General features: G+C 48.4%; 2 protein-coding genes across 2 annotated transcripts; one reads left to right on the top strand and one right to left on the bottom strand.

The window, feature by feature from the left end:
• Positions 1–31,743: 31,743 nt before the first annotated feature.
• On the bottom strand, positions 31,744–40,668 carry LOC148590360 (olfactory receptor 6M1-like). The gene is made up of 2 exons (XM_088539127.1): positions 39,741–40,668; positions 31,744–32,275 (listed from the first exon to the last, which is right to left on the bottom strand). The coding sequence occupies exons 1-2, from the start codon at positions 40,666–40,668 to the stop codon at positions 32,007–32,009; spliced, it is 1,197 nt and encodes a 398-aa protein (XP_088395253.1). The 3' UTR covers positions 31,744–32,006.
• A 6,702-nt stretch (positions 40,669–47,370) lies between these two features.
• LOC148590359 (coiled-coil domain-containing protein 81-like) lies at positions 47,371–51,471 on the top strand (the record flags this gene model as incomplete). The annotated part of the gene is made up of 6 exons (XM_088539126.1): positions 47,371–47,437; positions 47,885–47,946; positions 48,251–48,407; positions 49,406–49,662; positions 50,546–50,631; positions 51,374–51,471. Coding segments are annotated over exons 1-6 (727 nt in total), but the record flags the coding sequence as incomplete, so codon positions are not given.
• Positions 51,472–71,024: the final 19,553 nt, after the last annotated feature.

Genomic DNA, 71,024 nt, shown 5'->3' with positions numbered 1-71,024 from the left:
TTATAATCCCTCAAGATGGAAGGTCAAATGCCCACACACAAACATAGAATAACAAAGAGAATCACAGAATGGTTGAGATTGGAAGGGACCTCTGGAGATGACCTAGTCCAACCTCTATGCTCAAACAGGGTCACCTAGAACATGTTGCCCACAACAGAGTCCAAGCAACTTTTGGATATCCTCGAGGAAGGGAGACTCCACAACTCCGCAACTGGATACCTGTTCCAGTGCTTTGTTACAGTCACAGGAAATAAGTTTTTCCTCATCTCCTGATAGAATTTTCTATGTTTTGTTTTGGGCCCATTGGTTCTCATCCTATCACTGGGCACCACGGAAAATAATCTGTCCCCATCTTCTTGACAGTGACCCTTAAGACATTTGTGCATGCTGATAAGATCCCCTCCTCAGCCTTCTCTTCTCCAGGCTGAATAGTCCTAGTTCTCCCAATCTTTTCTCATAGGAGAGATGCTCCAGTCCCTTCAGAATCTTCGCAGCCCTACTCCAGCTATTCCCAAGTTGTGGGGAAACCAGAACCAGTATTCCAGATGTGGCCTCACCAGAATTGAGTAGTGGGGAGGATCCCTCAACTTGCTGGTAAAATGCTTCCTAATGCACCCCAAGAATGCATTGACCTTCTTGGCAACAAGTGCTCCTTGCTGGCTCACGGCTAGCTTGTTGTCCACCAGGACCCCCAAGTCCCTCTATGCAGAACCCTTTTGCAGACACTTGGCACCCATAGGGTTATTTCTCCCTAGGTGCAGCACCCTGCCCCCCCCTTCGCTGAATTTCATGAGTTTCATCTCTGCCCATCTCTCCAGCCTGTGCAGGTCTCTCTCAATAGCAGCACAGCTCTCTGTTATTTCAGCCACTTTTGCCAGTTTTGAATCATCTGTAAACTTGCTGAGAGTGCATTCTGTTCCTTCATCTGATCATTGATGAAGTTGAACCAAAGTTAGACCAAGTACTGCTCTCCAGGGAGGGCTGCTAGCTACTGTCATGGAATGAGTGGTCGTCAGGGTGAGTGACAGAATGTAGTTCACTCTTGTAAAAGGAATAGTAATAGGTTTTATGGATATGAACAATGGTTTAATGACATTCTAGGGCAAGATCACTTATTATTTACTGTGTGCGATACTAGATATACACCGAATTATCAAGGAGACCCTCTCGTTGAATGACGGGGTTCAGACTGGACCCACTTGCTTTCCAAACTGCTTCTGAGAGGAACCTCAGAAGCTTCTGGGAGGAGTTTGGGTGCAGTTGGATCCAATCCTAGTCTCACACCTAGTCACCGGTTTATGTCTAAAGAATTTTGTGCACAGTTATGTCCATAAAGTTTACAAATTCGGAGAGTGCGGGATAGTCACTTGGCACAGATCTGTTGTGACAAGGATCTCTTAACCCCGAGGAGTATCCTTGAGAGGTACCCCTGATCCAGGGGAGATCCTGGCATGCAGCCCACTGCCATGCTAGGAGAGCTAAATGGGCTCTTGGTCTCTCCCTGTGTTTATGGGTAAGATGATTGACCTATAGTCATTCTTTCATTTCAACTCAATTTTGGCTGGTGTATACTCAATTAGCCCTTGTCTCCCTGTCAGAATGCCGCCAGCAAGACGGTTGTTGATGGTTATTGTCTGAATGGGGGAAGAGATCGGGGAGGCAACCACCAGGAGCAGATAATGTCACTAGTGGTTAACACCTGAATAGGGCTACCTGTAAAAAGTCAGGTCGGGCTGACCCATCACAGCTACAGGCCCCCAGCTAGACTCTGCACTGCTGATCATAACTCTCTGAGCTCTGCCACTTAGCCAGATCTCAATTCACCTCATTGCCCACTCATGTAACTCACACTTCCTGAGATTCTCTACAAGAAAGACAATGTCAAAAGCCTTCCCAAAGTCAAGGTAGACAACATCCACTTTTCTGCCCTGCATGGTCAGTCATTCCATCATAGAAGGCTATCAGATCAGTTAAGCATGACTTCCTCCTGATGAATCAATGGTGACTATTCCTGATCACCTTCTCATCCTTCTCATGCTTAGAGATGGCACACACTAGATGAAATGTTGCACAGATGTTCATAAGTGGACTTCTGGCCTTGGCTACCACATGGTGTGCTCTTAGTGGAAAGTTCATTTCACCCTTATGCTGCCACTTGCTCTCTATGCCAGCATGTCTCTGCTCTGAAGAAGGGCCATTGCACACATGGTGTTCTCGGCTCTTTGTAACAGGTTTCACCATGACCAGTCTGCACCCTGTGCCACAACTGATGCTCTGCAGCCTAAATTCACACAAAAGCATGCAGCCTGGGGCACAGATAGGAGGCGATGGAGAGGCAGGAGCTGTGCCACCTTGTTGGAATACCTGAGAAGTGATGGTCTCACTCACATGACTTCAGGACTACAATGGGAGGGCAGAAGCTCATCAGAAAAGACCAACAAGGACATTAATGATGGGGAGATGCCTTTTGCGTGAAAGGGCAGTTGTGACATAAGGAGATATTCCATGGGGTATAGAAGGGGCTGAGTGCTTGTGGGTGAGCATCAGGGTGGCTTTGTGATGAGATTTACAGACCACTGGATCAGGGTGAGGAGGTTGATGCAATCTCCTTGAAGCAATCTGAGAAAGTCTTTGCATCACAGGCCTTGGTTCTTATGGGGGGACTTTATTTTTTTCCAACTTTTAGTGAAATGAAGTAGAGAAGGTTTGTGGAGGGCCCTGAGGACAAATTCTTAGCATAGCTGGCAGATAGGAAAACAGGGGTGATGCTGAGCTGCATCTAGTACTCGCAAGCAAGGAAGAACTGATCAGGGATGTGATTAGCAGTGGAAACTTTGGCTGCAATGACCATGAAATAGTGGAGTGCCAGATCCTGAATGGACTGAGGAAGGGCAGTAACATCCTGCAGATTTTGGCCTTCAGAGGAGCAGACTTGAGCCTCTTCAGGGGAGTGGTGGTGAAATCCTAAGGGAGACAGTTCTGAAGAGCAAAGGGACTCAGGAAAGGCATTAGGTCTTTAAGTACAGCACCCCCCAAACATAAAAATGTTCCACACCCATAATCAGTAAAACCAGTAGATATTTCAGGACACTACCCTGTCTAAACAGGAAAGTCATGACTGAGGTGCATTTGAGGTGCATTAGAAGTCTTCATACAAGTGGTAAAAGCAGGAGCAGGCTGCAGAGGAGGAAGTCAGAAATACTGTATGGTGTGATGATGTAGGGTTGGTGGAAGGGAAGCCAAAGCTCTTCTAGAATTGACACTTGCAGGGGATTTCAAGGGTATGAGGAAGTGTGGTTACTACTCCTCTAACAGGGAAAGAATAAACAATGAACTCATGAGCTCGCTGCTGAATGGGGCAAGAGCTTGAGTAATAGTAGATGCAGATAGGTCTGAGGACCTTAGATTCAGTCTTGACCAACAAGCTGCTCAGAATTCTCTGCCTTGATTCAGGAATCCAGATGAGAAAAGCAACGTGCAATGATGAGCAAAAGCAATGCTGAGAGAGGGATTATGTGCAAGAACTAAACCTATTGACCAAAGTGTGCAGGAATTTTGAGCCCTGGAAGAGAGGCGAAGGGAATGGGACTCGTTCAGTGTGGAGAAAGGAAGATTCTGGTGAATCTCAGAGCAGCCTTTCAATACCAATACTGACAGTTTTGAGAAGACAAAGTAAAGCTCTTCACAGTGGTGTATGGTGGGAGGAGGAATGGCAATGGACATAAATTGAAACAAGAAAGCTCTCAAGAGGCAGTCCAGAGAGGCTGTGCTTTTTTCATCCTTCATAGACAGGACTTGATGAAACTCTTGAGCAATTTCTCCCTGTCTTTGAGCAGGAACACTTGGATCTCCCTCCTGCCTTTGATCCATCACTGGAACATCCCAGAATAAGCTTTGTTCAGTCCCACAATACCTATAAAATGTCCTCAACAAATTCTACACAGTCACACATAGCTACTTCAATATCCCACAAGGAATTTGCTCTTTTCCAGGAAACCTCAGATAATTTGATCTCCTTATGACTTATTGCTCAGTGGTACTTGACCCTCTGCAAAGAGGCTGTAGAAAGAGTAATAAACTCAATGCCCATCAATCAGTGATCCAAGAGCTCTGGTCTCTGTTACCCAAATGCTGAAGGACTGGGTTGCTGTAACTCATGCTGTTCAGGGTTACTACGCATTTTACTCATGCTAACCAGGAGCCTTCTGGAATTCAGCCAAGGAAAGGGCTCCAGAGTCCTTCACCTGGGGTGGAAGAAACCCAAAGGCCCCCTGCAAAAGGTAGATTTGGGACCGATTGATGAAAGAAGAGTTTTCTAAAAGACGGCCTGGGGCTTTTGGGGAAGAAGCAGGAGTCAGCCGCGTGCACCAGTGGCAAACACCATCCACCGAGATGGGACTCCTACACTTCAGGCAGATAAAGGGGTTGAGATGTGTGAGGAAGCTGTTCCCTAAGCTGCTAAGTCCACCCCTGCCCTGGGAAGGAAGCCTGGGATGGGAAGTCTGATCCCCCTTGTCCTGGTGTTGCCATTTAGTAATTTTCATGGATTAATTTTCACTCATGACTTGCAAGAAGGCTATGTTGTTTTGGAACAAGAATCAAAAGCAGGATTTGTTTATGCATTTCCAATAAAAAAAATTTGCGGTTGTCATTCTGTCTGAAAGACTTCTTTACTACTTGATCACTCCCTCCCAATAGTGCAGAAAAGAGCAGTCTCCTGGTGCCCTGTGAGACTGGATCGGGACCAGGGCCAAACCACAGAGCACTGTCCCTTCGACATCTCTGCAGTTGTTGGGGCAGGAGGAGACTCTCACTGTACGTGCTGCTCCCATGCTCTTGCCCTCCCAGGGGGAGTGTGGATGGAGAGGAGCAAAGCCCTTCCCTGAGCCATGTCTGCCCCTGCATGCAGCACTTGTGTATGCGTCACAGCTGTCCCTGAAGCCAGCAGCAGGAGTGAGTGGGGTGAGGAAGTGCCCTCCTCTGGGTGATGTCCCCACAGTTCTAATTGCCCCCAGGCTGTGCGGTAGAGGGGCCATGGAGAGCAGGAAGAGCTGATCCTGGTCACGGAGCTCAGCACGGCCCCTCCCTGGGCACCAGGCATTCCCCCCCGCACCGTACTGCCCACCAGCAGCCAGCAGTGGACCGAGGACAGCATCCCCTTCCTTGGGGCTGGGGCATGGCTGAGCTCAGGGATGTTCCCATTCCTGCAGCACAGGCGTCTCTCCTGATGTCAGAGCTGTGCAGGAGAGCCCCAGGCAGGACTCTGTGCCACGTTGGGAGACTCAGTTTGCCTGTGAACTGAAAGGTTAGTGATTCAAGCCCAGACATGGATGGTGAACCCTTGGTAGGATGCCTGGGAAAGGGACCTTCTGCCTGGCACCCTGGCTTTTGCTGATGGTCAGCAGGAAGTAGTGGAGAAAAAAAACTATGGTAGGCCTGTGGCTCTGAATCAGGCTGAAAGGAAGGACCTGTGAAGTGCTCAGGGAAGGACCTGTCTCCTGAACCAGGGCTGCTCTGAATGGAACTATCATCCCGGGTGGGGCTGGTACCACTGATAGTCCCCTTCACACCTGGGTGTGCAGAGATAGGTCCTGCCAAGGGGTGTAAACTATGGCATAAACTTCAAGGCCTAATGTCAATGAGAGCAGTCCTGCTTTTGGGTACATCTTGGGGATGTGTGGGAGCACAGGCAAATGGAGGCAGTCCGGGAGGGATCCTGGCAGTGATTTAGCAAACATGCAGGGCTGTCTATGAGAGGAGTGGGACAAGGGAGCCCAAGAGGCAGCGGCTGAACCAGAGAGTGCAGATAGGTTGTCTGCAGGTTGAGGGGAAATACAAGGCAGCTTTGCACTAGGATGAGGGGCAAAGCCAAGGGTTTGTAAGGATCTATGAGGAACTGAGGCAAACCCACAGATGTTCATTTCCAAGCAAAGGAGCTCCATATTTGCAATAGGAGCTTCTCAGGTGAACTCCCTCCATGACGGGAGAGGAAAATGGGCAGCAGCAGAGGTTGAAGGACTCCCTGGTTGCACATTATACTAACTTGCAGAGTTTCTGTCATGAAAGAGCTATTGCAGCTCTTGCCCATCCTGCAGGGACCAGTGGGAGACGGGAGCCCCTCAGGGCTGCAGACAGAGGCTCAGCAGGGGGGAACAAGGGCACCTGCAGTGGCACCAGATGTCCATGACCCTCTGATGGCATTCCACTCCAATTCACTTTCCTTAAAACAGACCACACACAAATTCTCCTCCAAAGACTAGTAATTCAAAAGATACACCACCACCAAGAAAACAACTAAACATAATCAAGGAGGGCTATAAAATGGTAGATATTGAAAAGGGTTCACTAAACATCTTTTTGTTTGCAATTTTGATGTACTGTTTTTTTTCATATTCAGATCCACACCATTAGAAAAGGTATTTTTATGTCCTGCACAGAGTATAGAGGCCCAAACCAGCTGGGACAGTAATTGCGCACTCTTTGCTCAGAGCCATTCCTGCTAGGAGATGCTGAGCTCTCTTGCCTGCTCTCTCTTGCCCTGCTCAGTTCCCCTCCACCCCAGACACCAGGATGCTGCAGTGATGAGGTCTAAAAGGCATCTGCAGGTTGGCTGTGGATGAACAGAGGTTCCTGCAGCTTTTGTGGCTGAGGAACTGTCAAGGGAAGGAGCTGTTAGTGGGAGCAGCGAGAAGAGCGTTGTGGTGGCTGCCAAGGAGCAGCTGGATGATTTGGTGGGCTCAGGGGTTCGCACTCCCTCCTGCAGTGGCAGCAGCCACCTGCACTATGTGGCTGTGGGGTGAGTGTGGCGTGATGCTCGTTGCCCTCCCTGGCAGCCATGTTTTGCGTGTGCAGCCGTGGGTATGTGAGCGCAGTCACAGTGCCCAACTAAGCCAAGACACACGGTGAGAGGAGGATTCATCCCTGTTTCACAGTCTGTGTAGCGCAAGGGCAGCCCCTTAGTGCCCCATGCATTTCCTGCCCACTGCAGGGCCAGCCCTGGCTTGGCCCGTGGTGAGGGCCAGAGCCCTCTGTGACATGGGCTGTGCTCACAGGGGACATCCCGTGTCACAGGCACAGCAGTCAGAGCGCACGCTCCGACCTTTCCTCACACGTCGCGACGAGCCTGGGAGAGCCCACACGCTGGGACTGCTCTCGGCTCTGCTCTGCTGCGAGGAGCCCACGACCCTGAGCGGGAACCAGCGAGGGGCAGCCAGAGTAGCACAGGGCTGAGGTGACGTGTACAGGAGGAGCAGGAGAGGAGCTGTTTCCTCACCACCTCCTGTTTGCTCTTTATCTAGACCAAATGAGCAAAGAAACTAGGATGGAGCTCTGGGACACTGGCCTTGGCAGGTCTCATGGGCAGCGATTGCCAGTGCTGCCAGCACAGGGTAAGGCCTCTGGGAGCTCTATCTCAGGAAGTCTCACAGAGACCATGAACTGTGAACATGGCTGTGGAAAGCCTGGGGCTGGAGGAGCGTGGCTGGGGCTGGGACTGCTGCCAGAGCCCAGGCTCATGGTCCCCTCTGCCTCAGTTGGCAGTGTGGCTGTCAGGACTCCTGGCTCCCAACCCTGACGCTATCCCCACTGTCCTAGGATACCCCACTCAGAAGTCCCTGCCACAGGCGCTTCCCAGTGGAGAAGGCCTACCTGAGTTGCCAGGGCTTCCCACTAATGCCATCTCATTCTCAGCTGCTGAGACCCTCTAAGGGTTGGGCTCTGTTTGCTAATTGATTCGACTACAGGTGTCACGTCTTTGTTAATCATGTGCTGCACATTTGTGAGCGGGGCCACACAGAGCCTGATGTGTCTTCCACTTCTTTTCCAGAGACCCTTGCTATCTGGGAAGGAGTCTCCAACTACATTCGAGATCAGCTGATGCTGAATAAGGTGGGTCTGCCATCCTGCATCTCCCCCAGAAGCCCTTCTTCTGCACTGGAGGTATTTGAGGGATGAGTTCTCTACGTTTCCGTGCATTTTTTGAGAGCATGGAGGAGAGGGGGAATGAAAACACCTCAGGTGCTCTTCTAAAGACATTCTCCAAGGGTTCTCCAAAGTTTTCCCAGTCCTCCATTCATCCCGTTTGAGCAGGACACCAAGCTCCATTGTCATGCAGCTGACCAGTTAGAAGCCTCTTCACCTAGCACTCGAGTAATACTTTTCTTCCTTCCTCTTTCCAGGGACTCAGAGTTGTTCGGCTTGGCACCTTTGGTGTGGTGACTGAGCAAGTTGCTGTTAGGAAATACGGCTTTGTGACTGTTCACAGACCCGTGTTCCATCTTTCAAAGAGTATTGCGGAGGTTCACGGCCTCACCTATGATAAGGCCTATGCTCCTGGTAAGAGGACATGCTGAAACTTGGGCTTCCCTTTTTTGGGGACATCTTTGAGCAGGGCATAAATTCTATTCAGCAGTGACTGTTAGAGCTCCAGACTTCCATCACCATGTTCTCCAAACAGCTTCCATTTGTAGCTCTCAGGACCTGAGCATGGTGATTACCATTCTACTCCCTCTCTTCTAGACCTCATTTTAGCTGCGATTCTGTAAAGGCAAATAGCAGCTTTCATGCTGCTTTTTTCCTTCTCCTTGCACCTTGCAGTAGGTCACAGTCAGCTTTAGAGAGCCATCAAATAGAGAATGGTACAAGACTGTGTGTTTTCTTTTTTCTTCTTTCTTTCATCCATGTGACATAGCCCCGTGAAATCGTTCTCAATGTGGAAAGGACTGAGCTTGGCCCAAGTCCTGTGACCTGGCACCCATTAAGGCAGCTAGCCCCCTTCCTCCTCTCCTTGTCCTCACATTCGAGCCTCACATTCGTAGGAGATGATTGTGTCTGTTTTTTTCAGCTCTGTAGGGAAGAAGGCATTGCTGTTCACTTTGTACATCTGCTTGCAGAGTGCTTTGAGCATGATTTTTCCCAGAAAGTGCAAGAAGTTCTTGAGCAGCTGCTGGCTTGAAGATCACAAAGCTGTTGATGCTGTGTTTCAGTGTGCTCTGCTAATAACTTTGTTCCTCTTGGTCTGCTTCCTAGGTCATAAGCTTTGTGAGCCCCTGAAATTTGCTCACATAGCCGCAGACACCCTTCTTCCCCGTGAACGGGTGGAGGCTGGCATAGAGGAGACCCTGCGCCTCTTCCGCCGCTGCATCAAGAGTGGGAAGAATGTTGTGTTTGTGTTGAAGAACATTGGCATGCTTATAATTGAAGGGGCAGATGTGAAAATGAGATTTTACAAAGAGTTCCTAGAAAGACTTAATGGGACCGAGCAGATGCTAGCGGCCCTTCTTGCGGTAAGTTCTCCCATTCTCCAGTGCTCCCTGTCATCTTTTTGAATTCCCAACGGAATGCAATTCTATTCTCATGTGCTTGCCTCCCTGGATTTCTGCATTTGGAGAGACTTAAGCTAACTGACTCTCTGAATGCTGAGTCTTGCAAAAGTCCTGAGTATGTTCGTCCCCCTTCTCCTTTTTTTCTCTCCACTTGTTATGGTGCATAAGTGAGGGGCTGCTGATGGGAATAGAACAATCGAAAGTTTCAAAAGCAGTTTCTTCTCTAAGCAGTAGAAGAGTTTTTTTCCCCTCTGAGCACTTACATAATTTTCTTGGTACCATGTCCCAGATGTCTGTCTTGTTTGCAGATGCCGCAGATGAGGAATTCGGTGCTGTCGGGCTCTGAAACTGCTCTTTCGCAGACCCGCTCTGGTCATGTCATTGTCTTTCCCGAGTGAGTATGTTTCCTTCTTAGCCCTTGGCTGGCCAAGCAAGCAGCTGCTCATGGCATGTTTTGTAACCTTGTGTTTCCAAGCCTTGTGAAGGTTGCTGAGAGAGCCATTCATGAGCAACCCTTTCAAATGTGCATCAAAGTAGAGGTTCCTGGCAGTTGCTATCTTAGGGCATTTTCATGTCTTCTGTTCTTCTGTGACATCTGCATGAATGAAATATTTTACGATGGTGTTTTCAAATATTCACTTGAGTCACCTTTTTCCTTTTTTTTTTTTTCTTTTTTTTTTTTTTTTGGCGGAGGGGCAGAGACCTATGTAGGCCAAAGAAAAGCCTGTACTAATCAAGTAAAAAGCTTTCTCCTGGCTCACATGGTGCTAAGTGTTTTGTTCCATTACGTGTCTGGGAGATACAGGTTCTTTTTTACACGTGCACGGAGATGACCTTGGGAAGGCTGGCAAGTGATCTGGAGGGTGAGACAGCAATTAGAAAGGATGCTGGAAAGGAGTAGGAAAGAGGACTAAAGTGTTCTGCCTGAACAGGAGCAGGAGTAGGAGATGGGTGATGATCCCAAAAGCACGCAGGGGATTTGGGTTGAAATTGGTTTGGCAGTTTCACAGGAAGCACAGGGAAGAGTCAGAGGAGAAAGGTCATGCCCCTCCAGGCACTGGAGGTCTTCATGATGCCTCTCACCTTGCTGAGAGACTCCTCCAGCATCTGGCCTCTTCTGCCTATTGCGCTTTGAAAAAAGAGGGACTTCCCAGCACCTCCCAAATGCTCCTGTGTCCCCATTATTCACACCAATTGCAAAGGAAGTGCAGTGCCCCCTCGCATTTAGAGTGATGCCTTTTCTGCTTTCCAGGTACAAGCTGGAGAGTAGAGATCGAAATCCACCTGGCGCACCTGTAAAGGCCAGGCAGGAGGAGGAGAGGAGAGGAGAGGCCAGCACTGTCCAGAATGGTAATGGAGCTGCTGCTTCTTGTTGGAGGCTTCTGCCTTCTCCTTCTGTGCTCCTGGGTAGGCCATCGGAACCCATGTGACACTGTGATGGCTCAGGCAGCATGAGGCGCTAGATGTGACGCTGCTACCCCAGTAGGGCAAATCTCAAGTGAGTCCTGAGGGAACAAAACCTCAGTGCAGTACAACACTCCCACCTGTATTAATATCTCCAAGTTCAACTTTCCTCCATTTCCACGTCCTGCTCTCCTAAACATGCCTCATAAGCACCCACAAAACAACTCATTTCTTTTGATTGTGTCAACAGAGGAACTCTAGGCCTGTGAGATCAGTAGGCACATCCAAGGATCTGCTCCCTTGCCCTAAAGGACCGCCCTCACAGAGACTCTGTTAGGCCACCCATACATCCCAGCAGGTCTCCTTTTTCACAATAGGACAGACAGTGAGAAAAGCACTAGCCCAAGAAATGATGTTGTAAAGTACAAATGAAAAGACAGAGAGAAGGCAGTGTCCAGAATGGCCAAAGTCCAGCCAGGAATAAAGGCTTCAGAGGAATCAGCCTGACACCTCACAATTTGACCTCAGGCTGAGAAGAACTGCATAGCCTTCCTTTTCAAGAGCCCTCTGCAATGCTGTCCTGAAGGGTTTTCTTGTCTTCTGCCTACAGGAAATGTTCCTGCCAATCGTCTCCTCTCCAGAAAAAGTCACCCACCACCCACAATTACTCTTATGAATATGCCAAGAGAACAGGGCATGAAACGTGAGAGAAAAGGAACTTATGGCAGGTGAGACACTTGGATGAGGGTGACCCTGTAGCTGTGTGCTTCTGTGGATGAGATTCTTCCTTTGTGCAACAGGTTGCAGGCAGCTCTAAGAGTTTTCGATCCCATGAAGCAGCTGAGACTGTGAGACTGTTCAATATGCTCTTCTGCTTGCTGCATCAAGAGAGAGCCTGTACCTGGGCATACAGAGCATTCCTGTGGGCACATCTTGCAGCTCTGGGGATTTCAGTGGGGGGTGATGTCTGTTCACGTGAACACAGTCAGTTGAGCCCACATCATTCATGGCAACAGCCAAGAGAACTGCCTTCAGCTGCAGAATCCTGTGAGGACAGGACGGAGAGCCAAGACCCTCTGTGCTCACAGCACCTCTCCATAATGTCTATTTCAGCATATTTCCAGCCATCCCCGGCACATCCTCCCAGAAGCCAAGAAAGGACAGGAGGAAGGGCCATCCTGCAGCCATGCCCCCAGTTGAGACAGTTAACAATCGAGTGGAGAAGTGGGTGGAAGAGGTATGTGCTACTGACTGAGAAAATCCATATGCCCTGTGGATTTGTGGGAAAGCAAACTCACTTCTATGGGCAGTGAGTGTGAAAGATGCCTTCCTGAGGCTTCATTTGGCCATTGGCTGACATTGTCCTGGCTTTGCTATAAAGGGTGAAGGTCATACTATATGCAATACATATGTTATACAAATTGCAATACATATGTTACTACTGCGTTGCCAGGAAAGACATGAGAAGGTCCTCTTTGGTTCTCGTGGGAAGGTACCTGCTAGGTCTTTCAGGGATAGGGCATGCACAGTTTTGCTTTAGCTCAGCTCATCAGTCACGTCCAAAAGACAATGTGCACATGTGCTGACCTGCTACGATTACCTGAGGGGCATTAGAGGGCTATGAGGAAGGCTCAAGTGAAGGGACAGAAGAGGGGGTGAGAAGTGATCTTCATGCACTGAAAAAGAACAGATGCCAGTCCTAATATTTCTTATTTCTTTCTGTGTCCCCACAGGCCTGGCAATATCACTTCAGAGTAAGAGGGAAAGGGACTCATGCCTTTCCTCCGATCTGAAGCCCTGATTTCCCTTTCCTTTGCCTTTTGCTGAAGAGACAAGGAAGGAAATTGACAGAAATGAGAGAGAAGCACCCTTTTGAGAAACTCCTTGGAATAAACACCACTATTTCCTGAGACATGTTTTCCAGAAATATCCGTTAGTGGTTGAGCTGCTAAAAAACCATTTTGTGGAGAGGGATTTGGGAGTCCTGGTGGACAACAAGGTAAGCGTGACGTAGCAATGATGTGCCCTCTTAGCCAAGAAGGCCAATGGGATCCTGGCCTGCATTCAGGAGTGTTGCCAGCAGGTTGAGGGAGCTCATCCTGCCCCTCTTCTCAGCTCTGGCGAGGCCAAACTTGGAGTACTGTGTACAGTTCTGGAGACCCTGGTACAAAAGGAATGTGGAGCTTCTAGAGGGGGTCCAGTGTAGAACAGTGAACATGATTAAGGGACTTTGGCCTCTATCATATGAGGAAAGACTAAGTAATCTGCGCCTCTTTAGCCTGGAGAAGAGAAGACTGAGAGGGGATTGTGAAAATGTTGCAGTTTGAAAGCCGTAGTGGTGGTGGTGGTGGGGGGAAAGGAGATATCAAATCAGTATTGGATTCACAAACAGTCTGTGGACTGTAGGTCCGATCGCCTTCCTAGGAGTGAATCGAGTTCCCAAATAGCGTCACCACCTATAAGCTCGACTCTGGCAGTATCGGATTCACGAACAGTCTGCCAACTGTAGGTCCGATTGCCTCCCCCCAAACAAGTAGCCGAGTTCACAAACAGTATGATTTATTCAAATGCAACATTTACAAAGCAGGTTTTGGATGTCAGTACAGGAAATTCTCTACTAGAGCGTGGGGTTTTAGCTAGCTCTGATGTACGAATGTGCAATCATCACTCACCCCAGAAGATGGGAGAGGGCTCTCAGTCTCGAGTCTCCTCAGGCGGTGTCCTGACGCAAGGGGAGGAAAGGAGGATCAGCGCATCAACTGATCCAGAATTTATGGTGGATTCCTCCCTCTCACTCCTTAGTCTCCTCAGGCAGCATCCCAGTGCGAGGGGAGGGAAGGGGGCTCAGCCTGTTGACTGACCCAAGAGTTACGATGGTTTCTCCCCCCCTCACTCCTTAGTCTCCTCAGGCAGCGTCCCTACCCAGGAGTTAGGATGGTTTCTTCCCCCCCTCCTTTCATCCTTAGTTCACCTTTCATACTTTTCTTTACATTCAGGTGGAGCTTGAGTGACTAGAGTCATACTTAATATTATTAATCGATTGGTGAAAAAGTTTCTCGCTTTCATTTAAAGGTACAGTCAACCGAAAATTTAGAATGCATGCTCAGTGAGGGGTGGTCGTACCTCGGCAGCGGGTAACTTTTGGGATGGAGGTGTGGTTTTCACATTAGAATGACCAAAGTTCAAGCAAAGTTCATCTGAAAGGAGTGATTTGCCACCTTGCTGGCTCAGCACCGGACATGTTATCGTATATCTCCCATTAGACAGCCACTGTGCAGCTTATCAGCAGCCCAGTACAGGGATTGCAACAGAGTTTGGCCGTGGTGTCTTCACTCTGCTCCATCCTCTGTTACTCCCCTTTGCAGCTGTGAGGAGGGCAGATTGTGTTGCCTAGGGAACCATGGAGGAGCAGAGTCCGTGTGCACCAGCCATCCTGGAAGTGGCAACTGTGTATCACCCCAAGCAAACTTCTGTAATGCCAAAACTTCGGTTAGGCCCTAGTTTTCCTCTCAGTTCCTGCTTTCAAACAATTCTTCCACAAACAATTCTTCCGCATTATCCACCCCGTGACTATAGTCACTCAAGCTTCACATAAACTTGTTTAGGTGTTAATAGTACATGCCCTAAACATGATGCAGTTAAGTGAGTGACTGCACATTGGTACATTAGACGGGAAGTTACAGAAAAGGCAGGGAGTCTAGTTCTACAAGAATATGTATACAGAATATATTGCAGTTACAATAGTAAGTAATGATTATAACAAACTTTGTATCCACCCCGTGACTCCAGTTACCATTGTATATTGAAATTTAGTCTCAAATTAGAGTCTTAGTACTTGGGACATCAATTGGGTCATCCCCCGTAAAGGGGTATAAGTGGTGAACTGAATCATCTTTACGTTAATAGCTTTCATTATAGTAGATTTTACACAAGATATTGCTATACTTAGGATAATTATCATTACAGTGAACATCACCACATATTCTACTAAACTTTGGATCCAACCAGTGACACCAAATCCAAACCAACTAAACACCTTCGCCAGCCAGCTAGTGTTCATTGATTCCTGTAGTTCATGGGTGTCTTTCGCCACCTGTCGTATCTTCTCTAATTGGATATCAAGGTCCTGTGTAACATTAGGGATATAAATGCAGCAGTCAGTATTGGAGAGGTTTAAGTAGCCACAAAGTCCATTTTGGTGTAACAGCATCAAGTCCAGTGCCATCCGGTTCTGAAGAGTCATTTTTGATGTGGCTTGTGATTGATGATTGAGCAACTGTATACTAGTATTGGTGGCATTAGCTGTTTTTTCCACTTGATAGGCTAGCTTACTTACTTAGCCATAATCACATTTGCAAGACCAAATTCCCCGCAAAAAAAAAAAAAAAAAAAAAAAAAAAAAACAAAAAAAAACTTCCATCTAAGACAGATCCTGGGAAGAGCCTCAAAACTAAGCTGTGGTTTCTTCTTTCTTATGTTCCACAGAGCCTTTTTTTTTTTTTCCTCTCAAACTCAAACCTTGTTCTTTTCTCTTTGATCCCAATACATCTCCCCCAAACATCTTTTAACATGCACATACCTTCTCCAACATTCTGTAACACATACCAACCATACCTGTGCTAAATATTTAGCCCTCATTTATTATTTACTGTGTGCAAACTGGAGCTCCCAGGATCCCAGTCATGATGGGAAGACCCAGGTTTCTTCTCAGTCCTGACAGTTCTATTTTTGCCCGTTTTGCTCGAGCCATCCAGTGGGGTCAGAGGAGTCTTCCTCCACCTGGGGCACAATGTTGGAAGGCCCAAGGTACACTGGTGTTCAGGTAATCCAGCCCATGAGGAGGTATACGTATTGCCGGCACTGCAGACACAGGTCAAACCAGCCAGAGCATCACCAGAAGCTATACGGCAATCATTCCGAGGCACACAGCCTTCACTTACTGATTTATATTTTATGCTGCGATTATGGCACAGACAGCCTATTTTGAGGGAAATGTAAACTGGCCAATAGTGTCTGACCCAATTGTGTTGTTCCTAATTAGAGCAATTTATCACATTTTAGCAATACCGCAACACTGGCTTGTTTGATATTGAACCGAAAGAAAATCCTGGTCCAAATGGTGTAAAACCTGTGAAGTCCTGAAATTCCCCAAACCAAGAGCAATTTAAGCTATGATTATTTTGAAAGGGGACAATCCTACCCTCTATTCTTCTGATGGGAGTAAGGAAATAGGCATATTTTATTTAAAAGTAGTGGTGTTAAAGCAGTACAGAAGATAAGAATGGAGAGCTACTAAACAGAGTATGTTAATAAGAAGAGATAATATGCTGGAACAGGCTGTTATTTTTGAACTACGATTTGAGCCAACACATTAAAATTACTATGAGAAATGCAATCACAATAATAACAAAAGCACATGCTAGAGAGACTTCAGCCCAGCAGCTCAGATGCAGCGTTTTTGTTTCTGTCTCGAGGATCACTGTAGGAGAAAACAAGAGAAACAAAACCTGCCTGCATGTGACCCTGTGCCCCGTGTTCTGGGTGTCACTGTTCAGCAGAGGGGTTGTACTAGATGATCTGTTGAGGTCCCATCCAACCTCAACCGTTCTGTTATTCTGTGCTCTGTAAGAGGCAAGGAACCATCAGAAATGCAGCTTGTGGTCTACATGAACACACAGTCTTCTTAAAGTCCCACTTAGGGGCCCACACTGTCCATGTCTGCCCATTTTTCCTCCCATTGTAACACCCTTTTAACAGACTTACCTCTGATCACATAGATTTGAAGGGGAAGGTCAGTGACACCATCCAAACAGGCCATGATGCCTCCATTCATAGCAACTCTCTTGCTTCCGCTCTGCTCTGCAGTGGCTGAGTGGACGCTGAGGAGCCAGGTGCTCTACCCATGGGCTGCAGAGCGCTTAGTCCTGCTGTACAGTGGTGGGAAGGAGGGAATAGACTAGCTCTCACATACAGAATTTCTGTCAGGTGAAATGAACTGCTCATTCAGAAGGCCTTTTCAGCATCTTCATCTCCAGTTTAATGAGATTTTGAGGAACAGAGTAACAGCTTTAGGGATTTATATATTTGAGTACATAGTTACATATTTATATATATGTGTGTGTGTGTATATATATGTTCATACATACACACACAAAGACATTTATATGCATCTTTTTTTCTTGTGGATATAAATGTACTTGCTGAGAGGAAAGGATTCCCTGACCCTTGGTGCAGGGTGAGGACAGCTAGTCTGTCTGTTAGCTTTGGACAAAGCAAACTACAAGAAAGACAGAGGCCAAGGGAGCATCCCAAAATGTGCTTAGAGGCTTCTGGGGTGCCCTGAGACGTGCTTGGAGGCATCTTTGGACACAAACTGGTGCAACCTGATTGGCCAGCAGCAGGCAGGTAGGCGGGTGGGCATCGTGATGTCATTGAGGGCAGCAGAAAGGCCCAGTAGAAAGGAGAGCTCCTGGAGAGGGGAGAGGCAGAGGCCGGTCAAGGTGGCCTGGCTGGGAGATGTTTGCTGAGGTCAGCTCCATTGCAGCAGTCTGATTGGGCAGCAGGCAGGCAGGCACTGTGAGGTCATGAAGTGGATCAGAAAAGCTTCCCCATGGAGAGGAGAGCTCAAGGGGAGGGGAGAGGTGGGCTACAGCGACATGTTGGGGATGTTGACTGTGAGGTGAGTTCCTTCCATCAGCCAGATGGGCCCTTAGCATCTGGGAGCATTGTGAGGTGATCAAGAGCATCAGGCTCTGAATGGATTACAGAGGACTACAGGCAGATGGATTGTCAGAGTTCACTGAAACATCTTTTGACAGAGACTGCCATCATCAGCTGGACAGCAACCAATTGCCCAAGTAAAAGATGCCAAATAAAAAGTTCCCAAAAAAGTCCAGATTTTAAAATGACACTCTGTGCCTGAACATCTGTGAAGCAAGTGGATTCTTTGAACCACCCCCTTCCACTTATAGAGCCAGCAACTGCTGTCATTAACTCTGATGGGAGCTTCAGAGCAGGCACATTGTTTCCCTCTGCCAAGAACAGACATTTGGCTCCAGAGGTGGAGGTCTGGTCTTGGGCTTGGCAAACACCTGGAGCGTCTGTCTGCATTTTGTCACTCTTTGCCCATGCATGGCCCGTGTCCATGTGTGTGAGCGTGAACAAAACCCGGCAAAGGGAAGAGCCCTGTCATGTGACACATATTCCTGCAGGCTCTGGTCATGGAATGGGAAGGCTGCTCTGGGGTGGATGGTGCCAGCACAAAGGTGCCTCCTGAAAAGCCCTGTGGCCACAGCCTCCAGCCTGCCCACTTGAGTGTGATCTCCTCCTGAGCAGACCCTCCTCTGACAGGGGGCTCATGCTGGCTGCTTCCCTGCTGCTGGGCTCTGACCCATGCTGTGCTGATGGAGAAGAGTAAAGTGCCTGTCATGTGCCCCCTCCCTGCCAGCTCTGCTTCCTGCATGTCTTGTGTTTTTCCCTTCCCGCCTTTTCTTAGCATCACATGACGGCAAGTTACTCCTTGGGGAGATGTGGCATTCTTCATTCCTAGGATAATGTGGAAGCTTTGGGAAAAGTTGAGGAAAGCTATGGGAAATGGAGGCAGTCCAGGAGGGATACTGCGAGTGATTTAGCAAACATGCAGTACTGTCTATGAGAGGAGCGGGTCCAGGGAGCCCGAGAGGCAGTGGTTGAACCAGAGAGTGCAGATAGCTTGTCTGCAGGTTTTGGGGAATCTGCACAAGGCAGCTCTGCAGTGGGATGAGGGGCAAAGCCAAGCGTTTGTGAGGAACTGTGAGGAACATGGGCAAACCCACAGATGTTCATTTCCAAGCAAATGAGTTCCATATTTGCAATAGGAGCTTCTCAGGTGCACTCCCTCCATGACTGCACAGGAAAATGGGCAGCAGCAGAGGCTGAAGGACTCCCTGGTTATTAATGAGAGGAACTTGCAGGTTTCTGTCATGAAAGAGCTATTGCAATGTCTTTCCCATCCTGGGAGGACCTGTGGGAGAACAGAGCCCCACAGGGCTGCCAACAGAGGCTCAGCACGCGGGACAAGGGCACCTGCAATGGATCCAGATGTCCATAACCCTGTGATTGCATTCCACTGCAAATACCTTTCCTTAAAAAAGACCACACACAAAATCTCCTCCAAAGACCACCACCAACAAAAGAAATAAACATAATTAAGGAGGGCTATAAAAGCAAAGAACGGTAAAGTGTGAAGAGGGTTGACTAACCACCTCCTTCTTGACATCCTCTTCAAAGTTTATTTCTTATTTCATTTTGATTGACAGTTTTTCATATTCAGGTCCACACAATTAAAACAGATATACTTGTATGTCTTGTGCAGAGTTAAGTGGCCCAAAGCCCCTGCAACAGCAATTGCTCACTCTATGTTCAGAGCCATTCCCGCTAGGAGATGCTGAGCTCTCTTGCCTGCTCTCTCTTGCCCTGCTCAGTTCCCATCCACCCAAGACACCAGGATGCTGCAGTGATGAGGTCCAAAAGGCGTCTGCAGGCTGGCCATGGATGAACAGAGGTTCCTGCAGGTTTTGTGGCGGAGGAACTGTCAAGGGAAGGAGCTGCTGGGTGCCGCAGCAAGAAGAGCGTTGTGGTGGCTGCCAAGGAGCAGCTGGATGATTTGGTGGGCTCAGTGGTTAGCGCTCCCTCCCGCGGTGGCAGCAGCCACCTGCACTATGTGTCTGTGGGGCGAGTGTGGCGTGATGCTCGTTGCCCTCCCTGACAGCCGGGCTTTGTGTGCGCAGCCGTGGTCATGTGAGCGCAGTTGCAGTGCCCAGCGAGAACAAGACCCAATGGAGTTAATACCTGTGGCACAATCTGCATGGGGCAGCCCCTGAGTGCCCCATGCATCCCTTGCCCACTGCAGGGCCAGCCCTGGCACGGCCCGTGGTGAGGAGGGTCAGACCCCTCTGTGACACGGGCTGTGCTCACAGGGGACATCCCGTGTCACAGGCACAGCAGTCAGAGCGCACGCTGCGACCTTTCCTCACACGTCGCGACGAGCCTGGGAGAGCCCACGCGCTGGGACTGCTCTCGGCTCTGCTCTGCTGCGAGCAGCCCACGACCCTGAGCGGGAACCAGCGAGGGGCGGCCAGAGTAGCGCAGTGCTGAGGTGACGTGTACAGGAGGAGCAGGAGAGGAGCTGTTTCCTCATCACCTCCTGTTTGTTCGTTATCCAGAGCAAATGAGCAAAGAAACTAGGATGGAGCTCTGGGACACTGGCCTTGGCAGGTCTCATGGACAGCGATTGCCAGTGCTGCCAGCACAGGGTAAGGCCTCTGGGAGCTCTATCTCAGGAAGTCTCACAGAGATCATGAACTGTGAACATGGCTGTGGAAAGCCTGGGGCTGGAGGAGCGTGGCTGGGGCTGGCACTGCAGCCAGAGCCCAGGCTCATGGTCCCCTCTGCCTCACTTGGCAGTGTGGCTGCCAGGACTCCTGGCTCCCAACCCGGACGCTATCCCCACTGTCTCGGGACACCCTACTCAGGAGTCCCTGTGAGAAGGAGAAGGCCTACCTGAGCTGCCAGGCCTCCCCATTAATGCCATCTCGATCTCAGCTGCTGAGACCCTCTCAGGGTTGGGTTCAGTTTGCTCATTGAGTACAACTGCAGGCGTCACCTCCTTGGTTAACCATGTGCTGCACATTAGTGAGCGGGGCCACACAGGGCCTGATGTGTCTTCCACTTCTTTTTCCAGAGACCCTTGCTATCTGGGAAGGAGTCTCCGACTACATTCGAGATCAGCTGATGCTGAACAAGGTGGGTCTGCCATTCTGCATCTCCCCCAGAAGCCCTTCTTCTGCACTGGAGGTATTTGAGGGATGAGTTCTCTATGTTTCCGTGCATTTTTTGAGAGCATGGAGAAGAGGTGGAATGAAAACACCTCAAGTGCTCTTCTAAAGACATTCTCCAAGGGTTCTCCAAAGCTTTCCCCAGTCCTCCGTTCATCCCATTTGCACAGCAGGATTGAGCAGGACACCAAGCTCCATCCTCATGCAGCTGACCAGTTAGAAGCCTCTTCACCTGGCACTCGAGTAATGCTTTTCTTCCTTCCTGTTTGCAGGGAGTCAGAGTTATTCGGCTTGGCACCTTTTGTGTGGTGACTGAGCAAGTTGCTGTTAGGAAATACGGCTTTGTGACTGTTCACAGACCCGTGTTCCATCTTTCAAAGAGTATTGCGGAGGTTCACGGCCTCACCTATGATAAGGCCTATGCTCCTGGTAAGAGGACATGCTGAAACTTGGGCTTCCCTTTTTTGGGGACATCTTTGAGCAGGGCATAAATTCTATTCAGCAGTGACTGTTAGAGCTCCAGACTTCCATCACCACGTTCTCCAAACAGCTTCCATTTGTAGCTCTCAGGACCTGAGCATGGCGATTACCATTCTACTCCCTCTCTCCCTGACCTCATTTTAGCTGCCACTCTGTAAAGGCAAATAGCAGCATTCATGCTGCTTTTTCCCTTCCCCTTGCACCTTGTAGTAGGTCACAGTCAGGTTTACAGAGCCCTCAAATAGAGAAGGGGACACTAGTGTGTATTTTCTTTTTCCTTCTTTCTTTCATCCATGTGACATAGCCCCGTGAAATCGTTCTCAGTGTGGAAAGGACTGAGCTTGGCCCAAGTCCTGTGACCTGGCACCCATTAAGGCAACTAGCCCCCTTCCTCCTCTCCTTGTCCTCACATTCGAGCCTCACATTCGTAGGAGATGATTGTGGCCATTTCTTTCCAATGTTGTAGGGAAGAAGGCATTGCTGCCCACTTGGCACATCTGCTTGCAGGGTGCTTTGAGCATCTTCCCGCATGATTTTTCCCAGAAAGTGCAAGACGTTCTCAAGCAGCTGCTTGCTTGAACACCACAAAGCTGTTGCTGCTGTGTTTTAGTGTGCCCTGCTAGTGACTTTGTTCCTCTTGGTCTGCTTCCTAGGTCATAAGCTTTGTGAGCCCCTGAAATGTGCTCACATAGCCGCAGACGTCCTTCTTCCCCGTGAAAGGGTGGAGGCTGGCATAGAGGAGACCCTGCGCCTCTTCCGCCGCTGCATCAAGAGTGGGAAGAATGTTGTGTTTGTGTTGAAGAACATTGGCATGCTTATAATTGAAGGGGCAGATATGAAAATGCGATTTTACAAAGAGTTCCTGGAAAGACTTAACGGGACCGACCAGATGCTAGCGGCCCTTCTTGCGGTAAGTTCTCCAGTTCTCCAGTGCTCCCTGTCATCTTTTTGAATTCCCAAGGGAATGCAAGTCTACTGGCTTGCCATAAACTGTTGAAGGACATGGACAGTCCTGGCTGAGAGGAATGCCAGCTACCCAGACAGTTTGTCTTGGGTGTTCAGAGGACTTGGCAATGAAGTTGAACCTGTGCAGGAGTGTCCTGGGTCCACCCAAGATTCATACAACCCAGGAGCCAATCTCCACATTCTCAGGAAAAAGGCCAAAACAAGAGGAGGCCTTGTATTTTTTTTGGTCCCACCAGACTTTGCTCCTTGCAAAAAGCCTTGCTTTAGTGCCCCTTTTTGTGAGGATGGCCTCAGAAACCAGGTTTCCCTAGAACATGTCTGGTGTGGTAAGCCAGCAAGCTCAGCTGTTTCCCCTTAAGCTGTTGAAAAATATTTCTCTGGGTCCCCCTGGAAGCTCCGCCTCATCTCCTCATCGGATACACTTGCCTGAGCAGTGGAGATGTCAGACCTCTCTGTCAACTTTGTGTTGCATTCCTTTCTCTTTGATGTTGGAGGGCCTGAGTGTGCCTCTCCCAGGTGGCTAACAAATGGCAGCTGCTCACAAGATTGGATTCTCATGGTCCTCTTGCTCTGTAGCATTCCTAGTTCAGTGTCTAAATCAGTGATGGGTGTTTACCCCACTCTCTGGGCAGGAAGCAGAAGCACAGAACGAGCAAGGCCCAGAGGGAGAGGATGTTGGGAGAGACTGTGGGGTTAACCCCACATCTGACCGCCTCTTCATCAGCTGAGGAGGCATCAGGTCTAGACAGCAGGAAAAACGCAGTGGTCCACTTAGTGAAATGCCTTCTCATGTGCTTGCCTCCCTTGATTGCTGCATTTGGAAAGACCTAAGCAAACTGACTCTCTGAATGCTGAGCCTTGCCAAAGTCCTGAGTATGTTCCTCGCCCTTCTCCTTTTTTTCTCTCCACTTCTTATGGTGCATAAGTGAGGGGCTGCTGATGGGAATAGAACAATTTAAAGTTTCAAAAGCAGTTTCTTCTCTAAGCAGTAGAAGAGTTTGTTTCCACTGTGAAAACTTAGATAATTTTCTTAGTACCATGTCCCTGATGTTTGTCTCGTTTGCAGATGCCGCAGATGAGGAATTCGGTGCTCTCAGGCTCTGAAACTGCTCTTTCGCAGACCTGCTCTGGTCATGTCATTGTCTTTCCCGAGTGAGTATGTTTCCTTCTTAGCCCCTGGCTGGCCAAGCAAGCAGCTGCTCATGGCATGTTTTGTAACCTTGTCTTTGCAAGCCTTGTGAAGACTGCTGAGAAAGCCATTCATGAGCAACCCTTTCAAATGTGCATCAAAGTAGAGGTTCCTGGCAGTTGCTGTCTTAGGGCATTTTCATGTCTTCTGTTCTTCTGTGACATCTGCATGAATGAAATATTTTATGATGGTGTTTTCAAATATTCACTTAAGTCACCTTTTTCTTTTTCTTTTTTTTTTTCTTTTTTTTTTTTCTGGCGGAGGGGCAAAGAGGTATGTAGGCCAAAGTAAAGCCTGTACCTAGTCAAGTAAAAAGCTTTCTCCTGGCTTCCGTGGTGCTAAGTGTTTTGTTCCATTACGTGTCTGGGAGATACAGGTTCTTTTTTACACATGCACGGAGATGAGCTTGGGAAGGCTGGCAAGTGATCCGGAGGGTGAGACAGCAATTAGAAAGGATGCTGGAAAGGAGTAGGAAAGAGGACTAAAGTGTTCTGCCTGAACAGGAGCAGGAACAGGAGATGGGTGATGATCCCAAAAGCACACAGGGGATTTGGGTTGAAATTGGCTTGGCAGTTTCACAGGAAGCACAGGGAAGAGTCAGAGAAGAAAGGTCATCCCCTCCAGGCGTTGGAGGTCTTCATGATGCCTCTCACCTTGCTGAGAGACTCCTCCAGCATCTGGCCTCTTCTGCCTATTGCGCTTTGAAAAAAGAGGGACTTCCCAGCACCTCCCAAATGCTCCTGTGTCCCCACTATTCACACCAGGTGCAAAGGAAGTGCAGTGCCCCCTCGCGTTTAGCGTGATGCCTTTTCTGCTTTCCAGGTACAAGCTGGAGAGTAGAGATCGAAATCCACCAGGCGCACCTGTAAAGGCCAGGCAGGAGGAGGAGAGAGGAGAGGCCAGCACTGTCCAAAATGGTAATGGAGCTGCTGCTTCTTGGCGGAGGCTTGTGCTCCTGGGTAGGCCATCGGAACCCAAGTGACACTGTGATGGCTCAGGCAGCATGAGGCGCTAGATGTGACGCTGCTACCCCAATAGGGCAAATCTCAAGTGAGTCCTGAGGGAACAAGAGCTCAGTGCAGCACAACACTCCCACCTGTATTAATATCTCCAAGTTCAACTTTCCTCCATTTCCACATCCTGGTCTCCTAAACATGCCTCATAAGCACCCACAAAACAGCTCATTTCTTTTGATTGTGTCAACAGAGGAACTCTAGGCATGTGAGATCAGTAGGCACATCCAAGGATCTGCTCCCTTGCCTTAAAGGACCGCCCTCACAGAGACTCTGTTAGGCCACCCATACATCCCAGCAGGTCTCCTTTTTCACAATAGGACAGACAGTGAGAAAAGCACTAGCCCAAGAAATGATGTTGTAAAGTACAAATGAAAAGACAGAGAGAAGGCAGTGTCCAGAATGGCCAAAGTCCAGCCAGGAATAAAGGCTTCAGAGGAATCAGCCTGACACCTCACAATTTGACCTCAGGCTGAGAAGAACTGCATAGCCTTCCTTTTCAAGAGCCCTCTGCAATGCTGTCCTGAAGGGTTTTCTTGTCTTCTGCCTACAGGAAATGTTCCTGCCAATCGTCTCCTCTTCAGATCAAGTGATCCACCACCCACAATTACTCTTATGAATATGCCAAGAGAACAGGGCATGAAATGTGAGAGAAAAGGAACTTATGGCAGGTGAGACACTTGGAGGAACGGATGAGGGTGACCCTGTAGCCGTGTGCTTGTGTGGGTAAGATGCTTCCTAGGTGCAACAGGTTCCAGGCAGGTCTAAGAGTTTTGGATCCCATGAAACAGCTGGGACTTTCAGACAGTGTTCAATATGTTTACCAGGCCGGGGGATCTGTATCCCTTAGAGGCTCCATCTGTAATGAAACCTTCTCTTCTCCTTGCTGCATCAAGAGAGAGCCTGTACCTGGGCATACAGAGCATTCCTGTGGGCACATCTTGCAGCTCTGGGGATTTCAGTGGGGAGTGATGTCTGTTCATGTGAACACAGTCAGTTGAGCCCACATCATTCATGGCAACAGCCAAGAGAACTGCCTTCAGCTGCAGAATCCTGTGAGGACAGGACGGAGAGCCAAGACCCTCTGTGCTCACAGCACCTCTCCATAATGTCTATTTCAGCATATTTCCAGCCATCCCCGGCACATCCTCCCAGAAGCCAAGAAAGGACAGGAGGAAGGGCCGTCCTGCAGCCATGCCCCCAGTTGAGACAGTTAACAATCGCGTGGAGAAGTGGGTGGAAGAGGTATGTGCTACTGACCGAGAAAATCCATATGCCCTGTGGATTTGTGGGAAAGCAAACTCACTTCTATGGGCAGTGAGTGTGAAAGATGCCTTCCTGAGGTTTCATTTGGCCATTGGCTGACATTGTCCTGGCTTTGCTATAAAGGGTGAAGGTCATACTATATGCAATACATATGTTATACAAATTGCAATACATATGCTACTACTGCATTGCCAGGAAAGACATGAAAAAGTCCTCTTTGGTTCTCGTGGGAAGGTACCTGCTAGGTCTTTCAGGGATAGGGCATGCACAGTTTTGCTTTAGCTCAGCTCATCAGTCACATCCAAAGGACAATGTGCGCATGTGCTGACCTGTTAGGATTACCTTAGGGGCATTAGAGGGTTGTGAAGAAGGTTCAAGTGAAGGGACAGAAGAGGGGGTGAGAAGTGATCTTCATGCACTGAAAAAGAACCCATGACAGTCCTAAGGTTTCTTATTTCTTTTCTGTGTCCCCACAGGCCTGGCAATATCACTTCAGAGTAAGAGGGAAAGGGACTCATGCCTTTCCTCCAATCTGAAGCCCTGGGACAATTTCCCTTTCCTTTGCCTTTTGCTGAAGAGACAAGGAAGGAAATTGACAGAAATGAGAGAGAAGCACCCTTTTGAGAAACTCCTTGGAATAAACACCACTATTTCCTGAGACATGTTTTCCAGAAATATCCGTTAGTGGTTGAGCTGCTAAAAAACCGTTTTGTGGAGAGGGATTTGGGAGTCCTGGTGGACAACAAGGTAACTGTGAGGCAGCAATGATGCGCCCTCTTAGCCAAGAAGGCCAATGGGATCCTGGCCTGCATTCAGGAGTGTTGCCAGCAGGTTGAGGGAACTCATCCTTCCCCTCTTCTCAGCTCTGGCGAGGCCAAACTTGGAATACTGTGTACAGTTCTGGAGACCCTGGTACAAAAGGAATGTGGAGCTTCTAGAGGGGGTCCAGCGTAGAACAGTGAACATGATTAAGGGACTTTGGCCTCTATCATATGAGGAAAGACTAAGTAATCTGCGCCTCTTTAGCCTGGAGAAGAGAAGACTGAGAGGGGATTGTGAAAATGTTGCAGTTTGAAAGCCGTAGTGGTAGTGGTGGTGTGGGGAAAAGGAGATATCAAATCAGTATCGGATTCACAAACAGTCTGTGGACCGTAGGTCCGATCGCCTTCCTAGGAGTGAATCGAGTTCCCAAATAGCATCATCACCTATAAGCTCGACTCTGGCAGTATCGGATTCACGAACAGTCTGCCAACTGTAGGTCTGATTGCCTCCCCCTAAACAAGTAGCCGAGTTCACAAACAGTATGATTTATTCAAATGCAACATTTACAAAACAGGTTTTGGATGTCAGTACAGGAAATTCTCTACTAGAGCGTGGGGTTTTAGCTAGCTCTGATGTACGAATGTGCAATCATCACTCACCCCAGAAGATGGGAGAGGGCTCTCAGTCTCGAGTCTCCTCAGGCGGTGTCCTGACGCAAGGGGAGGAAAGGAGGATCAGCGCATCGACTGATCCAGAATTTATGATGGATTCTTCCCTCTCACTTCTTAGTCTCCTCAGGCAGCATCCCAGCGTGAGGGGAGGGAATGGGGGATCAGCCTGTCAACTGACCCAGGAGTTAGGATGGTTTCTTCCCCCCCAGACTTTTCATACTTAGTTCACCTTTTATACTTTTCTTTACATTCAGGTGGAGCTTGAGTGACTAGACTCATACTTAATATTGTTATTGATTGATGAAAAAGTTTCTCGCTTTCATTTAAAGGTACAGTCAACCGCAAATCTAGAGCGCATGATCAGTGAGGGGTGGTCGTACCTCGGAGGCGGGTAATTTTTTAGATGGAGGTGTGGTTTTCACATTATAATGACCAAAGTTCCAGCAAAGTTCATATGAAAGGAGTGATTTGCCACCTTTGCTGGCTCAGCACCGGACATGTTATCGTATATCTCCCATTAGACAGCCACTGTGTGTCTTATCAGCAGCCCAGCACAGGGTGTGCAACAGAGTTTGGCCGTGGTGTCTTCACTCCGCTCCATCCTCTGTTACTCCCCTTTGCAGTGGCGAGGAGGGCAGATCGTGTTGTCTAGGGAACCGTGGAGGAGCAGAGCCCGTGTGCACCAGCCATCCTGGAAGCGGCAACTGTGTATCACCCCAAGCAGGCCTCTGTAATGCCAAAACTTCGATTAGGCCCTAGTTTTCCTTTCAGTTCCTGCTTTTGAACAATTCTTCCACAGGAATGTACCATGAAGTGAATCCTTTCACATCACATTTCTGGGCACATGTAGAGGCAGAGTCCACATGGTTTTCCCAGGGCACGTTGTGCCTCACCAACTTTACTGCCTTCTCTGATTAAATAGCTGCATTTGTAGATGGAGAGGAGCAAACATTTTTTATCCATAATTTAGCAAAGGGTTTGACATCGTCTCCTACCATAGTTTTGCATGCAACTTAGGGATTTACCATCTAGAGGGTTATGCAACCTCATGCATAGAAAGCTGCTTGGATGGTAAGGCTCAGAGGGCAGTGATGAACGGATAACCCTCTTGGGGAGCCCAGAGAGAAATGGAGCAAGAGCGATGACTTCAGGAACCTGACCCTTTTATAATCTGTATTAGTGACACAGAGGAGACAGCACTTGCCATGTTGTGCCTGTGGTGGTCCAGGTCTCTCTGAGGGATCTCTGTGATGATGCCCTGGCTTTGTGTTTCAAGGAGAAACAAGTGAGGACAGAGAGACATGAGTAGATGTAGGGAGGTCCATGGGTGAGAGTAAGGTGACAAAGCAGTTTGGTTGTCTGCTGTTATCGGGGAAACAAGCATAGGCATGGGACACCACAGGACAGCTTGTGGTGGAGATTGCTATGGGCACTGCCAAAGCTGCAAGGACCCAACAGAACTTTCTTTGTCCTCTTGGCTATGGCTGCTGTCTCTATCACTGAGGTCTTAAAGAAGATGCTGCTTCCTTAAACTCATTAATGCTCCAAGAAGCTTTTGGGTTTTCTTCTGACTTCAGCTTCTTGAGGGCTTTGTTCAATCTCCTCTCAGGATGCGAGGTTCATGGACTCAGCACTAAATACACCCAAGGGCTCATTAAAGTGCAACAAAGCTCTAAGGACCCATGACTCTCCTATTTTTCTTCAGTTCTCCAATTCTTGATGGCTACTTGGAGAGTTTTCAGCAGTGTATAGACCAGAGGAACATACCAGTGAGCACCTGAAAAGAAGGATACCTGCTTTTTAAGCTCTCTTTATTTTTCTTACGGAATAAAGGATATCTCCAATTCATGTTGACCCCAGGGTCTTGTAATGAAATCTGGACATGTAGGAAAAGCAGTATGTTCAGTATGAGGATTAGTGGACAAACTTTCTCCTCACATCCCAACATTCCATTTCTCTAATCAGCCACTGGGGCTTGCATCTCTCCTGTTAAAATATAACTTTTTCTGTTCAAGTCTGTACCTGAATGTTACAGCTCCTCTACACCAATTCCCACCTGCTTTCCTTAGACAACTAGTTGCAGACACAGGAAGTTTGCTTCTTAACTACAAATATAAAAAGAAACTGTACATTTGATAAAGAAATAAAATACATTCCTCAACTGTATGTTACGTCCAGACTGCCTCCAGTGAGGAATAACCTTCCTCCACAAGGAATTCCCTTCCTAGAAATATTTGTGAGAGACAGGAAAGGAGAGCCAACTATGGAGTTGACTAAAGAAGCAAGGAGACTCTGGAGCACATTTCAAAATCCTTGAAGCTCCGAGCAGCAGCTAAAGGCTGAGAGAAATCTCAATGAAAGAAGAGAAAAGAAGGGAAAGGGAATGCATTGGAAAGTGCATATACTTAGAGAGTGTGATGCAGTGGGAATTTTAGAAATGATCAGTGTACTCAGGACATTGAAAATATGTGATTATAGAGATTACATCCACAGTTTAAAAGACATAGCAGTGGTAACACAAGTTGAAGGGTGAATCAATATGCTTCTCTCCTGAAATTCATTGGCTAGCTGAAAACTTCCACAATTTCAGCATGGGACACCAATGACATTAGGACTACTAAACCCTTTTAGCTGACAAAAGGGTGTTCGCTCAACATTTTTTCAAAGTTGAAAACCACTCCTCAGCTTTTCAGGCAGAGCTCAAGTGTCTAACCACAAGCATCCTGTGACACTTGAAGAGCCTCTGTTGCATCTAAGGCACCTACTTGGGGCTGCCAAGTCTTGCAGAGGGCATGTGGGAGAGTAGAGCCCTCTAGGTGCAGGTGGAGGTTGGGCAAAGGAGTCCTGGGCCCCTACAATGACACCAGACATCCATGATCTTGTGACTGCATCTTATACCAGTTCTGATAATAACTTTATTTTTCAAAACAAGAAAAAAGATCATACAAATCACAATAGTTTTCTCGTCCTCAAAGCCAGTATAGTAAAATAAAACAAAACTGAGAGTGGGAAAGGAATGCAAAGTTTTGTAAAAGCTGAAAAGTGTATCAAAATATGTTGTTTAATTAGATCATGTTCTCAATTTCTTTCTTTTTCTATTTTTATTGACATTTTCTAAATATTCCTGTTATAATCAAGACTGCATCTTTACAAAGTTATTGTGTGTCTCCTGCAAAGTTCAGTGTCCCTGCAAACACTCCCTCCCCAGGGCTGTCCATCCACTGATAACTGCACAGAATGGCTTGCATCCTGAGGGCCAGATCTTCTGGGTCAGGATGAGCAAGCAAAGAAATATGTGCTGGGTGTCACCCTCACACATGTGATGTCTTCTTGCAAAGGCCTGCCTTCTTCAGGCAACATGAAGAAGACACACGTTTGCAAGACCTTGTCCTCACAGGGACTTGGCCCCCCCTCTATATCTGCAGGAGGTGCAACACAGCAGGGCACAAGCCCTCCAGGAGGTGGACAGTAGAGGTGGTTCAGGTCAGTCTCTTCCCTTCGGTAACATTACGGTGACTTGTGAAAGATAAATCTCACATAGAAATCGAGATTGGCTTCACCCCTCACCCAGCATTGTGTTTAAGCTGGAGGAGTGGACGATCTTGGAAGCTGTTTATAAATCATGGTCTTACTGAGATGTTCATCAGGTGCAGCCAATACCCCCACACCAAAACCTGCCTGTTTTGGTGCCTCACCATCTCTGTCAGGCTTTTCTACCTGTTACCTCCCCCTGAGCAGTTCACATCAAATATCTCAACCTGGCACAGGTGCACACAGTCATGAAAGCTCCTGTGTGTGAAAAGGAGTGTGGGAGCACATACCAGACTGCTCACCAGAAAAATGCAGGTGTTCTGAAAAAAGAACCAGGACATGGAGGGTGCAGAAGAGCAGGGCCCAGGTTGTTTCCTGTGTTGCAGGGACACACTGGGGAAGCTGCAGCAGGTCCATCCTCCCAGAGCAGCCCCTCACATCAGCTCTTCCCAGCACTGGCTCCTCACCCCAGCAGTGCTGTGGCAAATGGCCATCTCCATTCTCCTGCACGTCTCTCCATGCCCACCACGCTCTCAAAGACAGCGTGAGAGCCCTGGCACTGCAGTCAGTCCAACAGCTCCTGCTGCACCATGGATAGAGCAGCCTCCCCAAGCTCATGGCCTGGATCCAGCCTGTGGTCACTAGCAGATCATACTGGATCTATGAACTTGTCCTCTGGAGTCCACTAAGTTCACAGGCAGAGCTACAGACTCTTTTATTGATTTGGGTGTATTTTCAACTCCATCTTCTCAAGAAGATGTCAGATATGTGTCTGAGGAGATCCCCTTGTGTTTTAAAGGTGTCCTGCCCTTGTCACTACTCACAGGAATCCAACGGAATAACACCATAACCATAACACCAGCAAGTTGTGATTTGCTCTTGGGCTGTATACACACACCAGAGCACAAGTGGAGAGTGTGGGAATGAGTAGAACAGCCCTGAAAAGAGAAAGTCCTGCTACTGGAAGTGGAAGTGTCTCCAGGAAAATTGCAGCCCAATGCAAAGACTGCAGCCAGGAAATTACAGCTGCAGCAGTGAGGGCCTAGTCCTGAAGAGCAGAGGGTCTATCCCCACAGGTTGCATCCAGGCTCTCCTCCTCTCCACTCCCACTCCACTGTGAGCACTGGAGCACTGGAGAGGACAAAGACCAGCCCACGGAGACACAAGGCTGACACCCTTGCAGGAAGGAGCGTGAGATCACACCCTGACTCTGGCCAGGAGAGCTGTGCTCTCCTAAGGGACGTGGGACCTGTGCTTTCAGTCCATCTTGACTTGCCAGAGCCCTTGGTGTCATTGCTGAAAGAGACACCGCAAAGAGAAACCCTCTGCATTGCACTGAGTGCATCTGAGTGAGCTGAGACTAGCAGGTTATGAGGTCCCCACATCTCTGCTGATGAAGGGAGAAGTCTGTCTTTCTGCTTCAACAAGGTCTCTGGGTCAGAGTCAAAGGATTCCTGAAGACAAGTGGCATGAACCAAAATAAGTTTTCCTTTAATAAGAATGTAACAGGGAAAAGTCAGTAAGAAATGAACAACAGCCTTGATGCCAGCTACCCTGGGAATGAGGAGGAGATGCACATGGGACACTTACTGGTGCTCACATTGTACCTGCTGAAGCAATTTTCTCAGCGCATCCTTGAGTGCCTTGTTCCTCAAGCTGTAGATGAGGGGGTTGACTGCTGGAGGCACCACAGGGTAGAGAACAGCCACCCCCCGATCCAGGGATGGGGAGGAGATGGAGGGGGGCTTGAGGTAGGCAATCATGAGGGTGCTGAGAGAAAGGGAGATTACGGCCAGATGAGGGAGGCACATGGAAAAGGCTTTGTGTCGACCCTGCTCCACGGGGATCCTCAGCACAGCAGTGAAGATCTGCACGTAGGACAGCACAGCAAAAACAAAGCATCCAAATACTAAACAAACAGTAAATACCATGATAGCAGCTTCCCTGAGGTAGGAATCTGAGCAGGAGGGCTTGAGGAGCTGAGCAACTTGGCAGAAGAACTGCTCTATGACATTGCCTTGGCAGAGTGGTAGCGACAATGTGTTGGCAGTGTGGAGGAGAGAAATGAGAAAACCACTGCCCGAGGCAGCTGCTGCCATTTTCAGACAAACTCTGCTTCTCATGAGGGTCCCATAGTGTAGGGGTCTGCAGATGGCAGCAAAGCGGTCATAGGCCATGACGGTGAGAAGAGAACATTCTGCTGAAAGCAGAAAAAAGAGGAAAAAGACCTGGACAGCACAGCCCAAGTAGGAAATGGCCCTAGTGTCCCACAGAGAATTGGCCATGGATTTGGGAACAGTGACAGAGATGGAGCCAATATCCAGGACAGAGAGGTTGAGAAGGAAGAAGTACATGGGAGTGTGGAGGTGGTGGTCGTAGACTATTGCTGTGATGATGAGGCCATTGCCCATGAGGGCAAGCAGGTAGATGCACAGAAATGCTGCAAAATGCAAGAGCTGCAGCTCCCGTGTATCCACGAATGTCAGCAAGAGGAGCTCATTCAAGTAGCTGATGTTGGACACCTGCTGTCTTGCAGCACTGAGAGGGGCTGTTCAAGCAAGTAGAGATGTAGACACGTTAGTGAAGACTGCCATGAGCAGAACTTTTTCCTAACTCCTTTCCCTGCAGTAAACTGTTTATCTCTCCCCATCTCAGCAAAACTGCCACAGAGCTCCACGGCTTGAGCTCCATTTTGTGCTGCGTTTGCTGTTAGGACACAGAAATCTTCTGGATTGCTCCAGCACTCTGAGTGAAACACTGTGATTCCTAGGAGCAAAAGGAGTCACTGTGGTGCTAATGCAGGGCAAGGACAGCTCCTTGGCCATCCACCTTGTTCACTGCTGCCCTGTACTTGCACCTCTGAGGTTCAGGACCATTCCACTCATGTTACCCCAGGAAAAAAATGGCACCACTGAGCACAGAGGAATCTAGTACCAAAGTGCACATCAGCAAACTCTGCCACCTTCCTCAGAGGATCTCATGTTCTGCAGGGTGGGTGTCTGAACTTCATCTGAAGCTCACACTGGCCAGACAGTCCCAGGGCAAGAACAGGAACAGCATGGACAAATGGTTAACACAGAGCAATACCATGATATTTCTGCTTAAAACGGAAGGGAGAAGGAGAGGGAGAGGATGCTGAGGATCTCATGAGTATGAGATCCTTCTCAAATGGAGACTGGACCTGGCCTGCAGGGGGTCTCTCCTTCCACCCAGAGCTTCTCCCTGCAGTCCCCAGGCTGGCTGAGTGTCGCCCCTTGCAGGCAGCAGAGTCACTGCCCCAGGCACACAGCACCTTGGTGTGGCAGGCACGCTCTGACAGTATGGCAAGAAATCCCTGATCCAAACACCTCCTGCTCTGCACCAGGGAAATAAGGAGAGCCATCCTGGCAGATGCTATCGGCCATGGGATGTGGTAGCTTTAGAGGACTCCTCAGGGTACCTCATGATCATTGCCTGGCAAGGGAGACACTTACTGTGTTAGGGGCTATGAGGATTTCTTCACCATGGAGCTCTCAGACATCCTCCCACCTCTGAACATCTTTAACTTCTTTCTGTCTCATTTGTCTCGCTCATCTTGCTTGTCTCAAGTTGGCACCTGTAGGAAATGCCCGCAGCTCTGCTGCTCTCTGCGGAGAAGCTTCTTCTGGACACACTGCTGCCAGGTTAACATGAGCTCCACCCCAGGAGCCTGGCCATGCTCCCGAGAGTGGCACAGCTGGAGGCGTGACTTGATTTCTCCTCTTGCTACCTCTTCCTCCTCCTGGGAAATGGTCATTGAAGCAGGCTCAACTAATTATCTATGGTCTCCTGAAACACAAGATCAGACTGAAGCCAGCATTAGAAATTGTATCATCAGAGGATGGTTATCTAGGACAGATGGAACTATCCCACTCTGGGAGGCTCTATGCCCACCTCTTACCTATGTAGCCAACTTAGATGCGGGCAAGGAGTGAGTTCATTTACCCATCCTTCAGATGAGTGAGCCTGGGCATCTCATGCCAGGTTTTGAAGCCCTGGGGTGGAGCAGGATTCAGATCCCTTTTGTGCACTCTGCAAACTCAGAAGTGGCTCTGAAAGAAGTGGCTCTCCTCTTGCCAAAACTAATGTGTGCATAACACATATTGTTGTCTAAATTCTTATTATAATCCCTCGAGATTGAAGGTCAGTTACTCACGTGCAAACACAGAATAGCACAAGGAATCACAGAATGGTTGAGGTTGAAAGGGACCTCTGGAGATGACCTAGTCCAACCCCTATGCTCAAACAGGGTCACCTAGAACATGCTGCCCACAGTTGAGTCCAGGTGGCTTTTGAATATCCTCAAGGAAAGGAGACTCCACAACTCCATACCTGTTCCAGTGCTTCATTACTGTCACAAGAAAGAAGTTTTTCCTCAACTTCTGATAGAATTTTCTGTGTTTCATTTTGCGTCCATTGCTTCTCATCCTATCACTGGGCACCACTGAAAATAGCTTGCCTCCATCTTCTTGACAATGGCCCTTAAGATATTTGTGCATGCTGATAAGATCCCCTCTCAGTCTTTTTTTCTCTATGCTGAACAGGCCCAATTCTCCCAACCTTTCCCCACAGGAGAGATGCTCCAAACCTTTCATAATCTTCATAGCCCTGCTCCAGTAGTTCCCATGTCCCTCATCCTGGGGAGCCCAGAACTGGACACGGACACAGTATTCCAGAGGTGACCTCACTAGGATTGAGTAGTGGGGGAGGATCCCTCAACCTGCTGGCAAAATGCTTCCTAATGTACCCCAAGAAAGCATTGACCTTCTTTGCCACAAGAGCACCTTGCTGGCTCATGCCCAGCTTGTTGTCCACCAGGAACCCCAGGTCCCTCTATGCAGAGCACTTTTCCAGACAGTTGGCACCCATGGGGGTATTTCTCCCTAGGTGCAGGACCCTGCCCCTCCCTTTGTTGAACTTCATGAGGTTCTTCTCTGCCCATCTCTCCAGCCTATGCAGGTCTCCCTCAATGGCAGCACAGCTCTCTTGTTTCAGCCACTCCTCTCAGTTTTGAATCATCAGTAAACTTGCTGAGAGTGCCTTCTGTTCCTTCATCTGATCACTGATGAAGTTGAATAAAAGTTAGACCAAGTACTGACCCCTAGGGAGGGACTGTCACGGAACGAGTGGTGGTGAGGGTGAGTGACAGAATGCACTTCACTCCTGTGAAAGAAATAGTAATAGGTTTTATGGAAATGGACTCTGGCTTAACAAAATTATATGGCAATGTCACTTATTATTTACTGCCATTTGCTCTCTATGCCAGCATTTCTCTGCTCTGAAGCAGGGCCATTGCACACATGATGTTCTTGGTTCTTTGTAACAGGTTTCACCTTGACCAGTCTGCGCTCTGTGCCACAACTGATGCTCTGCAGCCTAAATTTACGCAAAAGCATGCAGCCTGGGGCACAGATAGGAGGCGATGGAGAGGCAGGAGCTGTGCCACCTTGTTGGAATACCTGAGAAGTGATGGTCTCACTTGCATGAGTGCAGGGCTACAATGGGAGGAAGCTCATCAGAAAAGACCAACAAGGACGTTACCGATGGGGAGATGCCATTTGTGTGAAGGGGCAGTTGGAACATAAGGAGATATATCCCGTATTCCATGGGATATAGAAGGGGCTGAGTGCTTGTGGGTGAGCATCAGGGTGGCTTTGTGATGAGATTTACAGACCACTGGATCAGGGTGAGGAGGTTGATGCAAACATCTTCAAGCAACCTGAGAAAGTCTTTGCATCACAGGCCATGATTCTTATGGGGGAAATTTATTTTTTCCAACTTTCAGTGAAATGAAGTAGAGAAGGTTTGTGGAGGGCCTGAGGACAAATTAGCATAGCTGTAAGACAGGAAAACAGGGGTGGTGCTCAATTGCATCTAGTACTCGCAAGCAAGGAAGAACTGATCAGGGATGTGATTAGCAGTGGAAACTTTGGCTGCAATGACCATGAAATAGTGGAGTGTGGAGTGCCAGATCCTGAATGGACTGAGGAAGGGCAGTAGCATCCTGCAGACTTCGACCTTCAGAGGAGCAGACTCGAGCCTCTTCAGGGGCGTGGTGGTGGAATCCCAAGGGAGACAGTTCTGAAGAGCAAAGGAGCTCAGGAAAGGCATTAGGTCTTTAAGGACAGCACCCACCAGACATAAGAATGTTCCATTCCCATAATCAGTAAAACCAGTAGATATTTCAGGACACTAGCCTGGCTAAACACTGAAGTCATGACTGACGTGCATTAGAAGTCTTCATGCAAGAGGTAAAAGCAGGAGCAGGCTGCAGAGGAGGAAGTCAGAAATACTGTATGGTGTGATGATGTACTGTTGGTGGAAGGGAAGTCAAAACTCTTCTAAGATTGCCACTGGCAGGGGATTTCCAGGGTATGAGGAAGTGCAGTTACTACTGCTCTAACAGGGAAAGAATAACAAGGAACTCATGGGCTCACTGCTGAATGGGGCAAGGGCTTGAGTAACAGTAGATGTAGCTAGGTCTGAGGACCTTCTTAGATTCAGTCTTCACCAATAAGGTGCTCCAGGTTTTCTGCTTGATTCAGGAATCCGGATGAGAAAAGCAATGTGCAATGATGAGCAAAAGCAATGCTGAGAGAGGGATTATGTGCAAGAACTAAACCTATACACATTTCTGGAAATGATTGGATGGTATCTGTGGACACTAAGTTGGCCACTGTCATAGCAAGGCCACTCTCTTTCATCTTTGGGATAAAGGTTGTGGAGATCAAGGAAGATCTCAAAGACTATATATAAAAAAAGGAGTATGGTCTGCCTATCTTCAAAAAGGGCCAAAAAAACAACCTGAGGAACCGTGATCTGTTCAGTCTGATTTTGGTGAGGAGTGTGTCATGGAGCAATGTTTTTGGATCACATTTCTGGCCACATGAATGAGAAGATGTCTGGGAACAGTCAACATGGATTAACTGAAGGCAGATCACTCCCCAATGAACCGATTGTTTTCTGTGATAGAAATCCTAACCTTGTGTAGGAGCAGAGAGTTATGGATGCTATTTAACATGAATTTAGCAAGGGGGTTGACACTGTCCACCACAATACTCTTGGAGACAAGTAAGGATGTTATGATAGGATGGAGAGAGAACCAGATGGATAAAAAGATGATTGGATGATCAGGGTCAGAAGGTTTTGGTGAATGGGCTGTGTTGAACTGGAAGCTGGTGGCAAGCAGAGTATGCAGGGCTCTGTACTGCCACCTGTCCTGTCTAACTGGTTCATTCATGATCTGGAGGCTGCAAATGTCATCACATTTGTAAATGTTACTTGATTAGGCGGAAAAGTCATATACGTGAGGACTGCCCTCCAGGTGGACCTCAGCAAGTGGGAGGAATGGATTGTCAGGAACCTCATGCAAAACAATAACAATAAGAACAACAAATTCTGGGTCCTGCACCTGGGATATACCATCACCTAGCAGTGCTATGGGGCCTATCAGACATGTCAGGAATGACTCAAGCTACCTGGCCAATCTTGAGGGCAATCAAAGCCAAGGCGGCACCTGATTTTACTAAGGTTAAAATGGGATGCCTATGTTTGGGCAACCAAATGCCTCCTTGGGACTTTTGGTCGTATTTGTGACTATTTTACATAGTTTGCAGTATCACTTTCTCTATAGGAATCTCCTGAAGACAATTCTCACTTCCTTTTTTCTGAGGTTACAGATGGCAGGATGGGGGTCCCAACTGTATAAACAAGGGCAAAGTATTTGGCAACATCTGAAAAGCCCCCTTTCAGCACTGTAAGTATCAGCCATGCCTGAGCCAGAGTCACCACTGCAAGGTATAAGCACCAGGTGGAAAAGGCTCCATGTTTACCCACAGCTGAAGGCCTTTTCAGAACCAGTCTGAATGATTTTGGCATAAGGAATAACTGCTAGGAAAAAGGGAAGGGTGCCGAACACCAAGATGATGATGTACAACATCACTCGGCTCCAGAAAGTGTCTGCCCAGGCTAGTTCCAATCTGTGGGGTTGTGGTGGTGTGGGTGAATGGCATGGGGTGCAAGGAAGTCAAAGGGAACACCTGATAGGTCTGTCCTGCCTACTCTGGTAGGACACTCCCCCATGGCTTGAGCACCAGACTGACACAGAGACCTCCACTCATGATGAGAGAATGATGCAGGGAGTCATTTTTGGCCACACAGGACGATCCCAGGACATGGCAGCCAGGAGAAGGCTTTTGGTGTTGCTCAGTAAAACCACAAAATGCACCTGGGCAGCACAGTCAAGCAAGGAGAACTTGCCAACTTCTGCCAGAAAATCCAGCATCATTTCTAGCTGAGTGACTGATATGTAGCAGATAGCCTTAAACTCTGATGAATCAAGGATGAGAACAGCTGCTTAGGATATACACTGACAAAAGCATTCAGATTATCCAAGTGAAAACCACAGGGTAGTTTTCCTAAGAGAAGACTTGAATTCACAAACACACAAAGTTTTAATATTTCTTTGTTTGTTTTCCTGGCATACTTACTTTTTTTTTTTTTTTTTTGTGTGTGTGTGTGTGTGTTTATTTTTGCAGTTCTAGCAATGCCAAATCTCTGAGATAAAAATAGGGTTTTAGGAGGGGAAAGTGGTCAGCATCTGATTCTTAATCTACCTACCTATGCATATGAATGAGTAGGAAGATTGGAATTTTTACTCATTGTTCCCATCCTTTCCTTAAAAGAGAATCTTTCTATTACAGGCACAGATCTGATTTTGAATTCTTCCGTCTCACTGTTCAGTTTCTCCCTCTCTTTCTGGCACTCCTCAGCATTTCTTCTCTTTCTGCATCTAATTTTTGAGAGCCTCCCATCTTATTCCTATCAGCTATAGCTTGCACTTCAAAGATGAAGCATTAACTGATGTTACTCTCCAGCAGAACACTTTATTTGAAACTTGAAAACTTCATTTGAAAAATGATTATATGATGAAAATTTAGTAAAACTAGTAATAAAAAATTGACAGCCATTTCTTTTCACTTTACCACTCCATTTTGAGTAGTCTTTCTGTTCCTTTCAGTCTTAAAGCCTTTTGTTCTGATTAGGAGACTGTTTTGTGCCCAACAACCAAATAGCACCACACAGACCTCCATCACTGCCTGAAGTGCAGGAGAATGTTGGTGGGGCCTGACACAACAGTGCTGCCATGAAGCTGACCTTTGAAACATGCTATTCCTCAACATTGGCTGTAACGGGCCACATTCTGACGGAAGAGACCATGAATGCTGAGATCCTGTTGAGATTTGTCAAGGATTGACTTCCTACAAGCCACAATGATTCTCATGGCTTTCTGGCCTCCTCACCAATCCCCAGGCAATGGTGCCAAGCATTTTTCCAGGCTTCTTTCATTTGCTGATTCCTTAGGCTGAATATGAAGGGATTTAAAAGAGGAGTCACAATGCTGGAGAGAACAGAGAGGATTTTGTTGAGGTGTCCAGGGTTCGCGTGGGAAGGCCTGACATAGATGAAGATGGAGATGCCAAAACCCAGGGAAACAACAGTGAAATGAGAAGCACAAGTGGCAAAGGTTTTCTGCCTGCCCTGGGCAGATGGGATACGGACTATGGTCAAAATGATCCAGGTGTAGGAGAACACAGTCAGTGCCAAGGAGCCGAGCAGCAGGAGAATGGACACCACAAAATTCCTCAGCTCAGCAACCCAGATGTCCGTGCAAGCGAGGTGCAGGAGAGGTGCACTGTCACAGAAGTAGTGGTCAATGACGTTGGGACCACAGTATGGCAGCTTGGCTTTCAGGACCGCTAATGGCAAGATCAAGACCACACCACCCACCCACGCACCCAGGAGAAGCTTGCCACACATCCTTTCCGTCATGATGGTGGGATATCTCAGGGGGTGGCATATTGCCACGTAGCGGTCATAGGACATGATGGCGAAGAGGATGAACTCTGTTGCAGCCAAGGAGAAATAAAAGTAGCATTGGCTAAAGCAGCCAGCAAAGGAGATGGTCTTCTTCTCTGACAGGAAGTTTGCCAGCATTTTTGGAACAACAGAGGAAGTCATGGACATCTCAATGAAGGACAAATTACTGAGGAAGTAATACATGGGAGAATGGAGATGGCAGTCTGTATAGACCAGTACAATGACAAGAGCGTTTCCCAAGACAGTCACTAAATAAGCGAGCAGGAACACCACAAAGAAGATGATCTCCACCTCATAGCGGTTTGGAAATCCCAAGAGAACAAACTCAGTCACAGGCGTGATATTCCCCATCCAAATGTGCTTTCTGTCATGGTGAGAGGAAGAGAGCAACACAGTTTCTTTGAATATTCAATTCATTCATTCATTCAAAAAAAAAATCTTTCCTCACTACTTACATCTCCATTTCTCCATTCCTCCCCATTCCACAAATATTTTTTATTGTTCTTTCCTTTAAAAAAAAAAAGGGGGGGGGGGCAGGGAGAGAGATAGATGTAAGATGCAGGTCTTTGCTGCCAAGGTCCTTCCACCTCTGTAACACCCAGTCAAAATTACCAACAAATCACAATATGCAATGCATTCTTTTCATGCTACATTTCCAACTTCCCTATTTGCAGGTCATACATGCACAAAGCAGGAAAAACAGCTGCAAGGAAAATATTCTCTTCTTATGCTTGTGCTTTTGCACTTACCTTCTGCACAAAGAACACCCCATATATTTATATTTGATAACTTGCTGAAGCTATCTGTGTCCAAGCTCCCAAAGAGCTCTGCAGTTTCAGGAACCTGTGGAGTTGCAGCATTCTTCTGTTCCAGCAAATTGTGGAGAGATACAGAATAGAAGTGGATGCATCCTACATTCCCAGTTTATATTGTAACAGCAGAGGAACTCACTTTCTGACAGAGTTACAGCATGGCCCAGAGAAGGACAAATACAAAGGAGTAATCCCATGATACAGTAAGCCACAAGACTCAGAGTATTAGAGTAAAACACATTTTTCACCCCTGCTGATGGTATAAGCAGAGCTGTTATATGTGGGCTCTGATAATCTGAACACCATAGCATGAGAACTGAAACACACATTCTGTAGTTTGTGCAAGCTCTAGCTGCTAAATCCTACGGGAGCGAACCTAGTCATCTTGAGAAAACTGAAGCAGTTTATAACTTTGAAACCACCCAAAGCATGTTGTCCAGAAGATAAAGTTCAGGAGGAAGGCGGAAGTCTTCTTCTTACGTGTGTTTTTATTTTCTTTTTTAATTAATTATTTATTTTTAATGAAGAGAGCACATTTCAGAGTGAGCCAATTATACCTGATAGACAGTCTTAGAAATGACATAGAGATGATAATTGGCTCCCTTAGAAACATTTGAACCTTGAAAGCTGGCAATTTCTGACTCAGGGGATTCAGGCAGACAAGTCTCACCTGAAGTTTGCAAAAGTAGAAAACTTTTCTTCTTTGTAGAGAACAACAGCATTGTCCAGTATTTCTAATGAAAAAACAATCACTTCAAGGGTCTTGTCTTTCAGAGAGACCATAGTAATGAGGAGAATCAGCTCACCTAATGGAGCTAATATGGAAGGATCCCACCATGGGCTTTTCCAAGATATGGTCTATCTATCTGAGGCTGGAATGGGGCTAGCTGAGGACTCGTATGTTGACGCTTTTCACATTCACTCTGATTAACACTAGAAGCAGATATCCTTAATGGCATATGGTGGTCTCCTGGGCAGTCCTCTTGTGCTCTTGGACACAAACAACATATTTTTTTTGTATGCATCTTTGTTGTGCTACCCTCATCAATAGGAAAAAGTCTCTGGCTTGATGCTGTTAAGGCTGAGGCTGTAGGTCCGAGCTTGCTGCATGACAGCCTCTAGGGACATTTGAGAGTGTGAATTTGTTGGGGAGGTCTCACAGAACTCTCCTATGTGACAACAGCCAATACAGCTGGAGTGCATCCTGGGACACTTACTTGGCCATGTGCTCATCTTTTCCCTCTGAAGGGTCCTATTCCAGACAGATGCCTGGAGAAAGACGGTGGCCAGCACGTCAAGGGGAGTTGCTACTGCCTCAGACTCACAGATGGCAAGGCAACATTTTGAATACTGTTCCCAGTTATGGGCCTCCAGACCAGGAGGGATGGGGGAAACTTTGGAGAATCCAGCAGGAAATGGTAACGTGCCGACTGCAAAACTCCACTGAGGCAATATTGGGGCATCAGATCTTTTTTAGCACGGCAAAGAGGAGGCTAAAAACACTGCATCAGAAGGTGCTAGGAGACATGTCCAACACCCTTTCAAGGCATCTGTCATCTATGTCTATTGTCTTTATAGTGCTTGGAGGTGAGGGGAGAACTGAGATGATGGGAGGAAAGCAAAATTTGCACCCACCGTGAAAAATGACCATAAGGATGATCTGCGAACTAAAGGTCAATTAAGCTCAATGTGGTGCTTAGGAAATTCTTGGAGTCCTCCTGGAAGATATTTCTGGACAAATAAAGGAGGAACAGGCAGCGTGGAGTGACCAAGGTTACGGCCTACCTATCTGGCTGACCTACCCGCCTTCCTGCCTGCTGGACCTGTGTGTCTTACATGATGCAAAGACTGGATTTGTGGAGGAGATCAAGCACTGTAAGTCATTTGCTCTTTACTTGAAGAAGGGATCTGACATGACGTCCAACGATCGTTTTGTATCAGTGTTAGGATGTCATGGTCTGAATGGTTTTCTTAGTTTTGGTCTGGATGGTCCTCTTAATTTTATCATATCAGAGGTGACAGAGTGCTGCCATCATGTTGGCAAATGTCCTTGAGGAGAGGGGATTGTAGGTAAGTTTGAGGGCATAGATGCTATCCCAAGGGACCTTGACAGGCTGGAGGAATGGGCCAACAGAATCCATATGAGTTCAAACAGGGACAAATGCAAACTCCTGCTCTTGGAAGGAACAGCCCCCTGCTGTGATCCAGGCTATGGATACCTGGCTGGGAGCAGCTCTGTGGGGAAGGCTCAGTGGAAGATCCAGATGGACCTGAAGCGAACATGTGCCCTGGCAACAGTGCCATGTGCCCTGGCACAGGTGTGTCCTGGCAATAAGGATGGCCGAGTGATCATCCCACTCTGTCTGCACTCATTAGACTACATATGCAATTCTACCTCCAGTTTTGGCACCCTCAGTCCAGGGAAGACGTGGATAAACAGGAGGGAGTTCATTGAATATTCACCAAAGTGTTCAGGAATTTTGAGCCCGGGGAAGAGAGGTGGAGGAAATGGGACTCATTCAGTGTGGAGAAAGGAAGATTCTGGTGCATCTCAGAGCAGCCTTTCAATACCAATAGGGACATTTTTGAGAAGACAAAGTAAGGCTCTTCACAGTGGTGTATGGTGGGAGGAGGAATGGCAATGGACATAAACTGAAACAAGAAAGCTCTCAAGAGGCAGTCCAGAGAGGCTGTGTGGTTTTCATCCTTCATAGACAGGACTTGATGAAACTCTTGAGCAATTTCTTCCTGTCTCTGAGCAGGAACACTTGGATCTCCTTCCTGCCTTTGACCCATCACTGGAACATCCCAGCATAAGCTTTGTTCAGTCCCACAATACCTATAAAATGTCCTCAACAAATTCTACACAGTCCCACATACCTGCTTAAATATCCCACAAGGAATTTGCTCTTTCCCAGGAAACCTCAGATAATTTTCTCTCCTTGTGACTGGTTGCACAGTAGTATTTGTCCCTGTGCAGAGAGGCAGTAGAAAGAGTAATAAACTCAATGCCCATCAATTAGTGATCCAAGAGCTCTGGTCTCTGTTATCCAAATGCTGAAAGACTGGATTGCTGTTATTCATTTTATTCAGGGTTACTACACATTTTACTCATGCTAACCAGGAGCCTTCTGGAATTCTGCCAAGGAAAGGGCTTCAGAATCCTTCACCTGGGGTGGAAGAAACCCAAAGTCCCCCTGCAAAAGGTAGATTTGGGGCCAATCGGTGAGAGAAGAGTTTTCTAAAAGATGACCTGGGGCTCTTGGGGAAGAAGCAGAAGTCAGCCGTGTGCACCAGTGGCAAACGCCATGCACCGAGACGGGACTCCCATACTGCAGGCAGATAAAGGGGTTGAGATGTGTGAGGAAGCTGTTCCCTAAGCTGCAAAGTCCACCCCTGCCCTGGGAAGGAAGCCTGGGGTGGGAAATCTGATCCCCCTTGTCCTGGTGTTGCCATTTTGTAATTTTCATGGATTAATTTTCACTTATGACTTGCAAGAAGGCTATGTTGTTTTGGAACAAGAATCAAAAGCACGATTTGTTTATGCATTTCCAATAAAAAATATGTAGTTGTCATTCTGTCTGAAAGACTTCTTTACTACTTGATCACTCCCTCCCAATAGTGCAGAAAAGAGTAGACTCCTGGTGCCCTGAGAGACTGCATCTGGATCAGGGCCAAACCACAGAGCACTGTCCCTTCGACATCTCTGCAGTTGTTGTGGCAGGAGGAGACTCTCACTGTATGTGCTGCTCCCATGCTCTTGCCCTCCCAGGGGGAGTGTGGATGGAGAGGAGCAAAGCCCTTCCCTGAGCCATGTCTGCCCCTGCATGCAGCCCTGCTGAGTGCATCACAGCTGTCCCCGATGCCAGCAGCAGGAGTGAGTGGGGTGAGGAAGTGCCCTCCTCTGGGTGATGTCCCCACAGTTCTAATTGCCCCCAGGATGTGTGGTAGAGGGGCCATGGAGAGCAGGAAGAGCTGATCCTGGTCAGGGAGGTGACCACAGCCCCTCCCTGGGCACCAGGCCTTCCCCCTGCACCGTACTGCCCACCAGCAGCCAGCAGTGGACCGAGGGCAGCATCCCCTTCCTTGGGGCTGGGGCATGGCTGGGCTCAGAGATGTTCCCATTCCTGCAGCACAGGCCTCTCTCATGATGCCAGAGCTGTGCAGGAGAGCCCCAGGCAGGACTCTGTGCCACGGTGGGAGACTCAGTTTGCCTGTGAACTGAAAGGTTAGTGATTCAAGCCCAGTCATGGATGGTGAACCCTTGGTAGGATGCCTGGGAAAGGGAACTTCTGCCTGGCACCCTGGCTTTTGCTCATGCTCAGCAGGAACTAGTGGAGAAAAAAAACTATGATAGCCCTGTGGCTCTGAATCAGGCTAAAGGGAAGGACCTGTGAATTGCTCAGGGAAGGACCTGTCTCCGTTCAGGGCTCCTGTGAATGGAAGTATCATCCCGGGTTGGGCTGGTGCCACTGATAGTCCCCTTCACAACTGGGTGTACACAGATAGGTCCTGCCAAGGGGTGTAAACTATGGCATAAACTCCAAGGCCTAATGTCAATGAGAGAAGTCCTGCTTGGGGATGTGTGGGAGCACAGGCAAATGGAGGCAGTCCGGGAGGGATCCTGGCAGTGATTTAGCAAACATGCAGGACAGTCTATGAGAGGAGTGGGGCAAGGGAGCCCGAGAGGCAGTGGCTGAACCAGAGAGTGCAGATAGGTTGTCTGCAGGTTGAGGGGTTGAGGGGAAATACAAGGCAGCTTTGCACTAGGATGATGGGCAGAGCCAAGGGTTTGTAAGGATCTATGAAGAGCTGAGGCAAACCCACAGATGTTCATTTCCAAGCAATTGAGCTCCATATTTGCAATAGGAGCTTCTCAGGTGCACTCCCTCCATGACTGGAGAGGCAAAAGGGCAGCAGCAGAGGCTGAAGGACTCCCTGGTTGCATGTTATACTAACTTGCAGAGTTTCTGGCATGAAAGAGCTGTTGCAGCTCTTCCCAACCTGCAGGGACCAGTGGGAGACGGGAGCCCCTCAGGGTTGCAGACAGAGGCTCAGCAGGGGGGACGAAGGGCACCTGCAGTGGCACCAGATGTCCATGACCTCTGATGACATTCCACTCCAATTCACTTTCCTTAAAACAGACCACACACAAATTCTCCTCCAAAGACTAGTAATTCAAAAGATACACCACCACCAAGAAAATAACTAAACATAATCAAGGAGGGCTATAAAATGGTAGATCTTGAAAAGGGTTCACTAAACATCTTCTGGTTTGAAATTTTGATGTACTGTTTTTTTCTCATATTCAGATCCACACCATTAGAAAAGGTATTTTTAGGTCCTGCACAGAGTATAGAGGCCCAAACCCGCTGAGACAGTAATTGCTCACTCTTTGCTCAGAGCCATTCCTGCTAGGAGATGTTGAGCTCTCTTGCCTGCTGTCTCTTGCCCTGCTCAGTTCCCCTCCACCCCAGACACCAGGATGCTGCAGTGATGAGGTCCAAAAGGCCTCTTCAGGTTGGCTGTGGAACAGAGGTTCCTGGAGGCTTTGTGGCTGAGGTACTGTCAAGGGAAGGAGTCATTAGTTGGAGCAGCGAGAAGAGCGTTGTGGTGGCTGCCAAGGAGCAGCTGGATGATTTGGCGAGCTCAGTGGTTAGCGCTCCCTCCCCCGGTGGCAGCAGCCACCTGCACTATGCGGCTGTGGGGTGAGTGTGGCGTGATGCTCGTTGCCCTCCCTGGCAGCCATGTTTTGCGTGCGCAGCTGAGGCCATGTGAGCGCAGTCACAGTGTCCAACTAAGCCATGACCCACGGTGAGAGGAGGATTAATCCTTGTTTCACAGTCTGTGTAGCGCAAGGGCAGCCCCTGAGGACCCCATGCATTTCCTGCCCACTGCAGGGCCAGCCCTAGCTTGGCCCGCGGTGAGGAGGGCCAGAGCCCTCTGTGACATGGGCTGTGCTCACAGGGGACATCCCGTGTCACAGGCACAGCAGTCAGAGCGCGCGCTCCGACCTTTCCTCACACGTCGCGACGAGCCTGGGAGAGCCCACGCGCTGGGACTGCTCTCGGCTCGGCTCTGCTCTGCTGCGAGGAGCCCACGACCCTGAGCGGGAACCAGCGAGGGGCGGCCAGAGTAGCACAGGGCTGAGGTGACGTGTGCAGGAGGAGCAGGAGAGGAGCTGTTTCCTCATCTCCTCCTGTTTGCTCTTCATCCAGAGCAAATGAGCAAAGAAACTAGGATGGAGCTCTGGGACCCTGGCCTTGACAGGTCTCATGGGCAGCGATTGCTAGTGCTGCCAGCACAGGGTAAGGCCTCTGGGAGCTCTATCTCAGGAAGTCTCACAGAGATCATGAACTGTGAACATGGCTGTGGAAAACCTGGGGCTGGAGGAGCGTGGCTGGGGCTGGGACTGCTGCCAGAGCCCAGGCTCATGGTCCCCTCTGCCTCAGTTGGCAGTGTGGCTGCCAGGACTCCTGGCTCCCAACCCTGATGCTATCCCCATTGTCCCGGGACACCCCACTCAGGAGTCCCTGCCACAGGCGCCTCCCAGTGGAGAAGGCCTACTTGAGCTGCCAGGCCTCCCCATTAATCCATTAATGCCATCTCCATCTCAGCTGCTGAGACCGTCTCAGGGTTGGGCTTAGTTTGCTCATTGAGTACGACTGCAGGTGTCACCTCCTTGGTTAACCATGTGCTGCACATTTGTGAGCGGGGCCACACAGAGCCTGATGTGTCTTCCACTTCTTCTCCAGAGACCCTTGCTATCTGGGAAGGAGTCTCCAATTACATTCTAGAGCACCTGATGCTGAATAAGGTGGGTCTGCCATCCTGCATCTCCCCCAGAAGCCCTTCTTCTGCACTGGAGCTATTTGAGGGATGAGTTCTCTACGTTTACTTGCATTTTTTGAGAGCATGAAGAAGAGGGGGAATGAAAACACCTCAAGTGCTCCTCTAAAGACATTCTCCAAGGGTTCTCGAAGGCCTTCCCCAGTCCTCCATTCATCCCCTTTGCACAGCATGATTGAGCAGGACACCAAGCTCCATCATCATGCAACTGACCGGTCAGAAGCCTCTTCACCTAGCACTCGAGTAATGCTTTTCTTCCTTCCTGTTTGCAGGGAGTCAGAGTTATTCGGCTTGGCACCTTTGGTGTGGTGACTGAGCAAGTTGCTGTTAGGAAATACGGCCTTGTGACTGTTCACAGACCCGTGTTCCATCTTTCAAAGAGTATTGCGGAGGTTCACGGCCTTACCTATGATAAGGCTTATGCTCCTGGTAAGAAGACATGCTAAAACTTTGGCCTCCGCTTTTCTGGGACATCTTTGGGTTGGGCATTAGCCCTGTCTAGCAGTAACTGTTAAAGCTCCAAACTTCTGTCACCACGTTGCAAAAACAATTTCAATTTGTAGATCTCAGGACCTCATCATGGCAATTACCATTATACTCTCTCTCTCCCTGAATTGATTTCACAGCAGGCTACAGCTGCAATTCTGTAAAGGCAAATATTGACATTCATGCTGGCTTTTCCCTTCTCCTTGCACCTTGAAGTCGGTCACAGTCAGCTGTAAGAGCCCTGACATGGAGACTGGGATCCTAGTGCATGTGAAAACCCATCAGAGGCAGGTTTTTGCTGTGATTGCTATTCATTCCTGTGAACACTACAGCTGTAGTGGACATGGGTGACAGGTGTGGGGCAGCAGGAGCTCTGAGCTGCGTTTGGAATAAGTCTTTCCTTTGTGAGGACTCCACATCTCTGGCATGACAACTTCTCAGGCTGGCACTTCTCAGAGATGGGCCTCTGGCACCAAAAGCAGGGATGTTTTGTGCACTTCAGAGGGTGCTGGATGGATTGGAGGATTAAGAGGAGTGTAGTGCATTCATTTTTTTTCTTTCTTTCCCTTCTTTCTTTCATTTATGTAACATGGCTCTGTGAAATCTTTCCCAGTGTGGAATGGGCTGAGCTTGGCTCAAGTTCTTTGACCTGGCACCCATGAAAGAAACTCATCATTTCCTCCTCTCCTTGTCCTGCCGTCAAGCCTCACATTCGTAGAAGATGGTTGTGGCCTTTTCTTTCAAACACTGTAGGGAAGAAAGCATTGCTATCCACTTGGCACATCTGCTTGCAGTGCTTTGAACATCTTCCCACATGATTTGTCCCAGAAGGTCAAGAAAGGGAGTTCTGTAAGAGCTGCTTGCTTGAAGACCACAAAGCTGTTGATGCTGTGTTTTTGTGTGTTCTACTAGTGCCTTTTTCCTCTTGGTCTGCTTCCTAGGTCATAAGCTTTGTGAGCCCCTGAAATGTGCTCGCATAGCCGAGGACATCTCTCTTCCCCGCAAAACAGTGGAGGCTGGCATAGAGAAGACCCTGCGTCTTTTCCGCCGCTGCCTCGAGAGCGGGAGAAATGTTGTCTTTGTGTTGAAGAACATTGGCATGCTTATAATTGAAGGAGCAGATGTGAAAATGAGATTTTACAAAGAATTCCTGAAAAGACTTAACGGGACCGAGCAGATGCTCACGGCTCTTCTTGCGGTAAGTTCTCCAATTCTCTGCTGCTCCCTGTCATCTTTTTGAATTCCCAAGGGAATGCAATTCTACTAGCCTGCCATGACCTGTTGAAGGACATGGACAGTCCTGGCTGAGAGGAATGCCAGCTACCCAGACAGTTTGTCATGGGCGTTCAGAGAACTTGGCAATGAAGTCGGACCTCTGCAGAAGTGTACTGGGTCCACTCAGAGATTCATACAATCCCGGAGACAGTTTCCACATTCTCAGCAAAGAAGGCCAAGACAAGAGGAGGCCTTGTGTGTTTTTTTCCCCACTAGACTTCCCTCCTTGCAAAAAGCCATGCTTTCATGCCCCTTTTTGTGAGGATGGCCTCAGAAGCCATGTTTCCCCTAGAACATGTCTGGCATGGTAAGGCAGCAAGTTCAGCCATTTCCCTTAAGGTTCTGAAAATTCTTTTTATGAGTCCCTTTGGAAGCTCAGCCTGATCTCCTTATGGATACAATTGCCTAGGCCAGTGGGAATGTCACACAACTCTGTCAACTGTCTATTGACCTCATTTCTCTCTCTTTGAAGCATTAGGTCCAGACAGCAGGGAAAACAGAGCGGTCCAGCTGCTGAAATGCCTTCTCATGTGCTTGCCTCTCTTGATTTGGGCATTAGAAGAGACCTGAGCTAACTGAGTCTCTGAATCCTGAGCCTTGTAAAAGGCATGACCATGTCCCTCCCCTTTCTCCTTTATTTCTCTCCAGTCGTTACGGTGCATAACTGGAGGGACTGCTGATGGGAATAGAATAATTGAATGTTTCAGAGGCAGCTCTTTCTCTAAGCAGTAGAAGAGTTTGTTTCCCCTGTGAGCACTTAGATAATTCTCTTGGCATCATGTCCCATGTGTTTCTCTCCTTTGCAGATGCCGGAGATGAGGAATTTGGTGCTCTCAGGCACCGAAACTGCTCTTTCCCAGACTCACTCTCGTCATGTCATTGTCTTTCCTGAGTGAGTATGTTTCCTTTTTGGAAAGGAACCTGGCCAAGCAAGTAGCTGCTCATGGCATGTTTTGCAACCTTGTGTTGCCAGTCCTTGTGAACGCTGCTCAGAAAGCCATTTATGAGCAACCCTTTGAAATGCACATCAAAGTACAGGTCCCTCTTAGTTGCTGCTTTGGGACATTTTTATTTATTTTGAGAGATCTGTAGGAATGAAATGCATCCTGATCATATTACCTTGGGCCATTTTTTTTTTTTTTTTAATGTGGGGACCTATGTAGGCCAAAGTGAACACTGTGGCTAGTGGGATTTTGGAGAGCTTTCTCCTGGCTCCCATGGTGCTCAGTGTTTGGTTCCATTATGTGTGTGGGAGATGCAGGTTCGTCAGAAAGGACGATGAAAGGATTCTGGAAAGCTTAAGGGGACTAAAGTGTTCTGCCTGAACATGAGCAGGAACAGGAGATGGATGATGATCCCAAAAGCACACAGGGGATTTGGGTTGAAATTGGTTGGCATTTTCACAGGAAGCACAGGGAAGAGTCAGAGGAGAAAGGTCATGCCCCTCCAGGCACTGGGGTCTTCATGATGCCTCTCGCCTTGCTGAGACACTTCTCCAGCATCTGGCCTCTTCTGCCTATTGCACTTTGAAAAAAGAGGGACTCCCCAGCACCTCCCAAATGCCCCTGTGTCTCTTATTGACAGAGGTTGCAAAAGTGCTCCTGCTTTAGACTGATTCCTTTTCTGCTTTCCAGGTACAAGGTGGAGAGTAGAGATCAAAAACTACCTAGGCCACCTGTAAAGCCCAAGCAGGAGGAGGAGAGGAGAGGAGAGGCCAGCACTGCCCAGGAAGGTAATGGAGCTGCTGCTTCTTGCTGGAAGCTTGTGCCTTCTCCTTCTGTGCTCCTGGGTAGGCCATCGGAACCCAAGTGAGTGTGATGGCTCAGGTAGCATGAGGCGCTAGAGGTGGCGCTGCTACCCCAATAGGGCAAATCTCAAGTGAGTCCTGAGGGAACAAGGCCTCAGTGTAGCGCAACACTCCCACCTGTACTAATATCTCCAAGTTCAATTTTTTCTCCATTTCTATGTCCTGCTCTCCTAAACATGCCTCATAAACACCCTGAAAACAACTCATTGGTTTTGATTGTGTCAAAAGAGGACCTCTAGGCATGTGAGATCAGTAGGCAGATCCAAAGATCTGCTCTCCTGCCTTAAATTACTGCCCTCAGAGAGACTCTGTTAGGCCACCCATACATCCCAGCGAGTCTCCTCTTTCCTTTTTACACTTCTCCTTTCTCTGAATAGGATAGAGAGTGAGAAAAGCACTACCTCAAGAAAGGATGTTGTAAAGTACAAACAATAAGTGAGAGAAAAGGCAGTGTCCAGAATGGCCAAAGCCCACCCAGGAAATGAGGCTTCAACGGAATCAGTCTGACACCCCTCAGTTTGACCTCAGGCTGAGAAGAGCTGCATAACCTTCCCTTTCAAGAGCCCTCTTCAAAGCTGTCCTGGATGGTTTTCTTGTCTTCTGCCTACAGGAAATCTTCCTGCTAATCGTCTCCTCTCCAGAAAAAGCATCCCAGAGCCCACACTTGCTGCTAAGAATATACAGAAAGAGCAGAGGAAGAAATCTGAAAGAAAAGAAACTCATGGCAGGTGAGACACTTGCCACCCTCTCCTTCTTGGACTCCGGCTCTCCAGGAACAGTCATTTTCCATTTCCTAACAAGCAGTAGTTGGGACTACCAGGCAGTATTCCATATATTTGCCACGTCTCTTGGAGGCTGCCTTTGTAAAGCACCCTGCTTTGCTCATGTTGCATCAAGAGAGAGCTGGTACTCGAGCATAAGGATCATTCCTGTGGGCACTTCTTGCAGCTCTGGGCATTAGAGCTGGGGGTGAACTCGCTCTCTCTTCATGTGAAAACAGTCAGTTGAGCCCACATCATTCATGACAACAGCCAAGAGAACTGCCTTGTGCTGCAGAACTTTCTAAGGGCAGGACAGACACCAAAATTCCCCTGTGCTCACAGCACCTCTCCATAATATCTCTTTTCAGGAAACTTCCAGCCATCCACAAGAGATCCTCACGAAAGGTGAAGAAATCCAGGAGGAAGGGCAGTGTACCCATGCCCCCAGTGGAAAAACTGGTGAGAAGAATAGTGAGGTGGCCAGGAGAGGTATGTGCAACTGCCTGAGAACCTCCTTATGCGGTATGGATTTATGGAAAAGCACAGGTCTGTGGGCAGGGAGTGAGAGAGATCTCCTCCTGAGATCATTGGACATTGACTGCCGTTGTCATGGATTTGCTTGAAAAACTCATGCTCTGATTTTGCAGTGCATTTGTCACTACTGCATTCTTAGGAAAGACATGAGAAGGCCCTCCTTGGTTCCAGTGGAATGGTACCTGCTAGGCCTCTCAGGAATAGGGGATGCACAATTCTGGTTTAGCTCAGCTCATCAATTAGATCAAAGACACAATCTGCAGATGTGCTGACCTATTAGGATTAGCTTAGGGGCATAAGAGAGCTGGCAAGAAGGCTCAAGTGAAGGGGCAGAGTAGAGGGGGGGAAATGATCTCCAGGCACTGGAGAAGAACAGATGTTAATCATAATCTTTGTTGTTTCTTTTCTGTGGCCCCACAGGTGGAATATCACTTCAAAGTAATGGGAGAAGGACCTCTTATCTTTCCTCCAATATAAACACCTGGGATGATTTCCCTTTCCTTTTTATTTTGCTGAAGAGACAAGGAAGTCAACTGGGATACACCCATAGAGAAGAGTGCTTTTGGGAAACTCATTGGAATAGATACCAGTGTTTCCTGAGACATGTTTTCCAGAAGCACCTGTAAGAGCTTAGGAACCAGGAGGAACTGGGCTTGTGGCCCATGTGAAGTCCTGGTATTTTTAAAGGCCCGTGATTTGGCTGTCTGGTCCTGGGGAAGCTCAAATGAGGCCAAGAAGCCTGATGCTGAGAGGAAAAGCTCAAGGGGAGTGTTTTGGGTCATTTGGTCTGATGTGCAAACCCCCAAACCTCCCAGGAGGGTTTCATTGCACACAGGCTTGTCTTGATCCCGCCCTGTTTTCTTACCAAAACCTCTCACCCATCAGGCTGCTGTGGCCAGCCCAGCTGCAGCAACTTGCAGGCTCCATTCCTGCACAGAGGGAGAAACCCTACTCCTGCAGCCCCACAAGCCCCTTTGGTCCTCTGGGCAACTCCTGCTGAACGCCTCTCTCCCATCAGGGGCCCTGCTATCGCTGCAAGACAGGAATTCCTGCTCTCAGGCTCCCTCCAGCCAACAAAAATAGCCCAAGGATCTTCAGTCCAAGGACGAAGCACAGGCACGACAGAGAGGACTGTGCTCTCCTCCAGTGTTGTGAGCGCATGAAGGAGTCACCCTGGCACAGGGGTCTCTGGCAGAACTGTCTGCACATGAGGAACGTTTGAACTGATCCCATATCCCCACAGCCACTGGAGTGGAGACTCAGAGGGCCTCCTGCATTGCCCCATAGGTCTATACGTTCCCTTCTCTCCATTCAGTAATGAGAGGAACAGACAATCGACCTGGCACTGACACACACTATTGCAGCTTCTGTGCTTCCCAGCAGCAAAGGGAATGGAACAACTCAGCTCAGCTCAGTTCAGGTTCAGCAGGAGACCTGCATCTTCCATGCTCCTCTCCAGCTTTTCTGGCCATACCACATGCTCCAGAAGGGGTGTCCCATAGCAGCATATATGTCCCAGCCACCAGCAGATGTGCTGTCTCAGAGACAGCTCCCCAGGGATGGACCTCCGGAGAAGTCTGACTTTTGTTGTGACTGAGCTGAATGAGAGGAGTAGGCAGAGATAGGGGCTGCTCACCCAAGCACCTTTGAGGTGGCAAGCTTGAAAAAGCTTGACTGTAGGAACAGGGACTGCAAGGCTAGAACTGCTCCAAAACAGCCCTTCCAGGTTGGTCTTGAGCTGGTAACAGGAGCATCTTTGATGAGGATGGGGTTTGGGCCCAGAAGCAGAAGTCATTAGCAGTGCATTGTTGTAGCCTCCTGCCCGCCTCGTTGCCATGCTGCTGTTGTCAGTTTGTAATTTTCAGATTTGCACTGAGGCAATCAAGCAATGGGAGGTGCTTCTGGCCTCCTCCTTTTGCTTTTGAACATCAGGGCTGACCTGCAGGGAGATGTCAGACACTGGTGTGTCCTGTGTTCTTGTAGGCAGCACAAAATTAAGCTGCCCTGCATGCTTGCCTCTGGTGTGGGGACAAAAATTTTCCCCTTTCCCTCTCATTTCCCGTTTCAATTGCTGGGAGTTAAAAAGAGCCTTCCCTGTGATCAGGGGAGATGCAGGGATGTTCCCAGAACATCAAGGGTGTGCGGAAAATCTCGCTGTCAAGAACTGAATGTCCAAAAAGGAGACAGAGGAGTCCTAAAACTTTATTCGAATAAAGGGAGAGTCCAGGCATATCCCTGTGGGGTCTCTCCAATTGCTGGGGGACGCAGCCCCCCTTTTATACTAATTTCCTAACCGAGGGACGTCCTCTCCTTTCCCCCATTGGCCAAGGTACTCAGAAGTTACAGCCTTCCCGGCCCACCTACACCGAACTCCTGCCTCCTGCCATCTGTTCTCACCTGAGCTCGCCAACTCCTTTGTCCCCCTTGCTGAAGAATGTGGGGGAATTGCCCTATTTCCCTCCTTTGTAAAGGCCCCCATCTCCTTGCAGATGGCTCTTTTTGTCGCACTCGCTCATGGCTCTGCTCAGTCTCCCCTCCCTTTGTCCCGCTCTTCAGCCAAACTGTGGGGAAATCTCCTTATTGATGAATACATAAACTTGAGCATTCTGCTCAATCTCTCCTCCTTTTTTTTTTTTTTTTTTTTTCCCTCCCCACCTTGGGACAATATTTGTTTTTACAAAGTAGGTTATTAACTAACAACCTGCACTCCGTATGTCTAGTACCCATGGGTAGTCTTCATATCCTCCTGGACTCTCACAGACCCAGCAACCCAGCATTTATTTTCCAGACCCACTCCCAGTCGGCGGTACAGATCTTCGGAGAGTTAGCCGGGGTTTTCCATCCTCTTCCTTCAACTGACAAGTCCAGATTTCTAGAGTCTTGGAAATCTTAACTCTGGTATGATGAGTCCATCCATGCTCAGCTGTCTTGATTGATGTTGACACAATCCCCTGGCTGGGTATCATGGACTGCAAAATCCAAAGGGAGGGTTGGTGTGAGCTGGGCTTCCTGTCTGAGAGACTTCCCAAAAGAATGTATTGCTTCAAATATATATCACCTATCTCCACCTCCTTGCCAGGTTGGGTGTTAGTAGGATAGGGAATCCCAAACATTATTTCAAAGGGGGGACAGCTGAATGTCTCCCCTTTGTTTTGCTCTTATTCTTGCTAAAGCTAATGGTAGAAGTCGTGTCCATGGCATCTTAGTTTCTAAAACCAATTTCAAAAGATGCTTTTTAATGTTCCCATCCATCCTTTCCACTCTACCAGAACTCTGAGGATGCCAGGGTGTATGCAAGTCCCATTGAAGTCCTAGGGCAGTCATGACACCTTGAAGGACCTTTCCTGTAAAATGAGTGCCTCTGTCTGAATCTATTGCCTCTACCAACCCATATCTTGGAATTATTTGTTCTAAGAACACCTTAATTACAGATCCAATTGTTGCTGAGGCAGTTGGAAATGCCTCGGGCCACCCCGTCAACTGACATACTATTACCATAGAATCATAGAATGCTTAAGGTTGGAAGGGACCTCTAGAGGTCATCTAGTCCAACCCTCCTGTACACGCAGGGTCACCTAGAGCACATGGCACAGGACTGCATCCAAGCGGCTTTTGAAGATCTCCAGAGAAGGAGACTCCACAACCTCTCTGGGCAGCCTGTTCCAGCGCTCTGTCACCCTCACTGTTAAAAAATTTTTCCTTAAGTTCCTGTGGAACTTTTGGTGCTTCAGTTTGTGGCCATTACCTCTTGTTCTGTCAGTGGCCACCACTGAAAAGAGACCAGCACCATCCTCTTCACTCCCTCCTGTTGGGGCCTTGTTGGGGCCTTAGTACTTTTTGTAAGAATATAAGGAACTGGGGTAATGGAATTCGGGGGTCACTCAGAGGAGAACATGTTCGTGAACAGTTTCAGGGGGACTGGATCGACACCCAGGAGAGCTAGCAACCAAGCACTGAGAAGAGCACCAATCAGCTGCGATCTTGTAGCCTGACCAATGAGAATGCTGCTTCTTAGCACATGACCACATGTACTGGTATAAAGCTCTGTTGCAGACAACAGCAGAGTGAGTTGAACCTGTTTCATGTTGAAGTGCTGTTTACTCTGTCTCTCAGGGTGGGCCTCGGCATCTGGTGACCCCGACGTGATCGTGGGTAGAGTGGAGCCGAGAACGCGAGGGATCCTGCAGCCAGTGGAGAAGTAGCTGGGTGCCCGAAGAAAGGCGGATTGTGGCCACGGCTGACCTGGTGAGTCAGGACTGACCTAGTGAGTCAGGGAGCAGGATGGGAATTGCTGCATCAGCAACTAGAATGGAAATTGCTGCATCAGCAACGGAGCGTGCTACTGTAGAATGTTTGTTAAGGCTCGCTCAAAAAACTGAGACTGAGATCTCAAAAGCCGATTTAATCGACTTACTGCTGTTTTGTAAGCAGAAAAGACTCATAGAGGAAACTTCTCAGGTACATAAGCTTGAGTCATGGGAGCGAGTGGGAAAGGAACTGTGGAATGGTGTGCAAATAAGTTCAGAGGAAGCTTGGCAACTTGCGAAAATGTATCATCCTGTACGGCTAATGCTTGAACGGTTGCACGGGGAGGCTCAAGTCGCTGCTGCTTTGTGGGAAGCACTCCATGGAGGAAAAGGGGAGGAGAATGGTTCTGGAAGATCCGAGTGGTCTGAAATTACTGAGCCGAGTCTATGCGAGGAAATGGACGATAAGGAAAAAAGGGCTTCATCTCGGCAGGCGTGTCCAGTAACTTTAGCTGAACGTGAAGTATGGGGGGGAGTGGATGAGTATCTTCCACCGTGGGAGGGGGAGGAGCAACCACCCCCCACAGTGCCCGAGATGGACTTGGATCCGATTAAAGCACCGATCTCGGATGGATCGGATGACGATGACGCCATTGTCCAAGGAATGCGACGAGAACTTGGGGAGCAAGCAGAGAGGATGATGGAGTTATTGGAACAGATGCGGTGATTAGACAGCGGGTCCAGGGCAAGAGATGTGAAGGCAGCATATGAGGCTGCCCATAGGGCTATAATAGAGGGGTTGGAGAATGTGGATAAACAACTGGGAGTTGGGGAGGCATGAAAAGGTACTTCTAGCTTTAAGGCGAGTGAAGAGGTTTTGAAACAGAAGAAAGAGTGGGTACTGCAGATGGTCAAAGAAGGGGAGTATGACACTTGATAAAGCAAAAAACTATCTCCAGGCAAAGTTTGGCCTGGAGGGCTGCCTTTTGGGCAGGGAGGTCGAGGAGTTATGGGAGGTTCAAAAGCAAAGGGAAGCAGCTGGAGGAAGCGACCCAGCTGAAGAGGGATTGTTGTCGTGGCTCTGAGGCACTGCAGGTGGAAGTAATGATGGGGGAAAGTGTAAGGGTGTGACACCACCTGTTGATCCAACTTTTAATGCGGGAGCATGGTATAAGGGGTTGATGGAGAATGCTCGGTTACAGGGGGAATTTGTATTAACCCCACTAGCAGCCCTTGTAGTAGTGGGAGCCCAGGGCCCCAAGTGGGAACCTTTAGATTGGAAATTGGTGCAAGGTTTACAAAAAACAGTCATGCAATATGGACATGATAATAAGCTAGTTCGAAACCGAATCTCTGCTTTGTTTAAATATTCTAATATGGTTCCTGCGGACAGCAGGGCTATAATGGAACTTCTGCTTTCCTCCACTACTTGCATGCTCTGGCTAGCAAAATGGCAAGAAAGGTTGGAAGAAAAGCAATTGGAAAATTTAAATGGTAGTATGGATGATCCATTAAGGATCACCACTCTCGACCAAGTCTTCGGAAATGGGCGTTATCGGGAACCCGAGGCCCAAGCAGCGCTTCATCCTAGAATATTACAACAGTCAAAAAATGCAGCTTTAGCAAGCTTTCTTGCCCTGCCACAGATAGGAACACCTCAATTACCATATACCAAAATAGTACAAAAGCCAAACGAGCCTTTTTTTTTTTTTTTTGGCTTTGTTGACCGTCTAAAGGATGCCCTGGATGTGGCACCTAATGTGCCTCCAGAGATGAAAGCGATATTGGCTAAAGAATTGGCAATTCAAAACGTGAACCAATCCTGTAAACAACTACTGGCTACTCTACAACCAGGGTTGCCCTCACCTGTTATGCGCTCACAGGTATGGAATTTGCTAGTAATTGATCTAAAAGATTGTTTCTTTACAATACCCCTTGACCCAGAGGACAGTGAAAAATTTGCCTTTACGGTTCCTACAATCAATAGGGAAGGCCCATCAGAGCGATACCAGTGGGTAGTTCTTCCCCAGGGAATGAAAAATTTGCCAACCATCTGTCAATGGTTTGTGCATTTGGCCCTGAAACCATGGAGGGAAAATCACCCAGATTTGATTATGTACCACTATATAGATGATATCCTAATAGCAAGCCCTGAAGTTTTACCAGCCAAGCAGGGAGAGGAGTTAATTAACTCTTTAAAGGAATTTGGTTTGGTCATTGCCCCTGAAAAGGTTCAAAGGCAAGCTCCTTGGAATTATTTGGGTATGGTTATCAGAGAGGCTAGAATTAGACCCCAGAAGCTTAAATTGCAGACAAAAATTGACACTGTTAACTGTGTGCAAAATTAGTGGGAGACATCCAATGGATCAGGAATTTTTGCGGTATTATGAATGCGGAAATGGAGCCGTTGTTTCAACTGCTCAGGGGAGCTAAAGAGCCTGCGGAAAAGCGGAGCTTGACTCCAAAGGCTGCCGCAGCCCTAGAACGGATGGAGTCCCACGCTCTGGGACTGCTCTCGGCTCTGCTCTGCTGCGAGGAGCCCACGACCCTGAGCGGGAACCAGCGAGGGGCGGCCAGAGTAGCACAGGGCTGAGGTGACGTGTACAGGAGGAGCAGGAGAGGAGCTGTTTCCTCATCACCTCCTGTTTGCTCTTCATCCAGAGCAAATGAGCAAAGAAACTAGGATGGAGCTCTGGGACCCTGGCCTTGGCAGGTCTCATGGGCAGCGATTGCTAGTGCTGCCAGCACAGGGTAAGGCCTCTGGGAGGTCTATCTCAGGAAGTCTCGCAGAGATCATGAACTGTGAACATGGCTGTGGAAAACCTGGGGCTGGAGGAGCGTGGCTGGGGCTGGGACTGCTGCCAGAGCCCAGGCTCATGGTCCCCTCTGGCTCTGTTGGCAGAATGGCTGCCAGGACTCCTGGCTCCCAACCCTGACGCTATCCCCACTGTCTCGGGACACCCTACTCAGGAGTCCCTGTGAGAAGGAGAAGGCCTACCTGAGCTGCCAGGCCTCCCCATTAATGCCATCTCGATCTCAGCTGCTGAGACCCTCTCAGGGTTGGGTTCAGTTTGTTCATTGAGTAAAACTGCAGGTGTCACCTCCTTTGTTCACCATGTGCTGCACGTTTGTGAGCGGGGCCACACAGAGCCTGATGTGTCTTCCACTTCTTTTCCAGAGACCCTTGCTATCTGGGAAGGAGTCTCCGAGTACATTCGAGATCAGCTGATGCTGAACAAGGTGGGTCTGCCATCCTGCATCTCCCCCAGAAGCCCTTCTTCTGCATTGGAGGTATTTGAGGGATGAGTTCTCTATGTTTCCGTGCATTTTTTTGAGAGCATGGAGAAGAAGGGGAATGAAAACACCTCAAGTGCTCTTCTAAAGACATTCTCCAAGGGTTCTCCAAGGCTTTCCCCACTTCATCCCCTTTGCACAGCAGGATTGAGCAGGATACTAAGCTCCATCCTCATGCAGCTGACCAGTCAGAAGCCTCTTCAGCTAGCACTCGAGTAATGCTTTTCTTCCTTCCTGTTTGCAGGGAGTCAGAGTCATTCGGCTTGGCACCTTTTGTGTGGTGACGGAGCAAGTTCCTGTTAGGAAATACGGCCTTGTGACTGTTCACAGACCCGTGTTCCATCTTTCAAAGAGTATTGCGGAGGTTCACAGCCGCACCTATGATAAGGCCTATGCCCCTGGTAAGAGGACCTACTGAAACTTGGGCTTCCTTTTTTTGGGGACATCTTTGAGCAGGGCATAAATTCTATTCAGCAGTGACTGTTAGAGCTCCAGACTTCCATCACCACGTTCTCCAAACAGCTTCCATTTGTAGCTCTCAGGACCTGAGCATGGCGATTACCATTCTACTCCCTCTCTCCCTGACCTCATTTTAGCTGCCACTCTGTAAAGGCAAATAGCAGCATTCATGCTGCTTTTTCCCTTCCCCTTGCACCTTGTAGTAGGTCACAGTCAGGTTTACAGAGCCCTCAAATAGAGAAGGGGACACTACTGTGTATTTTCTTTTTCCTTCTTTCTTTCATCCATGTGACATAGCCCCGTGAAATCGTTCTCAATGTGGAAAGGACAGAGTTTGGCCCAAGTCCTGTGACCTGGCACCCATTAAGGCAACTAGCCCCCTTCCTCCTCTCCTTGTCCTCACATTCGAGCCTCACATTCGTAGGAGATGATTGTGGCCATTTCTTTCCAATGTTGTAGGGAAGAAGGCATTGCTGCCCACTTGGCACATCTGCTTGCAGGGTGCTTTGAGCATCTTCCCGCATGATTTTTCCCAGAAAGTGCAAGAAGTTCTCAAGCAGCTGCTTGCTTGAACACCACAAAGCTGTTGATGCTGTGTTTCACTGTGCTCTGCTAGTGACTTTGTTCCTCTTGGTCTGCTTTCTAGGTCATAAGCTTTGTGAGCCCCTGAAATGTGCTCACATAGCCGCATACGTCCTTCTTCCCCGTGAAACGGTGGAGGCTGGCGTAAAGGAGACCCTGCGCCTCTTCCGCCGCTGCATCAAGAGTGGGAAGAATGTTGTGTTTGTACTCAAGAACATTGGCATGCTTATAATTGAAGGGGCAGATGTGAAAATGCAATTTTACAAAGAGTTCCTGGAAAGACTTAATGGGACCGACCAGGTGCTCACGGCTCTTCTTGTGGTAAGTTCTCCAGTTCTCCAGTGCTCCCCATTACCTTTTTGAATTCCCAAGGGAATGCAAGTCTACTGGCCTGCCATAAACTGTGGAAGGACATGGACAGTCCTGGCTGAGGGGAATGCCAGCTACCCGGACAGTTTGACTTGGGCATTCAGAGGACTTGGCAATGAAGTTGAACCTGTGCAGAAGTGTACTAGGTCCACCCAAGATTCATACAACCCAGGAGCCAATTTCAACAATCTCAGGAAAAAAGTCCAAGACAAAAGGAGGCTTTGTGGGTTTTTTTTTTTGTCCCACCAGACTTTGCTCCTTGCAAAAAGCCTTCCTTTCATGCCCCTTTTTGTGAGGATGTCCTCGGAAACTATTTTTCTCTAGAACATGTCTGGTATGGTAAGGCAGCAAGCTCAGCTGATTCCCCTTAAGCTGTTGAAAACTGTTCCTCTTGGCCCCCCCCAGAAGCTCGGCCTGGTATCCTCATGGGATAAAGTTGCCAGGGCAAATGGAGATGTCAGACCTCTCTGTCAACTTTGTGTTGACCTCATTCCCCTCCCTTTGACGTTGGAGGGCCTGAGTGTGTCTGGGATAAACTGCTCACAATATTGGATCCTCATGGTCCTCTTGCTCTGTAGCATTCCTAGTTCAGTGTGTAAATCAGTGATGAGTGCTTACCCCACTCTCTGGGCAGGAAGCAGAGGCACAGAATGAGCAAGGCCCAGAGGGAGAGAATGTTGGGAGAGACTGCGGGGTTAACCCCACATGTGGCCCCTTCATCAGCTGAGGTGGCATCAGGTCTAGACAGCAGGAAAAACACAGTGGCCCACTTAGTGAAATGCCTTCTCATGTGCTTGCCTCCTTTGATTTCTGCATTTGGAAAGACCTAAGCTAACTGACTCTCTGAATGCTGAGTCTTCCAAGAGGCCTAAGCATGTTCCTCCCCCTTCTCCTTTTTTTCTCTCCACTTGTTATGGTGCATAACTGAGGGGCTGCTGATGGGAATAGAACAATTTAAATTTTCAAAAGCAGCTTCTTCTCTAAGCAGTAGAAGATTTCGTTTCCCCTGTGAGCACTTGGATAATTTTCTTGGTACCATGTCCCAGATGTCTGTCTCGTTTGCAGATGCCGCAGATGAGGAATTTGGTGCTGTCGGGCTCTGAAACTGCTCTTTCGCAGACCCACTCTGGTCATGTCATTGTCTTTCCCGAGTGAGTATGTTTCCTTCTTAGCCCCTGGCGGGCCAAGCAAGCAGCTGCTCATGGCATGTTTTGTAACCTTGTGTTTCCAAGCCTTCTGAAGGCTACTCAGAAAGCCATTCATGAGCAACCCTTTCAAATGTGCATCAAAGTAAAGGTTCCTGGCAGTTGCTACCTTGGGACATTTTCATGTCTTCTGTTCTTCTGTGACATCTGCATGAATGAAATGTTTCACAATGGTGTTTTCAAACACCACTTCAAACACCACACTTTTTTTTTTTTTTTTTTTTTTTGCGGAGGGGCAGAGACCTATGTACGCCAAAGTAAGGCCTGTACCTAGTCAAGTAAAAAGCTTTCTCCTGGCTCACATGGTGCTAAGTGTTTTGTTCCATTACGTGTCTGGGAGATACAGGTTCTTTTTTACACATGCATGGAGATGAGCTTGGGAAGGCTGGTAAGTGATCCGGAGGGTGAGACAGCAATTAGAAAGGATGCTGGAAAGGAGTAGGAAAGAGGACTAAAGTGTTCTGCCTGAACAGGAGCAGGAACAGGAGATGGGTGATGATCCCAAGAGCACACAGGGGATTTGGGTTGAAATTGGTTTGGCAATTTCACAGGAAGCACAGGGAAGAGTCAGAGGAGAAAGGTCATGCCCCTCCAGGCGTTGGAGGTCTTCATGATGCCTCTCACCTTGCTGAGAGACTCCTCCAGCATCTGGCCTCTTCTGCCTATTGCGCTTTGAGAAAAGAGGGACTTCCCAGCACCTCCCAAATGCTCCTGTGTCCCCACTATTCACACCAGGTGCAAAGGAAGTGCAGTGCCCCCTCGCGTTTAGCGTGATGCCTTTTCTGCTTTCCAGGTACAAGCTGGAGAGTAGAGATCGAAATCCACCTGGCGCACCTGTAAAGCCCAGGCAGGAGGAGGAGAGGAGAGGAGAGGCCAGCACTGTCCAGGAAGGTAATGGAGCTGCTGCTTCTTGGTGGAGGCTTTTGCCTTCTCCTTCTGTGCTCCTGGGTAGGCCATCGGAACCCAAGCAACAGTGTGATGGCTCAGGTAGCATGAGGCGCTAGATGTGACGCTGCTCCCCCAATAGGGCAAATCTCAAGTGAGTCCTGAGGGAACAAGACCTCAGTGCAGCACAACGCTCCCAACTGTACTAATATCTCCAAGTTCAACTTTCCTCCATTTCCACGTCCTGCTCTCCTAAACATGCCTCATAAACACCCCCAAAACAACTCATTGGTTTTGATTGTGTCAACAGAGGAACTCTAGGCATGTGAGATCAGTAGGCACATCCAAGGATCTGCTCCCTTTCCTTAAATTGCCTCCCTCAGAGACACTCTGTTAGGCCACCCATACATCCCAACAAGTCTCCTTTTTCACAACGGGACAGAGAGTGAGAAAAGCGCTAGTCCAAGAAATGATGTTGTAAAGTACAAATGAAAAGACAGAGAGAAGGCAGTGTCCAGAATGGCCAAAGTCCAGCCAGGAATAAAGGCTTCAGAGGAATCAGCCTGACACCTCACAATTTGACCTCAGGCTGAGAAGAACTGCATAGCCTTCCTTTTCAAGAGCCCTCTGCAATGCTGTCCTGAAGGGTTTTCTTGTCTTCTGCCTACAGGAAATGTTCCTGCCAATCGTCTCCTCTCCAGAAAAAGTGACGCACCACCCACACTTGCAAACAGAAATATGCCAGGAGAACAGGGGACGAAACCTGAGAGAAAAGGAACTTATGGCAGGTGAGACACTTGGAGGAACGCATGAGGGTGACCCTGTAGCCGTGTGCTTGTGTGGGTGAGATGCTTCCTATGCGCAACAGGTTCCAGGCAGCTCTAAGAGTTTTGGATCCCATGAAGCAACTGGGACTGTCAGACACTGTTCAGTATGTTTGCCAGCACATGGGGGTTCTGTATCCCTTAGAGGCTCCATCTGTAATGAAACCTGCTCTTCTCCTTGCTGCATCAAGAGAGAGCTTGTACCTGGGCATACGGAGCATTCCTGTGAGCACATCTTGCAGCTCTGGGCATTTCAGCGGGGGGTGATCTCTGTCTCTGTTCATGTGAACACAGTCAGTTGAACCCACATCATTCATGGCAACAGCCAAGAGAACTGCCTTCAGCTGCAGAATCCTGTGAGGACAGGATGGAGAGCAAAGTCCCTCTGTGCTCACAGCACCTCTCTATATTTTCTCTTTTCAGCATATTTCCAGCCATCCCCGGCACATCCTCCCAGAAGTCAAGGAAGGGCAGGAGGAAGGGCAGTCCTGCAGCCATGCCCCCAGTTGAGAAAGTTAACAATCGAGTGAAGAAGTGGGTGGAAGAGGTATGTGCTACTGACTGAGAAAATCCATATGCCCTGTGGATTTGGGGGAAAGCAAACTCACTTCTATGGGCAGTGAGTGTGAAAGATGCCTTCCTGAGGCTTCATTTGGCCATTGGCTGACATTGTCCTGGCTTTGCTATAAAGGGTGAAGGTCATACTATATGCAATACATATGTCATACAAATTGCAATACATATGTTACCACTGCATTGCCAGGAAAGACATGAAAAGGCCCTCTTTGGTTCTCGTGGGAAGGTACCTGCTAGGTCTTTCAGGGATAGGGCATGCACAGTTTTGGTTTAGCTCAGCTCATCAGTCACATCCAAAGGACAATGCGCACACGTGCTGACCTGTTAGGATTACCTTAGGGGCATTAGAGGGTTGTGAGGAAGGCTCAAGTGAAGGGACAGAAGAGGGGGTGAGAAGTGATCTTCATGCACTGAAAAAGAACACAGGCCATTCCGAATCTTTCTTATTTCTTTTCTGTGTCCCCACAGGCCTGGCAATATCACTTCAGAGTAAGAGGGAAAGGGACTCATGGCTTTCCTCCGATCTGAAGCCCTGGGATGATTTCCCTTTCCTTTTGCTGAAGAGACAAGGAAGGAAACTGACAGAAATGAGAGAGAAGCACTCTTTTGGGAAACTCCTTGGAATAAACACCACTATTTCCTGAGACATGTTTTCCAGAAATATCCATTAGTGGTTGAGCTACTAAAAAGTCGTTTTGTGGAGAGGGATTTGGGAGTCCTGGTGGACAACAAGGTAACCGTGAGGCAGCAATGATGCACCCTCTTAGCCAAGAAGGCCAATGGAATCCTGGCCTGCATTCAGGAGTGTTGCCAGCAGGTTGAGGGAGCTCATCCTGTCCCTCTTCTCAGCTCTGGCGAGGCCAAACTTGGAGTACTGTGTACAGTTCTGGAGACCCTGGTACAAAAGGAATGTGGAGCTTCTAGAGGGGGTCCAGCGTAGAGCAGTGAACATGATTAAAGGACTGGAGCTCTATGATATGAGGAAAGACTAAGTGATCTGTGCCTCTTTAGCCTGGAGAAGAGAAGACTGAGAGGGGATCTTATCAATATGTCCAAATACCTGAGGGGAGAATGTAAAGAGTATGGGGCTAAACTCTTCTTGGTGGTGACTAGTGTCAGAACAAGGGGTAAGAGGTACACATTGAAACATAGGAAGTTTCATGTCCAGGTGAGGAAGAACTTCTTTCCTGTGAGGGTGACAGAGGCCTAGGACAGATTGCCCAGAGAGATTGTGGAGTCTCCTTCTTTGGAGATACTTGAAACCTGCCCACATGTGACCCTGTGCCCCGTGTTCTGGGTGTCGCTGCTCAGCAGGGGGGTTCTACTAGATGATCTCTAAAGGTCCCATCCAACCTTAACCGTTCTGTGATTCTGTGGTCTGTAAGAGGCAAGGAACCATCAGAAATGCAGCTCGTGGTCTATAAGGAAGACACAGTCTTCTTAAAGTCCCACTGAAGTCCACACTGTCCATGTCTGCCCATTTTTCCTCCCATTGTAACACCCTTTTAACAGACTTACCTCTGCCCACATAGATTTGAAGGGGAAGGTCAGCGACACCTTCCGAACAGGCCATGATGCCTCCATTCATAGCAACTCTCTTGCTTCCGCTCTGCTCTGCAGTGGCTGAGTGGACGCTGAGGAACCAGGGGCTCTACCCATGGGCTGCAGAGCGCTTAGTCCTGCTGTACAGTGGCGGGAAGGAGGGAATAGACTAGCTCTCACATACAGAATTTCTGTCAGGTGAAATGTACTGCTCATTCAGAAGGCCTTTTCAGCATCTTCATCTCCAGTTTAATGAGATTTTGAGGAACAGAATAACAGCTTTAGGGATTTATATATATGAGTAGATATATACATATTTATATATATGTTTGTGTGTATATATATACATACATACACACACAAAGACATTTATATGCATCTTTTTTTTCTTGTGGATATAAAAGTTCTTGCTGAAAGGAAAGGATTCCCTGACTCTTGGTGCAGAGTGAGGACAGCTAGTCTGTCTGTTAGCTTTGTCCCAGCTATCTGGTGCTTCCAGCTCTTTCCACTGGAGTGTGATCACACTTATCTCACACACCTGAGAAAGAAACCAGCCTCTACTGAGTGCAGAGGAATCTAGTTTGCAGGTGTAGATCTTCAAGCTTCCCTCCCTTTCTCAGAGCCCCACAGCGAGGTGGGCACACTGCTCTTCTAGCCAAGGACACGCAAGATCTTTTCAGCTGCCTATGTATAGCCTCTCCCCACGATTTCCACACTCTTTGCAATTTCTGTACCTTCCTCACACTCTCTCAGGTGTTGAAGATGCTATGAGACAGCAGAGCATTTGTGGAGGGCATATTGCAGTCTGGCAGAGCATGACAGAGAAACAGACAAATGTCCTCAAGATGGTATCTCCTTAAGGGAGAGCCATATCAATTCCTACTCCATGAGTCATGGAGCCCCATAGGGTAGAAGGGGACTTGGGCAAGCTCACTCCCACAAAGACCCCTCTAGCCCCTGTGGCCTAGCTCACAGGGCAGCTGTCTGGACTGCTGCTGAAAGCCTCCAACCCCAAAGAACTCAAGCACAGAACAGGATCAGCTTGGAGAAGAGGGAGAACAAGGAGCACTAGAGGCAGACAGGTCCTCAGGAAAGCCTTTATCTTCCCCAGCTAGGCATGCTGCCTTGCACACAGCAACATGGCAAGGCATTCGCTCCCAGCCTCTTTATTGGGCATTATGAAATGGGCCCATGGCAGGAGACACATGCCTCTCCTGTGCAGGGCTGTGAGTGCAGAGAAGGCAGTTCATGCCCTCGACTCCATGGCTTCAGGACAGGGGTTCTGCTGGATGGGAGAGGATACGTGGGGGACTTGATCAGAGGAAAGTGTCTGCATGAGCAGGACTGGCCATGACTTACCCAAATCCATCCTGCCCTGAAAATTATCTTAGTTCCTCTCATTCTCTGTCCTTCTGTGTTGCCTGGAGCTGTCCCTGCCAGGAACTGTTCCTCTGTCCCAACATCTTTTCCCTCACTCACACTCACAGAGATGCTTTGATGTTATGATCTCCTTCCATCTTTCGTGTGCTCAGTTGTGCCCTCCTGAAACCCCTTGGCTCTGAGCACTGGGCAGGGACATTTCTGTGCATGCAGGTCCTGAGGAGCAGGTCAGAGAAAACCTGATCCTCTCACGCAGAGCTTCTCCCTGCCTCTCTATGAGAACATGCCCAGGCTGGCTGACCTCTGACCCTTGCAAGTGGCAGAGTTCCTGCCCTGCTTGTGCACACATGACCCTGTGGCACAGGACACTGCTCTGAATTACAACCCTGAGAAGATTCGAGAAGACTCCTCCAGGCACACCAATAGCACTGCTCTGCTGTCAGAGACTTACTGTATCAAGAGCCATGCAGGTTTCTCCAACAATGAGCCCTCCTCTGTCCTCCCAATCCACCCTCTTATTTCTCTCTCCCCTTCTGTCTTCTCTCATCTCATGTCACTAAGAGCAGGCAGTGCCTGGAGCTCTGCTACTATTCGCAGAGGAGCTGCTCCTGGACAGCGCTGTTTCTTGGTTTTGATGCCAGTTTGCCATGAGCTCAGCCTATCCCAAGAGCCTTGTCCCACTTGGGAACAGTGGCCCAGCTCAATGGATGACTTGATTTCTCCTTTGTACTCTGTCCTCCCAGGTGATGCTCATTGGGCAGACTAAAATAATCATGTAGATCTCTGAATTAAACCAGCTAATACAATTCTGTGCAGACACTTGATTCAGTGACAGAAAAATAGCCCAGCATCATCATGTCACATGCTTGGCATTCCAGCATGTCTTTAGCAGATAGAGCTGGGGACCCACACGAGAACCATGCCCTTTTGGAGTGGTTGCTGGGCAATTGCCTGTGAGAGTCTTTGAGCAGATTCTTCCCTATATTCCAAACATACAGAGAGTGCAAGGTTTAATAGAACAAGTTTATTTTGAACCTAGTTGATGTTACAAGGGAGTTTGATTTAGCAGCGTGATTCTATGATATACAGAAATCACAAATGCACTTACACAGTTCAGTCACAATACCAATGTGATCGCTGTTATCAATATCTACAGTATGTTCATGTGCAGAATGCTGGGCATCCCTAGCGACGAGAAAGGAATACACGGGATGAAGTCAGCACACGTTCACTGCTCTGTTCAAAATTCCTTCATTAGTTGTTCAGGTTTTATTCTGTATGTTGGGCTGAGCCACAAATACATTTCCCTCATGCTGTTCTGGATAATCTCAGGGAGATATTCACGTTCATTTTATCAGCTCAGGAAGAAACATTTACACCAGTTAATCCACTCGAGTTACAGCTGCTTCTCTAACATGAGGTCATCCTCTGGTGCCCTGTGTGTTGGGATGAAGTCAGTTCTCCATACAACAGCTCTGATTAGTGAGTTACATGCTACATGATTCCTGAGCTTCCTGGGCACCTCACCCTTTGCCCATCTCCTCTGCATCTTCTTATATGGTAGGGTTTTATTGGTCAGAAAGCGACAAGAACCAAAATCTTTCCTTTTCACAAGAATGCATCAAAGTAACTTAAGAATGAACTGAACAACACGTAGATCAGATATCAAATACCTTGGAAATGGGAAGTAGAGGGAAATGGCATAGTTATTGGTGCTGACAAATTATGCATTGGGTCAGTCTCCTTCTGGCATCTTTGAGCTCCTTGTTCCTCAAGCCATAGATGAGGGGGTTCATTGTTGGAGGCACCACTGAGTACAAAACAGCCAGCACCAGATCCAGATTTGGTTGGGAAATGGAGAGGGGCTTCAGCTGGGCAAACACAAGCGTGCTGACAAACAGGGAGACCACAGCCAGGTGAGGAAGGCACGTGGAAAAGGCTTTGTGTCGTCCCTGCTCAGAGGGGATCCTCAGCACCGCTCTGAAGATCTGCACATAGGACACCACAATGAAAATGAAGCACCCAAAGGCTAAGCAGGCAATAACCACAATAGCTCCAGATTTCCTGAGGTAGGAGACTGTGCAGGAGAGCTTAAGGATCTGGGGAATTTGGCAGAAGAACTGGTGCAGAGATTTGCTTTGACAGAGTGGTATTGAAAATGTATTAGCAGTGTGCAGGACAGCACACAGAAAAACACTGCCCCAGGCAGCTGCTGCCATTTTCATACAAGCTCTTCTGCCCAGGAGGGTGCCATAGTGCAGGGGTCTGCAGATGGCAACAAAGCGGTCATAGGCCATGATAGTGAGAATAAAGTACTCAGCCAAAGTTAAAAAGACAAGCAGAAAGACTTGAGCAGTACATCCTGAGTAGGAAATGGCCCTGGTGTCCCACGGGGAATTGGACATGGATTTGGGGATGGAGGTGGAGATAGTGCCAAGATCAAGGAGGGAGAGGTTGAGAAGGAAGAAGTATGTGGGGGTGTGGAGGTGGCGGTCACAGGCTATTGCTGTGATGATGAGGCCATTCCCTAGGAGGGCAGCAACGTAGATGCCTAGGAACAGCGTGAAGTGCAAGAGCTGCAGCTCCCGCGTTTCTGAGAATGCCAGCAGGAGGAACTCATTGACGGAACTTCTGTTGGACATTTGCTCCCTTTGGGCATGGGGACTGTCCAAGAAGAGAAAGACATTGACAAGTTAGGACAGACTTCTCTGAGCAGGGCTTTCTAATTCTTACCCCTCTGCCCTCCTCACAAAAGCAGATATTACTCCTCCCCATCTTTGCTTTCTGTGCAGTGTCAAATGTCAAAGACCCTTCAGAGTC

The sequence above is a fragment of the Tinamus guttatus genome, unplaced genomic scaffold (assembly GCF_059628265.1).
Source record: "Tinamus guttatus ecotype Peru unplaced genomic scaffold, ASM5962826v1 Tinamus_guttatus_pri_ptg001408l, whole genome shotgun sequence".
In the NCBI taxonomy this organism is placed as follows: domain Eukaryota; kingdom Metazoa; phylum Chordata; class Aves; order Tinamiformes; family Tinamidae; genus Tinamus; species Tinamus guttatus.
Note: the sequence above shows the minus strand (reverse complement) of the source record. Positions and strands in the feature narration are given on the sequence as shown.

Bases quoted from the DNA above. Each gene is read 5' to 3' on its own strand.
- LOC148590360 (XM_088539127.1), bottom strand. From the start codon at position 40,668: ATGGGGAATATCACGCCTGTGACTGAGTTTGTTCTCTTGGGATTTCCA. The intron at 32,276-39,740 runs GTGAGGAGGCCA...TCTTCACTGCTG, and splicing joins GCACCATTGCCTGGGGATTG to TGCTGAGGATCCCCGTGGAG.